At 39.4% G+C, this 72,089-nt stretch overlaps 1 protein-coding gene across 2 annotated transcripts; it reads left to right on the top strand.

The window, feature by feature from the left end:
* Positions 1-30,913: 30,913 nt before the first annotated feature.
* On the top strand, positions 30,914-67,148 carry HAAO (3-hydroxyanthranilate 3,4-dioxygenase). Of its 2 annotated transcripts, XM_081942714.1 has the most exons (11): positions 30,914-31,129; positions 33,076-33,154; positions 43,787-43,870; positions 51,124-51,230; positions 52,977-53,066; positions 53,837-53,880; positions 58,920-59,065; positions 61,944-62,012; positions 63,024-63,065; positions 64,748-64,830; positions 66,628-67,148. In XM_081942714.1, the coding sequence occupies exons 1-11, from the start codon at positions 31,047-31,049 to the stop codon at positions 66,704-66,706; spliced, it is 906 nt and encodes a 301-aa protein (XP_081798840.1). In that variant the 5' UTR covers positions 30,914-31,046; the 3' UTR covers positions 66,707-67,148. The 2 variants fall into 2 exon arrangements, with proteins under 2 accessions (XP_081798840.1, XP_081798841.1); XM_081942715.1 differs by lacking the exon at positions 63,024-63,065.
* The last annotated feature ends 4,941 nt before the right edge of the window (positions 67,149-72,089 follow it).

The raw sequence follows: 72,089 nt of genomic DNA, 5'->3' as shown, positions 1-72,089 counted from the left end.
ATTTTCAGACCCATGCATACTCGTGTACTCAGTTTATGTGCAGCTTTCTACATCACTGTTTGGGGAAACTAAGGTCACATCTGCCTCCACTTAAGCTTGTCTTTCTAGATAAGGTCATGCATATCTTTGGTTTTTTACAAAGCACAGCAGAGCTTTGTAAAACAGAGAATGAGTAACTTTAAGAATAAGCAAAATGGTTAAGTTGATGGAATCAATAAAAAAGTCATTTGGAAAAGCAACCAGAGATTATTTTAAAGTCAAGTCAAAACAAAGAAATGAAGTTCAGCTCCCTTCTAAATCCATATGATGAGGTCATATCTTATTGGGAATATTAGAGGCACTTTCTTTCCAAATGTTTACAATATAAAGTAAAAGCTTCCCTTTCTCTCCATTTCTTGTTTATGAAACAAAGGACAAATTACTATAATGTATAAGAAACAGGTTGGGTTCTCTGGCCAGAAACTAAATGAATGCAATCTGACACTGAAAACACAGATGCCTCCAAAAACAGCAGGAGGAACCTCAGGACATTCTGTTGCTGACCTAAAAATCCCATTAAACTAAAAAAAAAAAAGATGCAAAGAAGGAGAGTGCCAGAATAAAACTGCAACACTACCATTTCAATAGATTTGCTGATTCTATACAGTCTGGCCGTAATAGAAATGATGTGTATCCTTCCAAGTACAGATGCTAAATGACTGCAGCTAGAAGGCAGTTATTGTTTGCAATGGCTATGGTAACTGAGCTCTTGTCCTTGTCTTGCAAACATCTGGGGTTTGCATAGAAATGTCAGCCCTCTTATATTTCATGGCCTTTGGCCCCAGTGTTTACAAAGTGGCATTTAAAGAAAAGACTGTCATGATTGGATCAGTAGTGAGATGTGTGTCCCCTAAGAACACTTGGTTCCTGGCATTCCCCATCTCCCTATCCCCAGGAAGAAAGACACAAGCCAAACTAATGGGCAAAGAAACACAATTTGATTAGCAAAGCAGGATATGCAAAAAGACACTGAGCATCCCCATGATTTCGTGACAGTTTCTATCCCAGTTTAAAAACAGAAATCCCACCTGACTATAAATCTCACTCCAGTCACCAACTAATTTTGAACTTTCGCTGCCTGACCACTGTGAAGAGAAAGTTCATGAGGCCATGCAGCAGATCAGTTTCAGGAATTGTGAAATAGAATATTCTTCTTCTACTTCATTCCTTTGATGACACAGAGTATTTGCGAGCAAAACATAAGTGTAAAAAGAAAATCAAGATGGCAGCTGCAAACACATGGTAGAAGCCAAACCTTTTGGAATGTGAATTGGATGCCAGAATACCCCTAAAATTCCTATGATGCTTGAATTTCACAACATCTTGTAAACTATAATACTGGTAGTCCTTGACGCAACAGTTCATTTAGTGACTGTTTGAAGTGGCACTCAACAAAAGTGACCTATGAGCATTTTTCACACTTATGACTCCTGCAGCATCCCCATGGCCACATAATTTACATTCGGATGCTTGACAATTGCTTCATATTTATGATGGTTGCAGTGTCCCAGGTCATGCGATCAGCTTTTGTGACCTTCTGACAAGCAAAGTTAATGGAGAAGTGAGATTCACTTTACAACCGTGTGACTAATTTAATAAATGCAGTGATTCACTTAACAAATGTGGCAAGAAAAGTCGTAAAGTAGGGCAAAACTCACTTAAAAATTTAGCAACACAAATTCTAGACTCAAATGTGGTCATAAGTTGCGGACTACCTGTAATCAGTAAATTAACTTTAACTGGCATTTGATTAATAGTTCAAATTCTATTGTACAGCTCTGATTTCAATGGCTTAATGCATGGTTATCTAATACTGCAGAAAGTATTCAATATTAATGGCAATCACAGAAGAAGTATGGACCTGCAGCTTTTTTAAAAACATAGAGCTCCTTAACGAATGAGGATTAGACCCGTCCTCTTATTATCTGACACACTGAAGGACATCAGGAACATCTTCCCTGGTGCTCTTGTACCTCAGTGTTGCAACTGGATATGCCAAGAAATGTTGGAATGCATGGCAGATGCTCGGCAATAGAATAGTGGCCCCTCCTCTTCCTTTAATCCATTTTTCAAATCCATTCATGGTCTCTGTGTTTCATAAGACAAAGGAAAGGAGAAAACATGTCAACTTGAGAGGGATTACAGTCTTACTGAGAGCACATTGGCTTGGTCCTGTTGCCAGGGTGTTTATATAAAGTGCTTGCCCTCTATAAGCCTTTCATAGAGACCAGGAGTTTAACTTTGCCATAGTTAGTTAGGCTGGTAATAACAAACATACACTCTTTCACACATACAAACTTTAAAAGGTCAAGAGTCAAGGCAGTTTTGAAAGAAAACACATACACTGTAGAATCCATACCTCTTGAGTTCTTGCTGAAGAGAGAAGTTCAGCCTGAATATTAGGTGCTTTGATGTAAGATTGAAACCTTTTGAGGTTCACTGGCAGTAATATAAAAAGGGAATGTTCTATTGTCTGTACAACAGGCCATACCACATTCTTTCTTGGGTAAGGTGTCATTTTCAAATAAAATGCTATTTTTGTCTTCTGAACTTCCATTTCATTCTTGAGCACAATAACTTACCTCCTTTGTATTTATATAAAGTTATGTCAAGAGCAGCTGAATTTCCTTTCTTTGCTTTCTTCTAGAATTCATTTGCATGTGAGATGTATTTGAAAATTCATAATTATTTAAAAACTATTACCTAGTGAATAGCACTTTGGCTGTTTGTTTGAAAAAGGATTAGGCCAGCCTTCCCCCAAACTACCGTGTTTCCCTGAAAATATGACATGTCCTACCGCTAGGTTGGTGAGCAGCGCTGTGCCCAGCTGAAGAGGCGGGTTGCCGGGCGGCTGCTCTCTTGCAAGTGGGCTCCCAAAGAGCTGGGCACAGCCTCATAGGTGAATGTCTGTGTTGCGCTGTTGCAGCAGCGCAACACAACAGCCATGAAGTGACCACGCTCACGAGCAGCCACCCAGCAAACCCCCTTTGCAGCCAGGCACAGCGCCATTCACTGACCTGGGTTATCACCAAGCTGTGTGAGCGCCTGTTTGCCACCGCCCGGCTCCCGCGGCTTGGCACCTTCCAAATGCCAGTGAATGGTGCTCTGCATGGCTGGAGAGGGGGGTTGAGCAAGTGGCCAAAAGACTCGGGTTGGAAGCCGCAGAAAAAGCCAGGCTGGGATGGCGGCGGAGGTGCTCTGGATCCGTAATGACAGCTGGGCCATGCATCGTGAGGCTGGGAGGAAGGTGAGCGAGAGCGGAACAGCCGCTCGTGCAACCCCCTCTCTCCAGCCGTGCAGAGCACCATTCACTGGCATTTGGAAGGCGCCAAGCTGCAGGAGTTGGGCAGTGGTGAACAGGCTCTCACACGGCTTGGCGATACCCCTAGGTCAGTGAATGGCGCTGTGCCTGGCTGCAAAGGGGGTTTGCCCGGTGGCTGCTCATGAGCGTGGTCGCTTCATGGTTGTTGTGTTGCGCTGCTGCAACAGTACAACATAGCCATTCGCCCATGAGGCTGTGCCTGGCTCTTTGGGAGCCCGCTTGCAAGAGAGCAGCCACCTGGCAACCCCAAAACAATAAACCCTCCCCCCATAATAAAGCCCAAGCCATATTTTGTAGGTAAAAAGAAAATAAGACCCTGTCATATTTTCGGGAAAACATTGTAGTGCCTTCCAGATGTCTTAGAGAACAGCTTTCAACTTCCTGCAGCAGCTCAACCAGTGAATTTCCTGTGTAGCAATGGTAGCATTTGTAGTCTTACATATTTGGAGAATACCACATTATAATTAAGCCAATTCACAGAAGATTCATTACAGATATGTTCAGCAGAGCTCTAAACAGATAAAATAGAAGAGAATGTAGCAGAGGGTAGAATGATGAGGTCCTTGATGTTCTCTAAACTTGTTTGTTTGCTTGCAGATGTTTCATTATCTGACCACATAATTTCATCAATGCACAACCAAGCTCAGAGAACATAAAGGATTCCACAAATAGGTATAAATTTTGTCTTCTATTTTTATTAACATCATCCTAAATAACCAAATAAAATGTATCTTGTGCTAGCGAAAGGCTTGGAGATTATTAAAAATGATAGCAAAACAAAACTGCTGTGCTACAACAAGGTACTTTCTAATTATCTGAATGTTTTGATTCAATTAAAGTCTGTTTAGGTGATTGTCAAACCATTTCTGAGTAACAATTCCTTATTTGATAGAAATGACTCCTTAACATGTGTTGCTTTTAGGCAACACTTCATTCTCTTTAGCAAATAGGACTAGCTATGTTAACTTTTTCCAGAATCTCAGCCTTCCTACGCTGTCTGACTCCCATATGTGATGAGAATCTCCCTACCAAGAAATTTGGAAGAATCACTTTGGCAAATGTTTTTATTTTGCGGGATGTTGGCGGTCTTCCGTCACACTCAGAGAACAGAGGGAGAAACTCATTTCTAAAGAGAGAAAGATTGCAAGGCCAAAATTCACATAAGATTTTACTTTTAAAAAAATAGAAAAAAATAGTAGACAGACTTTCACATATTCATTTCCGCAGCTTCTAAGAGCCATAACAGGAGAGATGAGGTTGAATGAAAACATATAATATTGTATGAATGCTTAAGATTCTTCATTGTTCCAAAGTTCTGCAAAAGCCCCAGAGAGGAACCCCTCCACTCCCTCTAGCAATGACAAGTTCTTGCCTTAGCTTGCCTCTTCTTAAGCGCCAGACTGGCAGGCACTGGACTTCAGAAAGAACCATGAGAGCTAAGGAGGTCAGGAAATAGTAATTTCTTCAGCACTTCAGGCTAAAATCAGTTGAGAGGACTCCAAGGATTTATATGTTTTACAAAACAAGCTGTCCACCCATTGACTTTGTCTAGCTTTCAAAATATATTTACTTTTTCACTAATAGCTTGAGAAAGCCATCTCTAATCCAGGGAAAACACCCATGCTCAAATTACCTGCTCCCTCCCCACCCCCTGGTAGCATTTTTTACTTAAAAAGAGAGAGGTTTCTAAGTGGTCGTAAATACTATTTAACTTTGGATAGATACTTTATATACCTATATTTATTCCCTTAAGTTCTGGGACAACTGTGATGACCATCAGCTCTTTGATGATTACTACACAAAGGTCTGAATTACAAGCTTCCTAGGCAACAATCCAACACCTAGAGCCACAAGGACAGCCACATGGTTTCTTCTTGCATTTTTGTTATCTAATAGTAGGTTACAGGCATCCTTGCCTGACTCTCACTATGTATTGAATTTCATCTCACTTTGCCCACTGCCCATGCTGGTTACACATTTCCAACTTAAACCTTGCAAAGCTTGAAGCTAGCAAGTTATCTAATGCAATCTAGTTGCACATATTGTGAAATACGATTTGAAACAATAATTTAAGTTCCCTTCAGATAAAAATTGTCCCAAGTCATAACAGGGGGGGGGGGGGCAAGAGCATACTGCTATTTTTATTATTTTTTAATTAGCAAAGCTCTCAAAACAATGCAAATCTTTTAAAAAGTAAGGATGAGGCAGGCTTATTTCGGTGCTGGGGAACCGGGATTTTAAAATCTGTTTTTATAAAATAATAATAATAATAATCCATTGTTGGAATTCTGTATTCAAAAGAAATGCATAACCTTGCCAGTTTCAGAATGCTGCTTCATCAAAGTTAAACATAGGCCTTTGTGACCACTTAGTCTTTTGCCTTATGTTTATAGCCAGGGGTTTGGAATGCATTTTTGAGTACAGAAATGGAAAGTACGATTTTAAGAGATTTCCTGTTATTTTGCAAGTTTTAAACCACTGGAACATTCCCCCCCACTCCTAAATCACTACAGGGAAGTTCCAAGATGCCTTTTGCACTTCATACTTCTCAGAGCTACAACTGCTTGATATTATTATAACTTCAATATACTCTGGGCAAGCTCGGCAGAAAGTGATACTAGTGAATTAATAAACTTGAATGACTAGCTTGAGACAAGATATGATTGAAGGAATATCTGTACAATTCATCTAAGAATGTTTTTTAAATGTACTCCGGTGACTGAGGTTCAGAAGTCCTAAACTAAGAGTACTATTCAGGGGTGAAACTGTTCTGACAGTTTCTGGAGAACTGATAGCGGAAATTTTGAATAGTTTGGAGAACTGGCAAATGCCATCTCTGGCTGGCTCCAGAGTGGGGAGGGAATGGAGATTTTGCAGTATCCTTCCCCGTCCATGCCCACCAAGCCACGGCCACAGAATCGGTAGGTAAAAAAATATGAATTTCACCACTAGTGCTATTCTTATGTGTGACACAATAAGTGCTAGAGATACAGGGTTCAGTTTTCACCTGAGTTTCTGCAGCGGGAGAAAAGAAGGACCATGGTGGCTCAAAATTCAGACAGGCCCTCATTTAGAAGCAGGCACCCCAGGTTTCCAGGATGAGGGCTTGCTGAGTTCAGGAAACAGCCATTCATGGCCAATCTACTCAATTATCCATTCAACAGCAAAAACATTGTATAAATGATTCCTAGTTTTTGAATGAGAGTTACATTGTAATGAATGTCAGAATATTTAAAATGGGTACTGCTTTGATTTTTTTTAAAAAAAAAAAAGATAGCAATGATTACTATAAAAAGCATCTGGTTTGCCTTTAGCTTGATTTAACCATTATTTCTTCAACCTAGCAGTTCTGTGGAAACTATCAAATCATATGGCCTGCTTATAAAACTACCATCTTAAAATTGAGTGCACTTCCATAAAGATTTGTTTTATCACTCCAGAAGCAGCTCTGTACACATTTGGTTTCACCTATTGTTTGCATTTGGAAAGTAAGTCAATTTATTACCAGCTCTGGACTACTGTACTAGAAGCTATTTTGAATCATAATCCTGTAGTGCAGGGGTGTCCAAACTTGGGAACTTTAAAACTTGTGGACTTCAACTCCCAGAATTCCCCAGTCAGCCATGCTGGCTGGGGAATTCTGGGAGTTGAAGTCCACAAGTCTTAAAGTTCCCAAGTTTGGACACCCCTGCTGTAGTGTGTGGAATTTGTGGGCAGGCTGTTTCCCAATTAGTAGAAACTCTTACCTTCTGGGTCCTAATTTTCAGCTGTCTAGCAGTTCTTCCACAGGGAAGGATAGCCTAATGGTTTTTCACCTTCATGTCATGAGAACTGCTAAATTTAATATAACAAATCTAGTCAACTGTAGCTTAATGTCAGATGCAAAGGACCAGCAGTTGAACATACATTAAATTACAGCTCAAAAGATTATCAAGCCTGTAAACAAAATGTACTTGACTAAAATTGACTACTAAATTGATCAGATAAGGGTCAATGGAATTCAAGAGGGGTTAGATTTGGATCATTTGTGTGAACATAAAGACTGTAAACTGATGATCCACTTAACTCCACTCACCAGCTCTTCCCCTACAGATACTTTGTAAAAAATCATGAGGACCATGCTATTAAAATGATGAATATTTCAGAAGCCTTGGGATAGACAATCAAAGATTTTCATAGAATAATTGTGGCAGACAAAAACAGCAGTTTGAGATGATTTAACTAACAAAACAGCAAATGACAGTATAAATACCTGTTATTTGCAAAATGGGAATTTTGTTAAGAATATAATTAGGCTTTCTGATTCTACCTTGTCAATCAGGCACAATGGGAAATTCAGAATCAGAACATGATTTTTGATGTCTAACAAGGCTGACCAACCGAAACTCAGTAGGCATCACAGAATATGCAGAAAGCATAGAAAAGTAGGCCCTGAGCTGAATATTTATTTTATGATTCTATAAAGTCATTTGTACGAGGTACTTATGAAATATCTTAACAATAATGCACATGTAAAGAGGGATCATCAACTTTTGTATCAACAATATCAATTTTTTTCTTGTAAATCCTCTCAGATATGAGACAAGACTTGCTGATCTATGAATCTGGATCAGAGGAAACCATACTGCATGTAATCCTTTGGTTGCAACAAAAAGTTATGGTTTATGTTTATTCGAATGAATGAATGAATGAATGAATGAATGAATGAATGAATGAATGAATGAATGAATAAATAAATAAATAAATAAATAAATATGCCATTGATTTTTTTTTTTATAAGAGTGGCTTTCATAAAATAAGAATTGTTTTCTGGCAAGTTATATTGTTATGGAGTATGTGTATTCTTGAGAGAATTACTTGTCTTATTCTTGTAGTGAAATTCAGATCTAAATCCTAGTTTCCATGGTCAGCTGCTATCTCAAAAGCAGAGGTTGGTCAACATTGACTGAGATTATGTTGAATTGACATGAGCACGTGTCAATTCAACTCCAGCCTACCTGGACAAGGTGTAAATCAACTGAAACTAAAAAAGCTTTGCTTTTCCTCACATCCTTTTGAATCATCCAGCTTCTTATTTAAAATGTTAAGTTTCATGTGGCCCCATTGACCCTTTTATAAAGTGCTATTCCCATCCAGCCAATGAGATCTAACTTTAATCCTGTAGATATAGGAACCAAAATGGGCTTCAGGCTTAATTCAGAGAAGATAAAGCATATCTCAGTCTGATTAAAATCAATGTAATTTCTGCACACGTTGTTTGGATAGCAGCCATCATGTCATTACTATGGTGCAAATGTTTTTAAAAATGTTCTGGGATGGATTTCTTGATTTTGGTGATATGAAATTGAACTGGAATTCTTTTTCAGTGTTTTTTGTTTGCTTGCCTGCTAAAGTTTGAGCTCCTTGTCAAAACAACATTAGAATCCTTCTTGTTTTGCCTAGTGGACTGTGGCTAACTGAGCCACCATTTGCTCTGGCAATGCCAAAAGGCACTGTGATCCAATTGTCCAATCTTAAGCTTGACTGTAGAATAGCTTTAAAGGTAACTATGTTTCTACCATGTAAGGCCTTCCAAAACTCAATGGGCAGCTTGCGGATAAAAACTGATCAAACAAAAGCTTTGTTCCTGTTGAGTGTCAGCCATTATATATGACATGCACACAATGAATATTCTTACATTTGTAGCTCATGTATTAACCCTTCACAATTAGAACAGCATTTTATTAATTTTATTTTCACAATAGTATTATCAAGCAGGATAGGCTGACATATTTTAGAGAATAAAGAAGATGGTATTAATGGAAATATTCAAGAATCATTACCTAAGCAAAGGGGGATGAAACATTTTTAAATCCGGGGAAACAAAAGAATATCCAGAAGCAGCTTAGACAGATGTTTCCATATTTCTTAGTTCTATAGTGCAGAGGGAGAATCACTACAATCACATTTGCAAAATTCTGTTATTACAGCCAATATGAATAAAAGTAGTTTAGGCTTCCTGTGGAGTTGATTTCTTAGTCTGGACACTTAGTGGAGTTGGCAATGAAATTGTCTGGCAGTCAATCAGTAGAAATTCCACAGTACTTTCCTGATTATCACATAGGACTTTCTCTTTCCTCTTTCACGTGGTATTTGCCATTCCCTGTCAATTTTATTCGCTTGCATTCACAGTCCTTTTCATGGCACAGAATGATTTGGCTACTTGCTACTTCATATAGTCAAATACATTAACTCCATGATACCCAGTTGATTCAGCAGAGTGGTTTGGGCTATAGGATCACATCCTAAATACTGTTAAGTGACAAAAGATAAGGGGGAAAAGATGAGAGATGCTTGTTCAGGTTCCTATTGACTCAGTGTTTTAACTTAAGCCACCTCTTTTAACAAAACAAATCAGGGGTGGGACTGATACTTGAAAGAGCAAAGAATGCAAGAAAATATGTTCCACTAATATGCTTTCAACTCAGCCCATTTTCTTTCTCATATCATGAATAGCCTATTGACAATGAAGGGCTATTGGAACAGTCAAGGAACTGTATGAGAAACAAAATGATTTATTTTGCATTTTAATTTTAACTTGAACTTCCTGAACCCCATACATGAATACACACTTACCTTTTCATAATCACATTAAAAGTGTTTTCACAAAATGTGGACAGTTGGGAAAAAGCATGCCCTGATTTTGTGTGTGTGTGTGTGTGTGTGTGTGTGTGTGTGTATAGGGGAGGGAGGGAGAGAATAATATACTGCAAAACATTATGAAGAAAACTAGTCTGCTAAAAATATATATATATATATATATATATATATATATATATATATATATATATATATATATATATATATATATATATATATATATATATATATATATATATATATATATATATATATATATATATATATATATATATATATAATATATATATATCCCAGTAAGGGTATGGCTAGCTGATGAGAGCTAATTAGCTCGAAATAGATCTATACTAGTCTCCCTTTATTTATTTATCAGTACAAATACAACACACACATATATATAAGTCTATATATTAGAAAAGGTTCATACTGAAGTTACTATTTTAGACATATAGAAATGTATATTGATACAGTCTTTTTTTTCTTTTTTAGAAAGCACAAAAATAAAAAAGAATTTCATATTTAAAACAAGAGAAGCAGGGTGAAAGGAAACTTGGTACATTAATGCAGTGTTTCTCAACCTTGTAACTTGAAGAGGTGTGGATTTCAGTTCCCAGAATTCCCCAGCCGGCATGCTGGCTGAAGAATTGTAGGAGTTGAAGTCCACACATCTTGAAGTTGCCATGGTTAAGATATACTGTTATTAATCCATCAGTACATTCTGATGCACATTCTGCAAGGAGTGTATCTTTCCTCTTATCACCACCACCGTCAAGGACAATACTGCATGGACTGACTATCTAAGAGTAGACTTTGTCAGTGGTACCTTGCAACTTTGGGTTGTGCTCCCAGTGAGATATGCCTGGCAATGTCTTTTACCATCTTTCCAGTTTCAGAAAAGATATGGTTATTTTTCTAGGCCTCTAAAAAAGGAATTGCTATTTACAAAGCTGTGATACTTTACATTTCTTGATTGTGAACTTAATTCTCTGTTGTGTTGTTAAATTTTGCATGGGCGTTTTAGATAATATTTTAATTACATCTGTTTGTTTGAACTTAGAATTTTTTTCATTTTGATTTTTGGGTGAAAGAACTCAAGGGTCCTTGTGGGAATTGTCATGTAAATGTTCTAAGTAAATGAAAGGAATTGGTAGTTGGAAGTAGAGGGAGGAAGAAGATGATAGCAGCAGTTATCTTGATTTTTTTAGAAAAAACCCTCTCCTCCAAATCCCCAATGCCCCTGAGGGTGTAGAGTTCATTTGGGATAAGCTAATGGCAAGACACTAAGAGCAAAGTTAAAATAATATTTCTTCTTTGCAAGTTCTTATGCCATAATTTTATCCTTCTAGTAGATATTAATTTCCATCTGTTTGCTCTCTTTCCTGTGCTGCTTGCTGAGACTGAGAGGAACTTTTTAAAGAACCTCACCAGCTCTCCAAATTTAGCAGTAGGTCTCTCCATTAGATTTACCACAATAATGCCTTGGCTCTCTGCCAGCACAACGCTTAGAGCAGCTGTGCCCTGCCCTTAATCACCATGCTTTCTTTTCCTTCCTTATAACTTCAACATCTGCATCTGTAGCTTGCTTTGTTTAGCTGTTTATTTAGATACAAAACCTGCCTCATCCTAAAAGCATGGGTTGGGCAATCAAAAGGTCTGGGGGTGGGTATAAATACAAATAAATAAAAAACAAAGCAAGTTTTGTCCAATGCTATAAAGCCACCTGATAATTTTACAATTGATTGGCCACACCAAATGTATATGTAGGTAACATGCAGGGTTTTTTTTTAAGTGTATAGAGCAAACCAGGGCATTTTATAACTCCTGGGCCACATGTGGCCCTTTGGCTCTCCCTGTCTAATCCACATGAGGTCAATTGGAAGTTAGAAAATAAAATGTAAATAAGTGTGCTGCAGGGGACAGGAGAAGAAACCAAGTGTGTTCCTTTAGTTGGCTATTGAGACCTCCTGGAAAAATTAATTGCCCATTCCTGGTGTAGAAAATGAGATGTTAATAGTTATTATATCTGCAGCTATATAATATATAATATGGTCCTAAGGGAAATCTTCCTCCAGGAAGGATCTAGGGTCAGCCTTTTAGATGGGAGGGGACTACTTCAGGTGGCAGTGCTAGTCCCCAGGTTTTGCACCCACCCATTCTCTTCTGTTGAAGGGCAGATTAATCATAGAACCTGATCTGGATCCCTTCAAAAGCCTTAGTAGTAGTCGCATAGCTCAGCCAAATTCTATATGCAACACTATCTTGCACTTCGCCTCAGGCAAAACTCTTGGAATGGCCATGTCAGATCATGGGAAGAGATGCTGGTATGGAATTCTCCCTCAATGCTTACAATCATAGAATTGTGGCATGGTAAGGGGACATTTAGGTTCTCAAGTCAATTCCTGCCAAGCAGAACTCCACTTTGCCAGTTTCTTTTCTCCACTGCTCTCCCTCTCGCCCAGTTGAAAGTATTTACATTTCTTTGAATATTTATACTTCGCCTGCAGTTGTGCGGCCTGTCCTTCAGCAATAGCTACATTTATCTGATGGGAATGCAAAACTTCACTGTCAGGCAAAATATTGTATATTTTCTTCATTTTCTTCATTTTTCTGCATACCAAGAGTTACTTGGGGGGGGGGGGCAGCTGTTTGAAATATTTAGCTTTTGCCTCCTATACCTATACTCAATTTAATTATTGATTCTGCTGAAACTATAAACAAGTGCTTTTTGTGCAACATGTGATGATACTACTTCTAGACTAACAGTGGATCGCAATTCTTTTCCCTTCTTTCCCCAAACATTTTTCATAGTCTAAACCAGGGGTGTCCAAACTTGGGAACTTTAAGACTTGTGGACTTCAACTCCCAGAATTCCCCAGCCAGCATGAGTGTTGTTTTTCAGAATGGCTTAAATAGTGTGTGGGAGGGGGAAGAGAATTCTTGTCTCTGTGTTGGGGGCAGTGACGTGTGGTAAGGTTTATGGCTGGTGAGGCTGGTGACATCATCAGCGCGAGCCGCGGTCCCCTTCATGTTGACTCAGGAAGGCGGGGAATGGGACCACGTGTGCAGGAGGCTGAGACAGCTTCAGCCTCCTGCACATGTGGTCCCATTCCCCGCCTTCCTGAGTCAACATGAAGGGGACCGCAGCTTGCGCTCCCCGCGGCTCGTGCTCCCCGCGGCTCGCGCTACCCGCGGCTCGCCCTCCCCGCGGCTCGCACTCCGCAGTCCCCTTCATGTTGACTCAGGAAGGTGGGGAATGGGACCACATGTGCAGGAGGCTGAAGCTGCCTCAGCCTCCTGCACACGTGGTCCCATTCCCCTCTTTCCTGACTCCTGAGTCAATATGAAGGGGACCACGGAGCGCGCTCCGCGGGACCGCAGCTCACGCTCTGCGGTCCCCTTCATGTTGACTCAGGAAGGCGGGGAATGGGACCACGTGTGCAGGAGGGAGGCAGAGGCTAGAGGAGCCTCCTGCACACGTTGTCCCATTCCCGGACCATGTGTGCAGAAGGCTCCTCAGCGCCTTTTCCCTTTTTTTTATATTTTCATGATGAGAGCGGTGAGGCTCTGCCTCCCCTGCCTCCCCTGACCGCACGTCCCTGGTTGGGGGAGAGAAATAGATAGTGAGAGAGAGGGAGGGAGGAGGGAAGAAGGGAGAGAGAGAGAGAGAGACAGACAGACAGACAGACAGACAGACATTTTCAAATTTTTTGACACTCTGAGCCTAAAAGGTTTTCCATAAGGGGTCTAAACATTCTAGGACAGTGCTAACCAGGACACTCTGAGAGTTGAAGTCCACACACCTTAAAGTTGCTAAGGTTAAGAAACACTGTTGTAGACAAAAGTTAGTTAGTGATGAATCTGCTTACTTCCACAATATTCAGCAGAGGAAGTGACTTGCACTCTTTCACATACGATCTTAATTTTCAATATTCACATCTATGAGAAAGCTGGAAAAGGGGAGCGGTACCAGGAGGGACATTAACACTTTACAGATGAGAGTACTCTATCTAAATCTGCTATCTGCCATAGTTTCCTGTGCTCCAAGCAATTTTTCAGACTCTTCATAAGGAAACTTTGTTTTCAATTAAACTGTATGACCAGTTCCAGTTTTACTTTTTAAGACTCAAATGATGAATTTCCAACATGACAACTGGGGAGTTTTGCCCAAGCTCCAAAAGATACAATTAGCATAATCTGCAAAAATCTGCTTTGCAAAACATTTTTCAATAAAGTTTGGATTATTTTGGTTTGCTGCTATTTTAAACAGTAATGGAGGAGTTAAACAAAGGGGCCTGATTTAGTCACAGGAGGTAGTGCAGAGTGCAATATTGCCATCTACTGCCTCTTTTTAGATTTCTAACCCCCCTTTTTAAACAATTAACCTCCTGTTTCCCTAATTGGGTCCTTATGAGAATTGCGATTGTGGATTGCAACTCTGTTATTTCCCATGCATCTTGGTCATACAGCAGGAAGTTATGGGGTTCTAACCCAACACCTCCGAAGAGGTGGAAAAAACCAGTCTCACTAGTTAGACAAGTTATGTACAGTTATGGCAATTGGTAATCCTTGTCATTATTGTACATCTCCCATCTTGCAAAGGAAAAATGATATATTTGTCGTGTTTGGCATTTTCCCATTCCCAGCAAGGGCTACCAGTGAATACTGAACACAATGAATCAGAAGTATTTGCACATTACTCTCCAGAGTAGTGGTCACCAACTGGTGGTCCGTGGACCACCAGTTGGTGACCACGATAAAATTTTGGTGATCCACAGAAAAATTATTTGCATTTTTTAATCTTGCACTAAATACTATTTATCTTTTAAAAAAAAATATATTAGTGGTCCGCGGGATTTAACATTATGAATTTAGTGGTCCTTGTGGCCCAAAAGGTTGGTGACCCCTGCTCCAGAGTACAGTAGAGCTTGTGTTCCCATTTCGGATTGCTAACAGAAAGATGGATGGAGAATTGTGGCTAAGACAGATACCCTTCTCACTTTATTTTTAAATAAATGGGTGGCTGTGAAGAATGAAATAAAGTGAGATCATCTCTGTTCAGATATGCACTCAGCCAACAGGTTTCTTCTCTTCTGATGCACATGGTGGTCAAAGAATAGACAGGCCTCTCCTTTGGCCATGCTAACTCTCCTGTGTTTCGGAGGGGAAGAGAAAATGGAATTATATATCAACCCACAACTTCAACCTCTCTTTCAACACAGAAACTTTTTTTTTTCAAATGTAATGATTAGTCCCCACAGTATGCAGCCAGTTTCGAGAAAGTGCTGGAGATGGAATACAGAGTTAGCTCACCTATACTATAATTAAGCTTTAAATCAGTATAGTAGGTGTGAATTCCAGACCAGCTTTGGCTCTGAATTGATTTCTTGAAGAAATTGTTCCAAGCAAGAAAGAATCCAGATTAGGATTTGATGTTATAAAGTTGAGGGAAGCATTTTGTGACACTTTTTTTTTTAATTCAGTTTACCTAAAATGCTTAAGTATATTGAGATTGGAGATATACTGTGCTTTTTCCCTAAAAACCACGTGGCAGTTGTTGCAGATGTAATTTACTTTCTGCTAAACTCACTGTATAAGATTGAAACCCTATCTACATTTATTTTGTGAGTAACCCTTACGGAGTCAGGAGAGACATTTTTTTTTCATATCTTCATGGATATTATCTAGTTATTCATGTAATCATGCTTCATTGCACGTGAGACCAGACTGCACGTGAAATCAAATATATGGATCTATGTCACTGTGGTAGGATTTCCCTTTTTTTCACAGCTTCAGAAAGTAGTGATCCAGATTAAAGCAAGGTGTATAGGGAAAGTGTTCATTGATTTGGGTGTGGGTAGTTTCATTGATAGACAGCTTCCTCCCATAAAACATGGTGAAGGTATTTTCATGAGAACCAAAACACGTAAGGAAAAAGTTCTATTTCCCATTTCTAGACCCTAATGAAACAAATTACAAACAATTGTAATGTAGTACTGACAATATATGCAGGGCAGACCTTCCCTCTTTGAAAAGGGGCAGCGTTTTTTGAGTAGCTTTGGTGAACAGAGTGTCTCTTATTGGGTAGGCTTTTTTGAGGATTCCTCTGAACGCTAAATCAGTCACTTAGCATACATTCTCTTCATTGGGAAGTTTGGGGTCCTGAATCACAGGTTCAACAAACCCAAGGTTCTTCTAAAGTTGTTAGGATTTCTTCTGAGTAGATAGATAGACTGGAAACACTATTAATATATGCATTACTCTCAAGACAGAATAGGGTTTGTGGAATGTTTCCCATCCCACCAATTTAGCTTCAACAAGTTGCTGTATTACCTCCAAACTGTGACCTATAATCTGGGCCTTACTCAAAAGAATTTCTCCACCAAGCACTAGCTTACACTAAACCCCATGAGGGTTTGGCTCTGCATAGAAAACAAAGGGGGCAGCTTTCTTCAAAGGAAAAAAATTAATCCAAACCACTTCACCCAAAAGCTTATTGTTCTTCATCTTCTCATGTTAATCTTGTTGCTGATTTTCCTGCAGCTAACTTGCTTTTTATCTTCCACGGAAATCAGTTAAAGTAATACAATCTTAAGATGACCCTCTAAATCCTTCTTGTCTAACCCCAGCTCAACTTGATGACTTTGGGAAAAACACCTTTAGACATAAAGCTTCCATCGTATATTAATTTCTCTGCATACTTTCTTTAGTTTATCCTTTTATATTTTATTGCTTATAAGTTGGGTATGGTTTACTGCTGTTTGGGAAACTTGTTTTGTGCACTGCCCTAATGCTTTTGAAAGAATAATAGGAAGAAAATAATATTTGATATTATTCATGTTTGAAAATTAACTACAGTAGAATATTTTGAAAGATAACTGGCATTTTACCCAGTGCTGCTCTTATATTAAAATATAATTGAATATAGACCGCTTGAAGCCATGCATGAAAACAGGCATTTGGAAAATTATTATTTTACAGTTATAGTTCTATATTTTCTTTTTTTTTTTAAGGAAGGTGAGAAATGAATTGGTCTCCATGGCATTTGGAGTGACGGGATATGTTTGTGAAAGATACTAGGGGTTTTTGATTCCAGAAAGATTGTGAAAAAGAGCTTAAAAGATAGCCCATCCTACCTTTTTCTACAACCTTGGAAGGAAGTTCCATTGAATACTGTATACAGTGTAATTTGTTTTCCACAAACAAAGGACACTATTATGCTGAAGAGAACAAGGGTTTGTGGTGGAGATGAATAAGATATAATTTGTAGAACACATCCATATCCAGGGTGCAAAAGGGACAATAGAAAAGTAGGTACATTCAACAAGGTGAAGGCATATAGTTGCACATATGTTCAGCACATAATTGGAAGCAGCTTTTTCTGCCTCTCTATCAGCAATTTGCAATCCAATACATTTCATCCATGTGAAGATCTTTTCGTATTCATTCTAGCAAGATACAAAAGTGCAATGCAAGCAAATAATAAGAATCAACAATGATTATGAGCCAAACCTGACTTGAAATATTTTTAAAAGTTATGTTGTTCTTTGTCTCTTGATCATTACAAAAACATAGAATCATAGGGATGGAAAGGACCTCAGAGGTCTTCTAGTCTAACCCCCCCCCCGCCCGCTCAAGACAGGAGGACTGATAACCATCTTGGTCAAATGGTTGTCCAGTCTATTTTTGAAAAGCCCCAGTGATGGGACAATTCACAGCCCTGGGAGGCCAGCTATTCCATTGATTAATAGTTCTCACTGTCAGGAAATCTCTCCTTAGTTTTAGGTTGAACTTCTCTTTAACAAGCTTCCACCTATTACTTCTTGTCCTGCCCTCGGGTTCTTTGAAGAATAAGTCAAGCCTCTCTTCTCTGTGACAGCCCCTCAAATAGTAGAAGACAATTATCATATCCCTCATAGCCCTTCTCTTTAATAGGCTCGTTCAACTGTTTATCATACGATTTAGCCTCCAGTCATCTTTGTTGCTCTTCTCTGTACTTATGGTGTCAGCATCTTTTTTTATATCATGATGACCAGAACTGCATGCAGTGTTCCAAATATGGCCTCACTACCGTGTTAGTCTCCCACTGGGTGAAAAGTGTGCGGTGGAACCAGGCAGAGACAGAGGGACGGGGGAGACAGGGGGGACAGGTGATCCAGACGTACTCATAGGAGGCTCACGGAGGTTTGTGCCATGGCACCCACAGGCAGAGGCACAGGTGGGGCAGGCGATCCCAATGCGCTGGCCACTCCATTTCACCTCTCAGCTTGCCTGGGGACGCACCAGGACATGTGCCTGCGAGTGGCATCGGGATTGCCTGCCTCCCCCCAGTGGATTGCTGCCGGTGCCAATACGCAATCCTCCCATGAGCCTTCTGTGAGCCAGGCAGCCGTGCAGTATGTCCAGATCACCTCTCCCCCCCCTTCTGCCTCTGCCTCTGCGCTTGGACTTATCTGCACTGTGCCAAGGTACTGGTGGGCTGCAGCTGCTACCATCGGCCCCCGCACTCTCGCCACCTCTTTTGCTGGCCACACCCATCTCCCTGATCTTATTTTCTATGGGTTTCAGTTAGGCCCATATTTTTCTATTAGGCTTATTTTGGGGATAAGTCTTATTTTGGGGAAAACACGTTACAGTTTAAAGTGGCATTGTTCCTTCTTGATTTTCTCCCTGTGGATATCAGAATTTGCATGGGCTTTTTTGGCAGCTGCAGCATATTGCTGGCTCAGATTAAAGCGGTGATCCACTAGGACCCCTAGATCCCTCTCAGTTACTACTGTTGAATCAGTACCACCAATTCTGTACCTCTGCATTTGGTTTTTCCTGCCTAAGTACTTTTCTCACTACCGAACAGCATCTTGTTGCATAGGGGTCAATATTCAAATCTGTCAAGGTCCTGCTGAATCTTAGGTCTGTCTTAGCTATTCCCCCAGCTTAGTATCATCTGCAAATTTGATGAGTTCCCTTTCTATCCCCTCATCTAGTACATTTATGAAGATGTTGAAGAGCACGGGGCTCAAGATGGAACCTTGAGGTACCCCATTGTGTGCTTCCCTCTATGTAAAATAACATTGTTTCACTTAAATCTCCTTTACAAGGTAGTGGCAGAAAATATGGGCAATAAAAGCCCGTCTTTTACATTATAATGGTCAGAAAGGTTTTGTTATCTTACTTTTTAAACATTTAATAGCAGACAAAAGGATTGTCATCTCACTTCATTTTCAAGCTGGATTCATTTGCTAAATACATTCAGAAATAAAACAAATACCATTCAAAATTATAAAGCTCCCAATCTTTTTCAAATTTAACAGGTCGTTTTTAAAACATTGGTTCTGGAGGATTTCCACCCACCCACCCTCTCTCTTTCACACACAAGCATGCTGGCATATGCAATCCCTGTGGTCCATCCAATTATTGCTGTATGTTTTTTCTCTCTCTAACCACTGGAACGCGGGCCTATTGTTTTTTTGCTCTGAGGAACAAACATTGTAAATGCTTGGCAAGCAGCCTGTATTATTTTTAGAAACTTTGTAACAGTTTTCTCCTTGTTTTGGGGAGGGAGGGGGAGGGTGAATTTCCTATCCATCCATGTGATCACACCGCCATCTATTGTCCAGATTGTAGAAAGCAGACAATGTAAATTCGAATAATTTGCCATGTTGAAACACAGTCCCAACAATTATGGCAAAAGCAGGATTTTACTCTTCAGAAACCATACTTGTTTTGATGAATTATTAATATGCATATGCATAATAGTGTGACAAAAATGGATAAATCACTTTTTGTATCAGTGATTAATAAAGAAGGCAGTGAATTCGCCCTTGCGTATTTTTACTCTGTGCATTCCATAGAACAAAGGAGAACTTTCCTCTCACCTTATTTGGGAGGTAAATATTAAACATCACTCTGTTGATTCCCTACAGTTCATTTCTACGCAGGTATCAAAAGTGATACCCCTTTCCTCTGGGTAAAGATGAAAATTTATTATTTAGGAGGGAACAAAACATAGGATTCCACTCTTTTTCTGCAGTTGTTTTTACCATTTTATTTCATCTATTCTTTTTAAAGAAAATTGGAGATTGTGCTGTGGATGTCTTAAAATATTGAAAAATTAGCAAACTTATACAGGTAACTGTTGATTTACAACAGTTCATTTAGTGACTGTTCAAAGTTACAAAGAAGTGACTTATGACCATTTTTCACACTTACAACCTTTGCAGCATCCCCATGGTCATGTGATTTACATTCAGCTGCTTGACAATTGGTCCGTATTTATGACGGCTGCAGTGTCCCGGGGTCATGTGATCGCCTTTGGTGACCTTCTGACCAGCAAAGTCAATGGGGAAGCCATATTCACTTAACAACCTTGTTACTAATTGAACAATTGTAGTGATTCACTTAACAAATGTGGCAAGAAAAGTCGTAAAATGGGGCAAAACTCGCTCAACAAATTTCTCACTTAGCAACATAAATTCTGGACTCCAAAAATAAGTCGAGGACTACCTGTACTTCTGCTCCCATGTTGGAGTAACATCATGAGCGCTATTCAATAACAATGGAACAAAATAGCACAAGTAAAACATATAAATATTTCAAATATTAAAGTGTCATCATTAACCTATTCAAGAATTGTTGTTTCTCAGATTTCTATTTGGGAAACATGGGGGTTTGTGAACACGCACCAAAAATCAGGGAGTGTGTGCATAAATAACTTCAAGTATAACCCACAATTTCTTGGTATGGTTTTTCTAGGGAAGTTTCTCAACCTCGGCAACTTTAAGATGTGTGGACTTCAACTCCCAGAATTCTCCAGGCAGAGTAGAAGTCCACACTTCTTAAATACGTCGAGGTTGAAAAACATCGTTCTACCAAATACAAGTAGTTCTCGACTTACAACTGTGAGCCCAAAATGTATGTTGCTAAGTGAGACACTTTAAAGTGAATGAGGCCCCATTTTACAACTTTTCTTGCCACAGTTGTTAAGTGGATCACTGAAGTTGTTAAGTTACTAACATGGTTGTTAAGTGAACCTGGCTTCTCCATTGACTTCAGCTTATCAGAAGATTGCAAAAGCTGATCACATGACCACAGGACACTGCAACCGTCCTAAATATGAAGTAGTTGGCAAGCACCTGATTTTTGATCATGTGAACAAAGGAATGCTTTGTAGCATTCCTTTGTTCACGTGATCAAAAATCAGGTGCTTGCCAACTACTTCATAGTCATAAGTGTGAAAAATTGTCACGTCACTTTTCAGTGTTGTTGTAACTTGAAGCAGTCACTAAACGAGCTGTTGTAAATCAAGTCCCTTTGGGGAGAGGGGGCGGTCTATAAATTTAATAAAATTAATAATAATTTAATAAATTTTAATAAAGGACCACGAATGGTAGAAAATCTGGATTCAATCCATAGATGGTGTGAGCATTATTTCATCTCCCTCCCTCCTCCATGTAATGGGCAAGTGAAGGCAGAGAACAGCAGCATCTGCCCATCCTTGTTTTGTCTTATACATGTCGATACATATTTCTGAATCTAAGACATTCTGAAGAAGAGGGCAATCTGACCTGCCTAATATTGGTAGCGTAGGCGCAAATATAGCCAAGTCTGCAAACATTCAACTGGTTCGTCAACAAATAATTTCCTCAACACTGTCAAACTAAAGCTGCGTTACTATTACTAATACCTCTCTCGTCATTCCTATCACCCATCTCCTCCCACTTATGACTGCAAGACTGTTGCTTGTATCCTTATGATTTATATTGATAGTTTCCTGATTGCTTATTTGTACCCTGTGACTATCATTAAGTATTGTACGTTGATTCTTGACGACTGTATCTTGTCTTTTTATCTACACTGACAGCATATGCACCAAAGACAAATTCCTTGTGTGTCCAATCACATAAAGAATTCTATTCTATTATATTCTATTATATTTCCCAAACTGTACAATACGAGTGTACATGCAGAAAGGTGGGGGGGGGGGAGAGAAATAGAGAGACTGCCTTAAGCCATGAAACCTTCCGAGACCACCGAGCTCCCGGTTTCCAAGTAACCGGGTGGGGTGGGAGCAGGGGCAGTGAGCCTTCCCCACTGCGGGTGCCTAGCTCACGGCTACTTTCCTTCGCCGCGCCTTGGGAAGGCTGCAAGCCTGCAACGTGCAGAGGCCAGTCCAAGAAAAATGTCTGGAAACTCCCCTGCCTTCCTTCCACCCCCACCCCCACCCCCCAACGAAGCTGGGCGGAGACGAATCGGAAGCATTTCCCGCCGAGGCGCTGCGTTCACCCGGCTTGAGGATGCGAGCAGGGCGGAGGCTCAGGCCGAGCGATGGAAGGGAAGGGCGGGACGGGAGATCGGTGGCAGAAAACGCGTTAGGAAGGAGGCCTACGAAGAAGGGGTGAATTGGGAGGCAGGGCGAAAGAGTGAGCAGGACACAGGGGCGTTTCTCCTGTTCTTCCCACTCATTCCATCGCGCGCTTATGTGTTTGCGCACGTCACGTTCCCGGGGTTTGGAAGGAAGAGCGAGCGCCTTTGGCCAATTCTTCATTTTAAACCAGTGGGTTTTTGACAGGACTTGCAAATGGGAAGAAGGTGGTGACTTTTCTACCCGGGTGGAGAGCCGTCCTGATAATGAAAATGTTATTGTTTCCCTAGTATCTGCGATTGTTGCATTTGATTTTGCCCCTAACTTTCTGCCTTGAGAAAAGTCACAAATGTTTACAATGACCTCACGTCCTTTATTACTATAGGTAGCCCTTTATTTCAGAAAGCGGCCCTTTATATTTATTTGTTTTTCAAACGCTCCCTTTTGTCCTTGGGTTTGGTCATTTCCCTTTTTATCTTAAAAATAGTGGCACTTGATGCGCAGACTTTCACATTCGTGGGGGGGGGGGAATAGAAACTCAATTGCCTTTTAAAAATAAATGTACGTACTGAATTTGTGTACACTGTCCATTTTGCTATCTCGTTTATTACAGATAGTCCTCAGGTTACAACAATTCATTGCCGTTGCAACTTCAAAGTGACCATTTGAAGTTACAACGGCACTGAAAATAATGACTTATTACTGTTTTTCACAGTGACACTTGCAACATACCCATGGTCACAAGATCAAAATTCATATCCTTGGCAACTGACTCATATTTATGACAGCTGCATTGTCCGGGAGTCATGTGATTGTCTGTGAGTCATGTGATTCCCAGTTGCAAACTGACAAGCAAAGTCAACGGGGAAGTCAGATTCATTTAACTGTGTTACTAACTTAACAACTACAGTAATTCATTTAGCAACTGTGGCAAGAAAGGTTGTAAAATGGGACAAAACTCAACTCTCTCTCTTAGCAGCAGAAATTTTGGCCTTGATTGTGGTCATAAGTCGAGGAATACCTGGAGTCACTTAAAAGATTTTTAAAAATTACATTTCTTTAGCTTTGTGTAAAACAAAACGTTGCTATGGGTGATTTGTTTTTATTGGATGAGACTTTTTCTAGCTTTGGATCCTTTAAATAAGCATTGTGCACCTTATATTTCTTTATGGCTCCTATTAGCTTTAAAGAAGTTAAGACGTGAGGACATCTAGGCCAGCCTGCACACCTTGTAAAAGGGAAAGAGCCATGTTGATGCATTTAAAATAATCACAGGCCACAGAAGAGTGATGGTGCACTAATCTAGCTATATAAATAAAAATATAATGTTTGTTTGTTCCAAATCTCCAAAAGTTCTTCACCAATTGCTTTGAAATTTTGACACAACGTTGCATTCGAATACTCGCATATTTTTATATACGTATGTTATATAGATGTCACACCTGTGACAGGTAAAAACATGATTTTCTCCCCTCTCCTCCCTCCGGGCCTTTGCTGTCTGAGGCAGGGTGGCGCCTGCCCCTGCCCTTAAGCCAGCCTCCTCCCACCCATTCCAGCGGAGCTCCAGAGGAGGCGGAGGCGGAGCATCTCAGTCCGGGCGGCCGCGTGCACTCTCCACCACCCCTCACAGCGAGCCAGCTACGGCCTCGCCAAGGCGTCTCTGATGGGGGGCGGGGCGGCAGTGTCAGCCTGAGGCACAGTGGGGCTGGTGCGCCTGCTGGGTGCCCGGTGAGGTGGCGGCTCCAGCGGTGGCAGCATCTCTGAATGGGGCCACTGCTGGCGGGGGCTGCGTCACGTCCTTCCTCCTCCTCCTCCTGCTCCTCAGGGGATACCGGCTGCCTCCTCGCACCGCTGCTGCTGAGGGAAGCTGGCTCGGGGGCGGCAGCCACCTTCTCCTCTCCTCAGCCTGGCTGGGCTGGCGCTGGAGGGAGGTGTCGTCATCGTCGGAGGCGGTATCAGGCCTTCCGCGGGCCTTAATGCAGTAGCAGCCACAGCAGCCTGACTCAGCGGCGGAGGTGCAGGAGGGGAAGAAGATGGCGCAGCCCGCGATGCTGCCTCGGCGGGCGAGCAGCAGCAGCAGCACCAGCTTGGACGACTTATTTATTATTTATTTATTTATTATTTTGACTTCTTAGTCGCCCCCTCTCCCCAAGGGACTCGGGGCGACGTACACCAGCAGCGGTCACAACGATACAATACGGACTTCCCGCCCGACCTACTGGCCAAGCCGACGACGCCTCCCCCCCGGCCTCCAATGCCGCCTCCATCTCAGTCTCCTCCTGCCCTCCTGGGGCATCTCCGCTGCAGAGCCTGGCGCTGCTCTCGCAGGGAGGAGGCGGCACCCAGTTGAAGAAGAAGAGCGGCTTCCAGATCACCAGGATGACCCCAGCGCAGATCTCAGCCAGCCTCAGCTCCAACAACAGCATCGCTGAAGACACGGAGAGCTACGACGACTGGACAAGTCACACACCGAGGACTTCTCCTCCTCCGAGATCCTGGACGTCTCGCTCTCCCGAGCCACCGACTTGGGGAAGCCCAAGCGCAGCTCCTCCGAGGAGATGCTCAACAACTTCCACGAGGCCGATAGCCCCGAGGCCATCTCCCCCAACCAGCCTCGCCTGGCCCAGCAGCCCCGAGGCCTAACCAACAGCAGCACCCACCTGCCGCCCCACTATGCCCACGGGAGACACCCCCAGCCTCCCTCCCACGCTGGAGTCTGGAGGGGCTCCATCCAGCCCGTCGTTCTGGAGGCTGCCAGTCGTGGGAAGCTTCGAGGGTGCCAGGCCAGGGCCTAAGGGAGCGTCCTCCGTGGCGGCTCTTGCAGGAGCCACTGTGGCTCACTTCCATGCCTCTGCCGGGGGAGCCATGGCCGGTGCAGCGAGTGACAGGGCCCGCCAGGTGGGCAAGACCCTCACGAACCTTGCCACTGCTGGTAATGGCATGGCCCTGCCCGGAGGGAATCACCCTGAGAATGTTTCTTTATTCGCATGCTTTTGGTAAATGTGCCCGGTCCAACGTCTTTCCAGCAATTGAAAATTGTTTCTCACATGGACAATTATATGTTGCATGTTCTAGAATCGGCAAACCAGACAATCTCTATATCTCCACAGACAATGGAACAACAAAAAATATTGTATACCCACAAGCATTGTGAAATTAAACATATTAGAAACTTGCGCTTTCTCTTTTCTTTCTTTTCCATTTAACCAGACTGGGCCACAGCAACGCGTAGCCGGGTACAGCTAGTAAGCTATATGGTACAGGTAGTCTTCCATTTACAACTGGTTGTAAAATGTTGCATCCCATGATCGTAATCTGGGAGTTTGGCAATTTATTCACACTTACTTGCAAGACTGCCAATCCCTGTGATCATGTGATGACTATTTGCAATATCTATTTACTTCTTGAGAAAGTCATTAGGAAATGTAGTATGAAACTGTTATCACCTGTCAAAATATTTCTCCATGCACCGGGCAGGGGTGGGACAGAATCCATTATTGGATTGAAGAAACGGAGAGGAGAGAATCCTATGCACTGGGCTGGAGAAGCAAAACAAGGTTCTTCATAATCCCTGCTTTGTTTCTCCAGTGCAGGAGTTTCCCTTCTGCACACAAAGAGGACAGACTGAAAAAAACAACATGGAAATCCATTTTTCCAGCCCAGCCTATGAATTCCTACTGCACGTAGACGGGAGTTGTCTGTCCTCCTAAGGCAGACATATCTTTCGCCCCATCCGCTTAATGACCTGCATAGCTGCTTAATCACCCCACAACGTGGAGAACTGGGATTGCAATTGTTAAGTGAAACAGTCATGTGGTTGCTTAATGACCACTTTGCTCAAGCAATTGAGATTCTAGTCCCAATCGTCGTTGTGCATTGTTTGTTTTGTTTGTTTTTATTGGATTTATATGCCGCCCTTCTCCCAAAGGACTCAGGGCGGCGTAAACATTAAAAAACACACATCCCAAAAGTTAAAAAGAAATTAAATACATATCCAAAAAAACAAAAACAAATTGAATTTATGGAACAAGACATTTAAAAAATGAGTTAAAATTAACAGGCCAGGCCGGCTTGTTGGAAAAGCCAACTTTTTAGGGCGCGTCGGAAGGACCGGAGGTCAGGAATTATGCGAAGCTCCGGGGGCAGCTCATTCCAGAGGATTAAAGACTAACAGTATAGGAGTAATGTTGGCAAGGCCTGAAGGTGTTGGAGATGCTCAGTCATTTGTTTTTTGAAGAAGCAGCACTGTTTGGTGGTAATAGATTTATTGAATTTTCCAAAAGCACCAACAGTTTCACAAGATTCCTTGTTGGCCGCATGTTCATGTTATTCAGGCCTGTTCTAGGCAAACTTGATTTCTGATTGCATCCATGCAATTATTTTGCTACACATGATACCTATTTACATACCTTAATGAGAGGCATATACAGGTAGCCCTTGATTTACAACCATAATTGAGCCTGGAATTATGGTCTTCAGGGTGTGGTTGTCATTAAGTGGGTGACTATGTCTGAGTTTGCAACATTTTCTGTAATGGCTGTTGAGTTGTTAAGTGAATGCTGTGGTCATTAAAGCAAACGCAGTGGTTATTAGCAAATGGGGTGATTGGTAAGCAAACCCGCTTTCCCCAGTCATTTTTGGTCAAAAGCCAGTAAAAAAACACTAAAAATCACAGTCACAAGACTGTGGGACACTGCAAACAGCCCTAAAAGCGAGCTAGTTGCCATGCGCACAAAATGCAATTACATGACTAGTATTAGCTCTGGAGAGGTCCACTGTACCTTTGAATGGTTGCTAAGCAGCCAGTCATTAATCAAGGATTACTGGTACTTATATCAATATTTGGCGTGAATTGGTTGCTCTGAAAAAAATCCACCTACATTAATACTTGTTGCTGAAAATGCCCTTTTATAATGATAGGCTGAAAGAAATGGTGGCCATATTTTCAAAACCTAGATACACTATGGCAGGGGTGTCCAAACTTGGGAACTTTAAGATTTGTGGACTTCAACTCCCAGAATTCCCCAGCCAGCCATGCTGGCTGGGGAATTCTGGGAGTTAAAGTCCACAAGTCTTAAAGTTCCCAAGTTTGGACACCCCTGCACTATGGCTAATCATCCATTTTTTTCAATAATTAATTTTTTAAATAATTTTTCCTATTGTCTGAGGATACATTTATGAACATTTCTTCTTCATGGGTAAAGTAAAATTGAATGGATCCAAAATCTATCAAAAGAGTAAAAACAAAGTATTATTTCTCAGATGTTGACCATAAATATCTTGGGAAACACTGCTGTTCTGAAGTACAGAGCTTGATCATTACTACCCTATATTATTATTTTAACTATGCCTGTAACAATTGTAAAATGAGCACACAATGTCATTTTAATTCTAGGATTTCATTGGGGTAAAATCATTATTCAATATGGGTTTAATTTTCCCATTGGCATGTTCAACCTAAAATTGGAATCTAGCTGTGAGATTCTATGTAATATCTTTTTTTTTAAAAAAAAGCAGGTATACTATGAAATCAAATCACATGAATATTTCTGCTCCAGAATAATGAATATGAAATACTGAAAACAAACTGATTCTTAACTGCAATTATTGTATTTATACTAATGAAAAGATTCACTAACAACAACTTGCAGTTTGATAAGCAGTTTTAAAGTTGGCGCCTCTGCGAGTTACTGCAATTCTCATGATTTGCGTTCGCCCGGTAGCTGTCTACACAGAATGAATCGGTGGCAGCACGTAGCAAGCGAGCTGTTGATAAATGCGTGGAAATATCCCAAAAGCGAACGGTCCCAAAAGACTTGTGCTCCAGGTGAGGCTCGAACTCACAACCTCGGCATTGCTCTGCTGTGTACTGCTGTATAAGTACCGCGCGCTAACCGATTGCGCCACTGGAGCCCTGACATCAACTCTTCCCGAACGCTTTATCAAGGGCTCAACCGCGGCGGACGCCATTTTAGCGCGCGCTCTTACTTTTTCTTTTCTGCCCGTTTCTCTCTTTGCTCTGAATTTCCAGGCCAAAAGAAGTCACGCACTAAAAAGGCAGAAGCAGCGAGTTCTATTTGTTGCCGGCCGACCGGCCTTCTCTTTCCCCTTCCTCAGCCGTCGCGTTTTAGCGGCGACGGCCGTTATCTAGGCCCTGGCGCGGCCGTGACGCTGCGAGACTCCATTGCAGCGCGGGATGGGTCCTGTAATTGACCACCATCTCCCGGCAGGGGAGAAGAGCAGGACGCGAAGCAGACCCTAAGGAATAAAGGCGCGCCAGCCGGTGGGACAGGCGCTGAAGAAAAGCCTCAGTAGAGGCTCGAGGGGACTCGCGTCTTTTGGGGGGAAACGGGTGGATGTCGTGGCCGAGAAAGGCTAGGGAAAGAAACCTCGTTCCTCAGCGGAGTTGGGCTTCTCTCCATCTAGCCGGCACGGAATCCCTAGCGGCGCGCTGCCTTTTGCCCGTGACCGGAATCGACGGCCCTCGATCCAGCGCCTTTGGGGTGGGCGCGTTAGGATCGTCCCCGGGTTTGAGTATATTATCGCAGGCGTTCAAAGAAGTAGGAGCCAAGGAAATGAGTTTGAACTTTCTCTCATACTACAAATTTCTTTCATTTGGAAAATAACAATGAAAACTTTTGTCCCTTAAGATGGCAAAGAAATTAAAAAGCGCACCTATGGTCCACCCCAGGTGTGCCCCCTTATTTCTTTTAACAATATAAAACATAATACAGGCATCTTTGGCAGATAAGTGAGCATACATAATTCAAACTGTTAACAGGTAAATTCACTTTTTTCAGATCCATAATTAAACTTTCAAAAACACACAGCAAAACGGGAAGTCTTCATTTGCTTACAGACATTCAAGCCCAAACAGCTGCCAAAAAAGTTTACCAAGAACCTCAACCCTTGTTTTTGAGTGGGTTACTGAAGCTGATAATCTTATCACTTCTTCTGATAATCTTCAGTGCAGTCAGCCTCATCACTATGCAATGATGCCATTTACTATCAAATCAAATAGCAAACTGCTCTGTGAATAGAAGTTTTACACTCAAAATGTACTGCATAAACAAAAACACTACATTCTTAAAGTTTGATCTAGAAACAAAGTCCAGCTGACCAGACATTGCTGCTATAGGATTCATGGAGCAAATAATTAAAATCAGATATTGCCAATAATCAGTGGGGAAAGAAAGAAATCAAATCAGTTCTAAATCAATTTTATTTTAGAATCATTTTGGTTTTATTAGATGGATGTGGGACCACCTGGGAGTGTCAGATTGACTAAAAAGTTTTTAGAAATCCTAGAAGGAAAAAGAAATACACTTCCATAATACTGCCAAAAAATTGAAATTGATTTAGCCATTTGGAGTCAAAGCTGGTTTGAAAATATTGTTGTGTACATATTATTGCTACAGCATTAACACTTTGCTTTTTTATAGCTCTCCAAGTTTTCCCAGGAGATATAGGCCAAAGATAAAACTATGGAAGGAATAACGATTTCATATGCATAATGTGCCTGTCATCTTTTCACAGTGAAATGCCATCTTGGTCCCCTGCCTACCTCTTCATAGAAGAACAATGTATAATTTTTCTATGAGTGATACTTGATCTCTTCTATAAACTTGCTTTGCCTATGATATTTGAGTAAGCTTACAACAGAAATATGTAATTGTGGCATGTTCTGCAACTCAAACCCATCTATTTAACAATAGCATCAGTCAAAACAGTAACAAAATGGAACTCACTTTTGGATCTTTCTGCTGACTCGTTTATTTAATTGTAAGGAGAAGGGATAAGGGAGAAAGTAACCAGGAGTGACAGGAAAAGAATAGTAAATGCAATGTGGTAATTATGGGGATCCACTTGTCTATGCTCTACAAGTTATTTCTTCTGCATTTACAATCAAATGTTTGTAGTGTCAACGAAAGTAACCTTGAAACCTCAAAGCAAGAGGGTTACTCAGTTATAATGAAAGCTTTTGGGTACATTCCAGGATGACAGAGGATCCATCATGAGAAATGAAACTATTAATGATAATCATTATTAGTATCTCCCAATAATTTTATCCTCCATTACTTATTTAATTTCCTTTTAACTATCCAAGTTGGGGGCAATTACTGTAAATGTTTCCATAATCATATACTTTAAAGCCAGCTGTAAGATTTTGTAAAACAAGTTTTCTTTATCTGTATAAAATCTAAATATGAATTGGTATGCTTTTCCCCCCAGAAAGTATATGTTATGCACACAAGTTCTAGAAAGCTACATTTCATAGAGATAAAAACTGATTTTAAAAAAACATTCTATCTTGAAATGTTATGTTATACATAGACCAGATATTAAGAATTTATTATATGTGAGGGTGAATAGAGGACACAAAAATAATTCATTCTACCAATGCATTCTCTTTATTAAAATTGAACAAATTTCTGTGAGGAAGATACCTTAGACATACGGTACTTTTTAGTGTGTGAGTTGATCATTGGCTAAACTGGAAAATGCCCTTCGGCTAAATAATCAACTAAATAAACTTTTGTATCTCAAACTCATCAGCTGAGCAGAGTGCACTGCATACATCCATCATTCCAGTTATACAGAGACACTCATTTGCAATAGACTATAAAATAGTTTCCAGACTTAGTAAGTTTGTATACCAATTTCTTTGGAGCATATTGCTATCGAGTCATGGAGGACACACTTGTGAATGTAAAGAACTGGGTAGAAGAAAACAAAGGTGCTTTTCTGCCTCCAGTATGCAATAAGCTTATGTAAGTGATGAATACTATTGTTATTTTTATTACTACTACTTATTTTTCAAAGAGTGTACAAGGCAAGGATAAAGTTTCTGACAAAACAATAGACGTTTGGTTATGGTCTCTTACTAAGCCAACCTAAAAGTTGCATTATATTTGGAAATTTATCAATAAATAAATGACAACTCAGGATTCTAATTTAAACAAAAATCCATAGCAGTTACTCTCTAGAAGTACTGTTTTAATCCAGAAGCTGTTGGCATTTCTCATATCAAAATAGTCTGTAAATTGTATAAATTGTCTTAATTTATAACTAAAGTACACATGCATCTAGACTTGCATATTTAGCTATGATGTTGTAAAAACTGCCCTTACATACTTGTATCGTGACATTGCACATACTTAGGTTTCATGTATTGTACATGCAGTATATTTGTGTCTTCATTACTTCCCATTTGCCAACTCCCAAGTCTGTCTAAGTGCATGTTTATACTAATATTTTAGCTCCAAATTTAAGTTTTCTGTAACTGTTTTCCAACTATTTGTTACAAAAGTTTATAATCTAGAGTGGAGTAAGGAGAAGATGATAAGGTAGTATTTGAAAGATACAAAAACCAATAGGAAATATTGAAAGCAAAAGCCTTGAGTTACAAAGCCTGCCTAAAACTCATATGTTGTCTTCTTTTTTCCTACTCTTGCACAGCTTACAAATTTTATTTATTTTAAACAATAAAAAAGAGAACATCCTGTATAAAAATATAATCCATGTACTCATTGACCTGTGTTACATTTATTGTCATATGAAGTTAGTTAGATCAATTTATTTAATGGGAGAAAAAATAGGAAATTAAAAGTACAAATTAGTATATATTGTCTAAAGATCTAATCAATCAATGATTCTTCTAGAACAGTGTTTCTCAAACTTGGTGACTTTAAGTCTTGTGGACTTCAACTCCCAGAATCCTGGGAGTTGAAGTCCACAGGACTTAAAGTCGCCAAGTTTGAGAAACACTGTTGTAGAACAAATGAATATGCAAAACAACTGTTTGAAGGGAATCACTAAAGCAAACACACATGCACACACACACACACATTTTATGTTGCAATATTGTATTCTGATCATAAGCAGGTATTATTTCCTAAAAGATACACAGTATAGGTGCCAACAAACAAAACAATATTTTCTGTTGAATTAATGGGATGTTTAACTTACAAAACTTGCCATAATAGCATTTGTGTACTACAGTTCCTTACCCTTGAGCTGACAGTAACTGCTGTTTGGTTTGGACAACATAGTTAACTGTAGTTAATCAAAAACAGGCACATAAATTTGCCAAGTCTATACAATTATGCCAAAAAGTTAGTGGCATAAAAATGCATTAACTAGAAGAAGCATATTTATTTTTCATTCTATCTGAATAAGCCCCAATGGGAATTCAATCTAGGTTGAATTTTACTTATAGATTATATGATTACCTCATTATCTTCACTTACTTGCTTCCGTTTTCTAAATAAGGGTAATACCCCCATTAATGCTCAATAGACTAATACAAAAGAAACAAAACATGGTAGATCGATCTGAAGATGTCTTTCTCCTCAAGGAATTTAAAAGCAAAGAATTACATATTGCAAGTATTGTTTTCTTCAAGTTGTCCATGAAAATAAACTTCAGGGTGGAAGTTACTTCTGATTTGAATGAAGCAATGCACCATTAGTAAAACAACCTGCAACCATCCCATTCTTCACTTTTCTGCGCAGTTTTTAAATACTTTAATTCTTTTATTCTTAAATTAATTATTTTATTTTTTCAGTATTTTATGTGATTGCTGTTGTCTATGGTTATTAACATTAAAGCAAAATACTTTTACTGTTATGTGCCACTTTTTTCTTTGCCACGACAAAGGGGCAGCAATAAATTGAAGTATTTAAAAAGTTTATGCTTTAAAAATACTGTTCTGCAGGCATCACCGACAGCTCAATATAATGTTTGTTGGTGGACCAAACCAACGGAAAGATTACCATATTGAAGAAGGAGAAGAGGTAATAAATGGTTTGGATTTATCTCTTGGTTGTGCATAATTTTTAAAGCTTAATATTCTTCCCTATAAATTAGAAAAAGCTTTTCTTTTTCATTAGAAAAAAATATAAATTAAAAAGTTCTACAGTTTTAAGTATACAGCTTGAATGTGGCTAAAATAATTTCAAATATTTCACATTAAAGAAACAATAGCAAATTATTTACTCTCAACTTCACAATGGAGATTTTATCTGGATTGTTCTGAAAGATTTGAGATACAAAGAAAATCAAAGCAGTAGACAACTGGAAAATATAGTATTCTTTAATCTTCAATTTACTTGGGCACCATTTCAAAACGTTCAGTTCAGCAGAGCCATTCTTCAAATGGCTCACTTAAAAAAAAAAAATTTGCAGTTTTGCTCTTCTGCATGTTACTCTTTTCATTGCTCTTGTGTAATCCTATTTCCCCATAATCCCACATGCTGCCAACAGTTATACGTTATTTATGATCTCTAGCAGCAGTTTAGTCAAGCAGTTTATAGCTCAACAATTTTTGAAAATAAAATAATGCAATGGTACAAAGAAATTACTACCCTGTTTCCCTGAAAAAAAGACCTCCCCAGATAATAAGCCCAATCAGGCTTTTGAGCGCATGCGCTAAAATAAGCCCTCCCCAAAAAATTAGCCCTCTCCGAAAATATTGCAACATAACAGCAGCCGTGAGGTGACCATGCTTACCACTTGCACCTCAAAAATAATTACGCCTCCCCAAAAATAAAACTAAGTGCTTATTTTGGGGATCAAAAGAAAGAAAATAAGACCCTGTCTTATTTTTGGGGAAACACGGTATCATCTCATGTGTACATGTGCTTTCTAAATATATACTTAAAATATTTTATCAAGTCATAAAGTGCTTGGCCAGAAAGCATATGAAATATAGAAAAGAGTTAAAAATTATAATTTAAATACCCATAATATCCCATGATTAAGTATGTAAAATAACATAATGTCAGCCATAATTTGCATTGTATTCATCAGGATCTCTCAGATGCTAACGTGTCTTAAAAGGCTTAGATCTTCAGAACATGTTTGGCTTCAGGTACAGAACCCACAAAGGGAAAGAGACAAAGCTACAGAAGACAAACCTCCAAGACTGGTTTGCACCCCTTCCCCATCTTGAATCATGGTGTAGAGTAGTCAAGATTGATCCTTGGTCCCTCCAGGTTTCTTTGATATTGTGATAAAATTATATGTGCTATTCCCCACTTGTCAAATCATCATAATTGCTAGCTCAATTTGAACAAGGTAATCAGACCATCTTACTCTTCTGACTAATTCTAAAAATCTATACTGGAATTCTCTGTGTGCATAAAATTCAGTCATCATCCATTCAGCATGTTTGAAGTGTGAATATGAGATCCATGTTTACTGCTTCTAAATGAAGATGATGTACCTGTAGATGGCAAGTCTTTTTTTCTTTTTCTTTTTATACTGATATTGGTAGTACTGTAATGATTGATTCCAATTCCTGCCAGTTTTAAAAAGATATTCTGATTGAACATGAAGATTTGTCAAGGAACATCATTTAAAAAGTAACATTTTATTTACAAAATGCTGATATATGAGCTAGATGACATAAAATTAGCCACAATATTCTACAGATCTGCCCTAGCAATTTTATTTCTATCAAAAGCAAGAAAATCAACTGTCTGGCTTTAATTATTTAATTATTAACTATTCAATAATAATATCAATTTAATTATTCTACCAGTAATAATATAGATTTCAATGGCAACTTAAAATGTGAATGTGTTTCTGGAAGAAGCTTTGGGGTTCTAGATTCTATTATTTGATGACTCTGGAAGTGGTTGACACAGCTGGAATTCTTTAGCATCTTCAATATCTTGTTTCAGATTAAAGTCAAAAAGGACACTTGAACTATTCTCACAAATAAGCAAATAATGCTTTAGGAATTATTACTTTTCTGGTGCTGCTTCAACAATTTAAATAATAAAACATCAGGAAGTTAGATGTTTGGAGGTAATGCATACGTGGAAAGTCATGACGGTAGTTATTCGGGAATGTTTGGAGCCGAGAGAGTTCACTGTTCCTCAGATACCCGGGTGTGAGTCCCTTGGTGTGAAATGGGGCCCAGGGAGGCAGTTGGGCTTGCTGATTGTATACTTGGCTCCTCGCTATGCATCAGCAGCCCTGCCCGAGCTCCTCGAGCTGATCTCGGAAACGGCAGTTGAGACCCCCAAGCTTCTGGTTATGGGGGATTTCAACTTGCCGTCGACGGGAGAGGCTTCTGAGGTGGCTCGGGAGTTCATGGCTTCCATGGACCTGACCCAATTAGTTCAGGGCCCCACTCACGAAGGTGGTCACACACTGGACCTTGTTTTCGTATCTGAGCAGTGAACGAGTGATCTGGGAATGGGGGATTTAGTCATCACGCCCCTGTCATGGTCTGATCACTCATCTCTCTGGCTGAACTTCCCTGGCGCTACCTCCCACCGCGAGGAGGCGGAACCAGACTGTCTAAGCTGGTACCGCCCCAGGCACCTGATGGAACCGGATAGATTCCAGACGGAGCTTGGGCCAATACCTATAGCCCTGACCCGCCTGGAATAGGGCGGCGGCTGGGGCCTTGGACCGGGTTGCGCCTTTGCGACGTCTCCTGCGGCAGCGATCCACCCGGCTCCTTGGTTTACCGAGGAGCTGAGGGTGATGAAACGCCACAGGAGACGTCTAGAGAGCAGGTGGAGGTCCTCACGCTCCGAATCTGATCGAGCACAGGTAAGAGCCTACTTGCTGACTTACCTTCTGGCATTAAGGGCGGCCAAACGTAGACATTGTGCCACCCTTATTGCGTCCGCCGATAACCGCACTGCCGCCCTGTTTCAGGTGACCCGCTCCCTCCTATCACAGAGGACGCGGGGGGCACCCCTGCAGGGAAGAGCAGAGGAGTTTGGGGAATATCTGCAGGACAAAGTCGCTCAGATCCGGAGCGGATGGGCCCCCTTCAGTGGACCGGACGAGCCGTCAACAGCGAGTCTTGTGAGACCACTCTGGGAGGAGTTTGACTCTGTTGCCCCCGAGGATTTGGACAGGTTACGTGGGCGACTGCGAGCCACCTCATGTTTACTGGACCCGTGTCCCTCCTGGCTTGTACTGGCATCCTGGGAGGTTACACGAGGCTGGCTCCTGGGTCTGGTGAACGCTTCACTGGAGGAGGGGTCCTTGCCGACCGCCTTGAAAGAGGCGGTGGTGAGGCCCCTGCTCAAGAAGCCTTCACTGGACCCAACGGAACTAGCTAATTACCGTCCAGTCTCCAACCTTCCCTTTTTGGCGAAGGTTGTTGAGAATGTGGTGGCGCAGCAATTTCCGCGACACCTCGACGAATACGAATATCTAGACTCACGCCAGTCCGGTTTCCGACCCGGGCACAGCACAGAGACAGCCTTGGTCGCGTTGGTTGATGATCTCTGGAGGGCCAGAGATAGAGGTTGTTCCTCTATCCTGGTCCTATTAGACCTCTCAGCGGCTTTTGATACCATCGACCATGGTATCCTATTGCGCCGGCTGGGGGGAATGGGAGTCGGAGGCACCGTTCTACAGTGGTTCGGCTCCTACCTCTCTGACCGGACGCAATGTGTGTTGACAGGGGGGCAGAGGTCGACCCTGAGGCCACTCTCTTGTGGGGTGCCGCAGGGGTCGGTCCTCTCGCCCCTCCTGTTCAACGCATATGTGAAGCCGCTGGGAGAGATCATCCGTGGTTTGGGGTTGAATACCATCTGTACGCTGATGATACGCAGCTGTACATCTCAACCCCAAACCACCCCAACGAGGCTGTCGAAGTGATGTCCCGGTGTTTGGAAGCCGTCGGGGTCTGGATGGGGGACAACAGACTCAAACTCAACCCCTCCAAGACTGAGTGGCTGTGGCTACCGGCATCCCGGTTCAGCCAGCTAACTCCATCGCTGGCCATAGGGGGTGAACAACTCCCCCCTGTGGAGCGGGCGCGCAATTTGGGCGTTCTCCTAGATGCCCGGCTGTCTATGGATGACCATGTGGCAGCCGTGGCAAGGGGGGCGTTCCATCAGGTTCACCTGGTGCGTCAATTGCGCCCCCTACTGGACCGGGATGCTCTACGCACGATCACTCATGCGCTGGTGACGTCTCGCCTGGACTACTGCAATGCCCTCTACATGGGGCTTCCCTTGGGACGCATCCGAAGACTACAGCTAGTCCAGAACGCAGCCGCGCAGGTGATTATGGGGAGCTCAAGATACTCCCACGTGACACGTCTCCTGCGCGAGTTGCACTGGCTACCTGTGGTTTTTCGGGTGCGTTTCAAGGTATTGATTACCATCTTTAAAGCGCTCCATGGCACAGGACCCAGTTACCTGCCGGATCGTATCCTCCCACACACATCCCTACGACCAATCCGCTCTCACAGGGAGGGACTACTACTGGTGCCGTCCACTAGGCAGTGCCAGCGGGCGACGCCTAGGGGTAGGACCTTCTCTGTGATGGGCCCAACCCTCTGGAATGACCTCCCCCCCGACATTAGAACTACCACTGACTTCCGTTCCTTCCGTCAAAAATTAAAGACTCACCTGTTTCGATTAGCTGGCCTGGCACATTCTTAGTTTTTACCTCCCGGTGGATATATTTTAATGGGTAATTTTGGGTAATATTTTAACTCCTGGGTTATTAGAGCTTTTAATGTACTATATTTATTATTCTATATACAGTCTTGCAACCTCCTCCACCTACCTACGTATTTAATTATTTAACTGTTTTATGTATGTATTTTATAACGCATTTTAGTGGCTGTACACCGCCCCGAGTCCCTTTCGGGAGAGGTGGCGGTCTATAAATACGAATAATAAATAAATAAATAAATAAATAAAATAAAATGACATAAGAGGCAACTCATTGCAGAAGCAAATTGCTGATTTTGACCAGAACTGTCCTGTTTGCATTTGTTCCTACACTACTATTGTTATTCCTCTTCAGTTGCTGAAGCAACAGATAACAGTATTCACTTGCAAACTGCCTCACCTGATTTACAGGCGAAAGTAATTCCTTAAATCAAATTGTCCTTAGGAACAGAATCAAAGGAAACTTACCTTTATGCAAAGACTTTTCTGGCTGCTGTTTCTTAGCCCATTGGCATCAATGAGTATCTTCTTCATATTTAAAAACAAAACAAAACAATGGATAATAGGTAAGGCCACCAGTAATATTCATATTTGCTTGTTTTAGAATATAGAATTCAGAGACAAGCAGAAATGAAAACTATTGCTTGTATATCCTGCTCATATGCTTATCATGAAAATCTGAATGGCTATTATAGAATAAGTAGAGTTAGATTAGATCACCTTTCCCCAATTTGACTTAGTTACGTTATAAACCATTTCACCAATTAGTGAAATGGGAATTATGAAATACTGTATATAAACCAAAATATGTGCAGGAGTTCAAATTGGGAAATGCTGATAGTCCTTGACTTATAACTGTTCATTTAACTTTGGTTTAAAGTTATGATGGCCTCAGAAAAGTGACTTATAACCCGCCCTTGAAGTTATGATTATTGCACCAGTGTACACTCCCATAGTCACATGTTTGCAATTTGGGCATTTGGCAACCAGCTCACATTTACTACAGTTGCAGAATTTTAACATGGTTCACTATCTTCCCAGTTGACTTCCATCAAGCAAAGTCAATTGGAGAAGGAGGATTCACTTAATCACCATAGTAAAAATAGTCTTAAAGTTGGGTCCAGACACATAAATACTCACTTAGCAACTTCATGTCTTAGCAACCAAAATTCCAGTCCCAGTTGTGCTCATCAGTCAAGAACTACCTGTACACTGATCATCGTGTGCTTGTACATTAAGCACATATTTATCCAGAAACCTCCCATCATTAAAGATTAAACTAAAATAATGTTATTTTTATTTGTGTCAGACAGATTATTACAGTGATTGAGCTGCCAAACGTCTGTGGTAGCATTTGTTATTCATTATTGCACATTCTTAATAATTGAAGTTACTTATTTGAATAGCTGAAGCTCAGCAAAACGCTTGCCAAAACAGATTTAGTAACTCAATATGTTATCCTGACTAGCCAGATGGTTAGTTATTTTTAAGCCATAAACAAATAAACAGGAACCAGCACTTATTATTTCTAAAACATGATTTGCCTGCAATTTTCTGTATATCCCATAGAGGTCAGTATATTTCTTTATATTCCTTGAATTCTTAAAACATAAATCAGTGCAATAATGAAATCTAAGACTAAAATTGAATGTTAAATTAAACATTTACAACAAGGACAGAACATTATACAGGGATTTAAGAAGTATGAAGGACATAAACATGTAGGCTAATTAAATTTAATCACAAATAGGTCAATCCTCATGAAATCTTCATAAGCAGGAAAAGAATAGAATGGTTAAATTCAAAGTATGTTTACTTTATTCTAAAGCAGATATGAGAAGCCAACTCTTACAGCACTTCTGTATAACAAAATGACCAGGATTCTTATCTTGTGCACAGCCATTTTATTTATTTATTCATTCATTATTATTTTTATTTCTTAGATTTTTATCTCACCTTTATTATTCTTTATAAATAACTCATGATAGCAAATTTACCTAATATTCCTTCCTCCTCCTATTTTCACCACAACAACTCTGTAGACCAGGGGTGTCCAAACTTGGGAACTTTAAGACTTGTGGACTTCAACTCCCAGAATTCTCCAGCCAGCTGGGGAATTCTGGGAGTTGAAGTCCACAAGTCTTAAAGTTCCCAAGTTTGGACACTCCTGCTGTAGACTGAGAGAGAGTGACTGCACCAAAGACATCCAGCTGGTTTCACTCACAGTCTCCTAGTTTCTAGGCCAACACCCTAGTATCCTTCCCCCCCAAAAAAACAGATCACAACTACCTTTTTAAAAGCCTGTCTACATTTTCAAACGCTTCCATCCAATCCCCCATTTTTAATGACCCACTAATCTATGCAATTCATCTTCATGTCTAATCTTTCACCATTCATTTATAACTTGCTAGTTCACTCAATTTTCTCTATCAAACTTATCAAGCTATTTTCAGATGATACAATCTATGTAACATTTGAAACAGTTTAGGTTTTTTTTTGGTCAACAACACAGCATCACCTGCATCCAAAACGATGGTGGGTTCCAGATCCCGTTTCAATTGGTACAGTGCAACGGGGCTGGGTGTCTACCACATGAACACACGCAGCGTGCACACACACACGTAAGTACGTGCATGTGTAGTTACCACCCGTGATGCTCCACAACTCTGCAACGTTCCAGCTGGCATCGCGCAGGTGGTGTACGCTCCATGCGCATGCACGGAAGCCCCAAAAAACTCAAATACCAGTAAGGAGCACTGGCGGGCAGGTGGGCCCTCCGGAGCACGTACCGGAACAATACCTGGTGCTCCCGGCATGCACCGGTACGCCCATACCAGGGTGTACTGGTCATAACCCACCACTGATCCAAAAGTATAGGTGTATTCATTTCGCCAACTGATACACCCCTAATGTCATAAGCATTCCTGATATATTTATCCCTAAATGCACTCAACATCCAAGAGCCATCATCCAATCAAAACAAGAAGAGATAACCATCCCCACATGGTTCCTCCTATTTTGATTTAGGACCAATAGTCCAGATTTCAGTTTTCTTCAGTGATTTTGGGTTAAAATGATAGCCTGGAATACTACATTGACACAACTATAGTTTGACCAAACTCACCTTTTTCAAATTTGTCCAGGTAATCTGGAACAACAATGAGCAGCAGCTGGCATTCAATAATAGCTGTATTCATATTTCCATTAATGTTGCATCTATTCATTTTTCCATTCATCCTAGGAAAAATCATAAATATATTATTCATAAAGAAGTGTTTTATTAAGTCCTCTGTGTTTTGATAAAAGGCCAATATTCAATGATCACTAAAATTAAAGTACAATGCAATATAGCATAAAACAATAGAAAACCATTATACAGTAATAAAAAGCACCAAATAGCAAATAGCACACATCAACAAATTTAAGAGGAATCATTTTAAAATATTTATGCAAACAGGTTTATACTAGACAATAAAATTTTAAAACACTGCCACCAGACATACCCATTTTAGGTTGTTGTACAATTGGGTCACCATAAGAAAAAAAGTTCCTTTCTCCTTGTAATTATATAATTTATTCTTCCTTTATATATAATTTGTCCTCCAGTTAGCACTGTTAATGTTACATTTTCCTCTAAATTTGTTGCCTAATTTGCCATTTTGATTAAATGAAGTTTTTTACTTTAATTAATTTTACCCATTTTAGTTTTGAACAAACATTCAGAAAATGATGGATGTATTGATAATGATTTAAAGGTTTGCATTCTCCTGAATTTTTGTACAGTATAATTGGATTTGAAGTGCAATTATTAATTACTGTAGTCTTATTGCAACAGAAATATAAACAACATGACTAAAATACAGTAATAAATTACACTGTGGTGTTCTATGCCTTGAAAGGTAATAATCTTGAAAGCAAAATATATGGACTTACAATGTGTACAGTATTATTATCTGTAATAAAAATAAGATAAAACATTCACTAGCAAACATTGTCCAAGGCTTGCTTCCTTAAATGAAATGAATTTACACCACAAATTTACCCAAAGTTTGACACTTTGACATAAAATGAAAGCTATGCCAGGTCAGTTTTCAGACTGGAAACATTTTAAATCTTCCATTTTGGGGAGCAGGGAGGGAAGGACAAATGTATTTACATTGCAAATTTAAAACTCAGTCCAAAAGCCTCATCCTGAAGAGTAAACAGAAATTTCAGTCTGACCATCTTCTGTTACCAAATTAAACTGATTACTTTTGAAACAGTGATTCAACTATGCATAAAACAGATTAAAACTTAAAAAGCATAAGCAAAGATATATTCTAATTTATTATATTATAATCAGCTTTTCATTCATTGTGGCATCTCCACCTGAAGATATAGAAGAACTACGAAACATATTCTTAAAAGGAGTTATTTGAGTGGAACAATTTGGTTACCGGCCCTGCCTTCCTTTCTATGCATCAGTGAAGTTGTGTTCCTGGCTACACTACAGCTGGTTATAAATAAATACAATTTCAATAATTTATTTAGTGGAGAAAGCAAACATGCATGCAAATGTTATATTGGACTATTAAAAATGACTTCATATACGTATATATATATATATATATAGTACAAATCTTATGTGTTGCATTTTGCATGAGGACATAAGCTAAAAGAAGAAGAAAATTCTGATTCCATATATTTATAGAATAACATGTACATTATGTGCTACTTTACTTATCTGATCCCATAGCTCCCAATTCTAAGGTGACCAACTTTTTTACAATGAAAAGGAGGACAAATAAATTGGAAAAAATATATCGTAAATAAAAGAAATATTTTATTCATTGCAACAATAATACACTAAAATATGATATATGCATAATAAAAACATTTGCAACATTTTATATTGTAATTATGCTTACATGCCTGTTAATTATTATTTAAATGAGTACTTTTCCATTGAATTAATATTTTTGTCAATGTATCATCTTTTAACAATATATTGGAAATATCCGAACAAGAAATATCCTTCATATTGAATTTTACGGCAAGTGCTGCAGCTAGAGTATCAACATTCAATCTCGATTTCTCACTTGTCGAAAAACCATTGGCAATTGAAAAAAACTCTTTCAACTGCTGCATTAGTTCCAGGGCAGCACAACGTAAATTGAACAAGTATAAATAAATGTTCACATGGAATATGTTCATTTTTGAAATGGCTGAAAATATCCACCCATCTTTTATCAATTTCAACATGTTGATTTTTCCATTGTATTAATTTTTCAGAATTTAAATATACATTCAGTCTTCTAATTTCTTCAAAGAGACAATTGTCGTCTATTTTAATGTCTAGCATTTCTTTAGATAAAAATTCAACACAAGATTCAATATCTGTTCAATATACTTGCGATGAAGTAAACAAAATACCATTAAAAACTGTTTAATAAAATACGTCACATAACGCGCAACAGATTAGCCTTCAAATATCAAAAAGGAGGACATGTAGGAGGACACTTTTCGAGGGAGGACAGAACTTAAAAAAGAAGGACTGTCCTCCCTAAAGGAGGACGGTTGGTCACCTTACCAATTCCCCGTTGGATCATCCTCTTGTTGGAAAAAAATAGAATTGAACTCTACATGGGTCTTCTGAGAGAAGATCCATCTCGCAATTGCTTCCAGAAAGAACACAACCTCACTTGCACTATATAAACTGCAAGGCTGCACATTTTGCTAAAGAAGCTTGATAAAGCATCCACTGTTAAAAATGATTCCTATGCCACTATGTCACAACAAACAACTTGAGAAAAACTCAATGTGGGTTTGCCGTGATATTATACAGAATGCAATATGCAACAAGAAGGTGAGCCAGGTTAATAGTTTAAATAATATTTCCAGGAGCTATAAAAATTGCTGTAGCCATAAGAACTCCAGAAATGACTGTTCATGAACTTAGGCTACAACACTGACATGTTTTAATCTAAGTTTTTCTGCCTTCCTATATAGTTGTTTTACCAGCTGCAGGGAGACATGTGCCTGAAGATAATAGAAAATGGAAAACACAAGGATATCCACATTAAAGAAGGAGAGGTAAAGATAGGTTTGTGTATAAACTAGCAAGCAGATATCAGGCTGTAATTCTAGTATATTTCTCTGTTTTGGTATATATTATTTTCATATAATAATTTATGCAATAATTTCATGAGACAGTTCAGTGGATTTTCCATTTCCCACTGGTAGCACATCATGTTTTATATATGTGTGTGTGTGTGTGTGTCTGTGTGTGTCTGTGTGTATGTATATATTTGTAGATTTTCACGGGTGTAGGTATGCCATCCTCAGGCTGGTGTTTTCGGCTTAAAGCGTGGTCGGAGCTGCCGTCTTTCTATAAATCTTCAGAGGGGGATGGAGTGCTGGCATTGTTTCAGTAAGTAGATTGATTGGCTGTGTGGTTGTATCATGATTGGTTGATTGGTGCTGGCTGTGTGTCCGTTGTTGTTTTGTGTTGTAACTGCCTGGGTGGTGGGTGGGGCTCGTTTGTTGATCAGGGCTGGTTTCGACCTCTGGCAGGCGGGAGGCATCATCACGTTTATTCATGTTGTGGAGGTGTTTCTCTATTTTGATAGCTTGCTTAATTATTGTCTTGTTGAAGTGTTCAGTTTTGGAGATTAATTTGGTTCCTTCAAAATTAATTTCATGTCCTGTAGCTTTAAGGTGCTGGAAAAGGGAGTAAGTTTTTTTCTTACTGCGTTCTTGTGTTCTGTGATCTGTGCATTTATTCTCCTGTTCGTTTGTCCTATGTATTGCAGGGCAGATTTTGCATGGTATTTTGTAGACTCCTTGGTTTGCTAGCTGGATTTTGTCTTTGTGGTTTCTTAAGATGTTGGCTATTTTTTGGTCAGTGTTGAAGGCTGTCTGGATATTGTGTTTGTGGATAATTTTGCTGATTTTATCTGTGGTGCCTTTGATGTAAGGGAGGAGGGCGATGCCGTTGTCCTGTTCTGTGTCTCGGTTTTTGGGGGGAGTCTCCCTTTGGATTAGGTTGGTAATTGTTTTTCTTTGGAAACCATTGGAGATTAATACGTTTGTGAGAGTGCATAATTCAGTTTTCAGGTGGTCTTTGTCGGCTAGGCATTTGGTTCTGGAGATGAGGGTCTTGGCTACAGAGTTGATCTGTACAGGGTGGTGATGGGATTGTGCGTTTAAGTAGTGGTTGTTGTGTGTTTTTTTCTGGTCGATCTAATCTACAAAAAAACCAATGGCTATATATATATGGAAACCAACCCACCACCCAGGCCGTTACAACACGAAACAACAATGGACACACAGCCAGCAACAATCAGCACCAATCTTCCAATCATGATACAATCACACAACCAATAATTCCCCTTGCTGAAACAAAGCCATCACTCCACACACACACACCAAGATTTCTAGAAAGACGGCAGCTCCGATCACACTTTAAGTCCAAAATCCAGCCTGAAGATGGCGAGTGAGACCTCGCTGAAATGTTGCCAAGGCAATCTCAATCTTACACGGGGAAAAACCCGAATACAACAAGACCAATATATACATACATACATACATACATACATACATACATACATACATACACACACACACACACACACACACACACACACACACATCTGAAAAATGTTGGTCTTTATTATTATTGTTATTATTGTTATTATTGTTATTATTATTGTGATACTACATCCTGATATAATTTTAATTAGCTATTCTAAGAACTTTTTCACATGTGTTGTTACAAAGATTACAGAAGAGCTGTACTAGAGCTAGAATCAATACTTAGACCATTCAGAATCATTATATATTATATGATGAAATATTTTCAACAAAAAAAATGTTTTCAAGAAAAGATTGGACAAGTATTTGTTCAGAATGTTATAAGGTCTGCTGCCTTGGATAGGAGTTCTACTAAAAGACCTCCATCTTCTCCTGTAGCTCTATGATTCTATAATTCTGACTCTGAAGGCTGGGCAAAGTCTTTCACCTCAACAATGAGCGAAGAAAAGAATTAAAATGTAAATCCTTGGTGAAACAATTATTTCTAATGCATGTTCTTCAATAGTCAAATTATTTCTGTTTATATGTGTGAAATTTATCTAGCCATGTTAAGTCTGTGAAACATCTCCTATAAGAAAGTTCAGAACTCAGACTTCCGGTTCCGGCGGCTACGGCGACAGGCAAGCCTTTGCCTGCTCCCGCTCTCCCGGTGGGCTTCCCCCGCTTCTGGGGGGGCACAGGACGCCCCGGAGAGGTGTCCTGCCGAGGGAACGGCTCGCGGAGGGTCCTGGCGTCGGCGGCGGCTGGCGGGGGCTTCTCCGCTTCGTTCTAGGCACCGGGGAGCAGTCTCGGAGGGCGCCCGTGTGCGCGCGCCTCGCCCCATGCCGATCGGAGAACGCGCTATTGAACGAAGCAGCGGCAATGTGGTGAGAGGCTTCCCTTCTCCACTCCCTCTATCTTGAATTTATGGACTTTTCAGCATCTTTTTAAAAAAAAAAGTTAAACTTTCGGACTTTTGCTAGAGGTGCGGCTAGAGGGAGGGGGATTTCCCCCCCTCCCTTGGACAAGCGGCTTGAGAAGATTTTGCTTTCGCCCGCAGGGGAAGGAGGAGGGGGGAGAGCCAACTAATGATGCCTCACCCTCATAAAAGTGACTTTCATTGGACTTAGCTCCAGAATCTATGGGTGAACTGAGAACTTTCTGAACTTTTAAAACTTTATTATGCCTCTGAGCCCAAAGCTGGCAGGGCAAGATGGCACACTTCCGTTGTCTTCATGAACTGTGAAACCTGACTCCACCTTTAAAATTCAGGCTTCCGGTCTTTGTCTCCGAGTCACCCAGAGGAATCTCTTGTGGATTGTTCTTTTCTGAACTCTTTGGGGAAAAAATTTTCATCTATTGCTAGACTGACTAAAGAAATCCCCATCTGTTTGGATCCTCTGCCTTCTGGATTCGCCTGCCTGCTCTACTTCTCCAGCTGCCCAGTCTCTATTTTGACTGATTTCCTTGCTTTAAAAACCATGTCTCCAAAAAGACCACCTCCTGGAAAGCCTGGATTTGCTACTTCTGCCCCAACGTCTGCAACGTCTAGCCCAGCTACACAGTCAAAGATAACAGAACTGATGCAACCCAAGACTACAGAGATAGACTTTCAACAAATGCTTCAACAAATTCTACAGGGCCAGGAGGAAATTAAGAAACAGTTAAGGGAAATGAAAGATGAAATTAAACAGAACCAAGCCCAAATCTTTAAGAATTCACAGAGACTGGACCTTGTGGAGGGTGGGGTGGCGGAGGCGAGGGGGGGGTAGAGGCTTTACAGAAGGGGAACAAAGAACTTGACATCCAACAAATGAAAATAGAGTTTGAGAGAATGTCCTTTTATCTTAGATTTCAAAATGTAATAGAAGCAGATGGGGAAAACATAAGGGACATTATGACTAATATTCTAGCTGAATACATACACAAAGATAAACAGCAGATGGAATGGGAGATAGACCTAGCTTATAGAGTGAATTCAGCATATGCCAGAACACATAATGTACCCAGGGAGGTTCACATTAAATTCCTTAGGAAAACCACAAGAGATGAAATTCTGGGTGTGCAAAGGGGGCAAACATTGACATACTGTGACAGGGAGATAACCATTCTAAAGCAGATTCCCAAAAAAATTAGGGAAAAAAGGAAAAATTATTCGCAATTGGCGAATAAATTATACCAGAAGGGGGTGTGGTTTAGATGGTTGATGCCTGAAGGTATGCTGATATTCTGGGAGGAGACAAGAATCAGAATTAATACACCCATAGAGGCACAGGCCTTTATGGAAAAAAATAAAGCCAACCTAGAAAAAACAGAAGACACCACAACGGTCACGCAGGACACGGGAGGGGCCGGAGCTCTGCCAGCGGGGGGTGAAGGGGCAACACCAAGAAAGCTCAGATCACAAAAATAAATAAGAAAATCACAATGTTATAAACAGACCGAAAGTAAAAATGAATTTATAACTAGACTATATATTATAATTATATAAATTGATTGAAAATTATTCTTTCTAGAATTAAGATGCTGACTTTTTATGATTATGTATTAAGATTTGATATTCTGATGTAATCTAGGAGTTTGGAGGGAGGGGGCGTCTGCCGCATTTGCAACTGCCAAAATTTGTAATTCCACCTACCCTTTTCCACATAAATGTTTTTAAAAAAACCAATAAAACTTTTTGAAAAAAAAAAAAAAAGAAAGTTCAGAACTCAGGTTGAATGTCTAGAGATTTGACAGATTTAGGAGAGGCTGGGAGAAGAATGAAATGGAGAACAAACCTAAATAATCAAGAAATAGTAGGCAAGCCCATTGGCAACATAGCCCGTAAAAAGCAATTTAGCATTTCAAATTATTCAAATCTGTCCCAATGAGCTCTCTGTAAAAGAGAGTGGGGAATCCCTTGTACAGTTACCAAGTTTCTCTATTTTACTGTTTCCAGGTTTCTGTTTCTGTATGTACTCCAGGCTATCTTTAAAGAAATACTGTATGTATAGCTTTTCTTCTTTGATCTCATCCAACTGCTTGTGGCTTGATGGGAGAGTTGAGATTTATTGCCATACGTGGCATGTGAACTCTTTCATCAAGTATCCCTCATTCTGTACCTGTGGATTTAATTTCTTTTTCCTATGTAAATAATTTTGACATGCTGTCTTCCGTCCATTATCACCCAGTTTTCCAGGTGCTTATAGATTGATCTCATTATGATTTGCTCTACAGCTTCCTAATTATTGATGTCAGTCTAATATGACTCTAGGTACCCAGATTTCCATCCCACCCTTCTTTGATTATATTTTCTGTCATCCAACTATCTAGACTTCACTTCATCAATTGCAAAGATAATATACAAGGTTCATCCATCAGTTAATTCCCATAATACCCTCAAATGCATATCTTCTGAATGTATCCATGGAATCTTTCCCCTCCTATTCTTAGTTTATTCTGACGTTTTGTTTTCCATATGCCCTCTCTACAAAGCTGGCTACCTTTTATGTGTACTTTCATGGTGAACTAACTCTTTCGATCTCCTACATTTTCCTTTTTTATTTACATATCTTCACTCAACATTTTGAGTTTATTTATTAGCTTAATTTTTTCCCCATTTTATTTTCTTATTGGAATTTTTACAATAGTTTAACAAGCATTTTCATTTGAATTAATGCTAGATGTTGGCTAGTTTATTAGACTACTTTACAGGACCATTTCCACTTTTCTAAAGGTACAAGTCTTATCTGAGGTTGTTACTTCAGAGATGCAGTCCACTGAAGGACTAAAATACTGAGTCACCTCAGTGTTAATTTGAAGGCCTTCCCAAGGAGTGGCATTTTATTACTACCTATGAATTACAACTAATTTCATGCCAATAGCCTGTCAACTACATAATTCAATATGGGCCCAGAAACCCACAATTATCATTTCCAAGGCCTGTTGTTCCCCTGCAGTATTATCTTCTTTCCCTTCTTCTTCCATGTCCAACAGGATGAATGAAAATAACTGTTGGGCAGTTATGGTATTAATTTTTAATTCTTTGGCAATATCATTTGTCTATGTCTATCCGTGTTGTGAAATTAAGGAACTTTCATCATGCCTTCTGATTGTTCTAGTTGGTGTTCATGGATGTCCTCTGCTAAACCTCTACCTGTTTGTCCTACATAGTGACTGTTACATTCCTTACATTGTATGTTGTATCTGTCTCCTGTTTTTTTCCCCTTCTGGGACTGCTGGGCCTTTTAGTTTACTTGGGATGTTTTGGAGGGATAAGGTTGGTATATGCCACATGATTCTAATAGTCTGTTGCTTGTTTCTGAGATGTTTTGGATGTATGGCAGTGTTATTCTTTTCATAGCTCGTGTCAGTTGAGTTATGGTAGGTTGAATGGTCAGGCATTTTTTTGATAAAGTTGTGTGGATATCCATTTTGTTGGAACACATTGTATAGATGCTTTGTTTCTATTTGTTCAGGGTGCTGCAGTGTTTATGGTCGTCTAAACAGTGTTCTTACACAGCTTCTCTTGTGGGAGGTTGGGTTGTTACTTTGATAATGGAGCACTTGGTGGTGTGGGTGTTTTTGATAGACTTGTGTTTCTAATTTGCCATCACTGTCTCCACTGATGAGGATATCTAGGAAACAGAGTGTGTTATTGTTTTCTTCTTCCCTTAGGAGAAAATAGTTTCTCTACTTCCCCAGAAGCTCAGAGCCAATATTCTCTGCAATATAATTTCCTGAGTTCCCGCTTGGCAGAATATATTTTATGTCTTTTGTTCTTAATTGTTACTCTTTGACAACTCTTTGTTACTTTGATTATTTTTCTTACATAGAATTACTTCTACTGTTAGCTTTTGCTGCAGTGTCTCTTTGCTTGTCCTAATAAATCTTTTACTTTCTCATGAACTGCACCATGACCATTCTCTCTTCCAATTCTCAGTTTTTTCTTCAAGCATTGCTACAAGTTTGTAGCTTTTGTAATATATGTCAGGTTATTTTCATGAACGAACACAAACATGTCGAAAGCACTGAAAGTCACAATTAGAGAGACATGTTCTGTTTATCTTCACTTCTATTCTTTAAGACACTGTAATTAGAAAAGCATTACGCTAATGTCCATTTTCCTCTTAGAAGGAAAATTTGATAGACATTCAAGTCTTGCTAAAAATCTAAAAACTTAGCTTACTGGCTCAGTTTTCTCCTTCATAACTACCTTATATTCTTCCTGCATTCTCTGCACAAGGCCTGCTTGCTCAGCAGGAAGCAGCCATTCAGCCCTACACCGTGGGCAATCAACAGCATCAGAACACTCTCCTTTGAGCCAGCAATTATTCAAGAGGTGAACTTTTCATTCTGCACAGCTGAACATATGAGTCTCTCAGAAAGCTTGATTCCTCTGTCTCATCCTCTTGAGCCTTTCAAGCTAGACCATACTAGGAAACAAAAATCATGAATGCTAATCCTGTTTTTATTATAATGCTACAACTGGTTTGAATGTATTTCCCTTCCTCCTCCTTTTATCTTCACAAGAATTAGGGAGGAGGGTCTTGCCTGCTCTAGACTGGGATTTCTTTTATCTGACTATTATCTTGGTAGGGGCTCTTCCTGCTGCTCCTCAAGGTTGTTCTTTCTTCCCATTACATTTCTTCCTATTGCTAAACTCCTTTTCAATCACTCAAGGCATTCAAGGAAAAATAGAACGGGAGAACAAAGACTAACTGACATGACAGAGAAGATGTAACCAAACCTCCTGCTGTTGCTATATGTTTCAACTTTAATTTTGTTCTTAGATGTTTCTTTTACCAGCCAGGATCCCACATTCTCCACAAAGGTATGCAAACTCTGTGGGACTGGTCATTGAAAGGAGAAGATTAGACACAGAAACTGATGGACTGAGGTGAGATATCATTTTGTTATAAATCTGATTTTATCGTTATAAGCCACTCTGACAGGTTGAAAAATAATCTAAAATCTTTACCTCTATTAATAAATTATATGAGCATATGGACAGTGTTATGCTGTGGGAGATTCTCTTACTTCTATATAGAGTCTAGGGTCACTAGAACCAAACTTTATGTATTGTATATTTAATTCAACAGAAGAATTAAGCATACAAACTCTGCTTGGCCACTTATGCCCTACTCATCTTTTGTTTGGACCTCGAATATAGCAATATGTGCTATATGGGGCTACCATTGAAAAATATCTGGAAGCTTGCAGTTACATAAGCAATCTTGGCCACCCAAAGAATGGCTTATGTAACACCTTAGTTGTGTGTGCTGCATTGGGTGCCTGTTTGCTTCTGGATCCAATTCAAGTTTATGGTTATGATTTTTAAAAACCTACATGGCATAGGACCAGGCTATGGGGTTGGTTGGCATACTGAAAGTCCCTCCCTTTTAATTAACATAATTTTCTTTCCCTGCTTTAAATTTTCAGCTTAAATTTATATTCAGTTGTTATGTTTTTAACATTTTTACATGTTTTTAAACATTTTATTTATTCATCCCAGAGTCCAGGGAGATAGATGGTTTCTAAATATGAAAAATAAATTTAAAGAAAGAAAGAAGGTGTGTATGTAGTCAGAGCAAAAACTACAATGCATTAGTGGATCTGGATCCAGTGTTCTATGCAATTGAATGGAGTATATTTGGATGTTTGGAGTTTATTTTCTTTCTCAAACTACAAGCATTGACATTGAAGGGTGTTATAGGGCTTAAAATATTCAGAAATCCAGTACTGGAGAAAATGGCATATTTCTCTCTGTATGTAGTTTTTATCAATGCTGAGTTAAAGGAAGATATATGTGGTGGCACAAAACATCATTCAATCAAATCCTTTTGATGTTAATGCTGGAGGGTGAAGAATTCATAATCCTCTCCCATCTGCCATTTCCTTGGGGGAAATTATCATACTTCCTATCATGAGGAAAAACATTCATTCTTGAGATCATGGATTTGCTGCCATGTAATTATAGTTATCTAATTAGTTAAATGTAATCTAATTTAGGGGGCCAAAGGCTAAAACATATGAGGAACAGTTGCAGGAATTGGGTATGGCTAGGATTAGGGTTGAAAAGAAGGACTAGGGGTGATATGATAGCACTGTTCCAGTGTTCCAATATTTGAGGAGCTGCCACAAAGAAGTGGAAGGGGGAATCATTCTACAAAAGACCCGAAGGCAAGACAAGAAGCAATGGATAACTAAGGAGAGAAGCAACCTAGAACTAAGGATAAATTTCCTGACAGTAAGAAGAATAAACCTGTGGAATGTCTTGCCTTCAGAAGTTACAGATGCTCCAACACTGGCAATTTTCAAGAAGAGACTGGGTAGCCATTTTGTGTAAACTGATATAGGGTCTCCTGTTTGAGTAGTGGGTTGGACTAGAAAACTTTCAAGTCCATTCCAACTCTGTTGTTCTGTTAATCTGTTACAAATTTCTTTTCTGTTAATCTTGCTTGATATCACATAGCCATTTTTTTCCAAACTTGCAGGCTTATCTGAATTAAATTCAAAGCATTATGCACTCATTTTTTTTCATGTTCATGACAAAATACATTATTTTTAACAACAAATCGTCCTCTCTTTTCTATATTAAAGATATAAATCTACATATTTATATTCTTTTCCCCCCTTTTCCCAGATATTATGTTGGAGAATCAACAGATGTCCTTTTTGAGAGATGGTTTTACTGTGAGGATCTTGGTATACAACTTATTCCAATAATTCAAGAGTAAGTCTTCTTTAGGTTGAGCTTGATTCCTGGGACTTTTCAGGAAAATCTCTCTGGGTTTCTTGGTCACAACAGAAAGGGCTGGCCATTATTTTCTCCCTTCCAGAATGCTTTTCCTAAAAGGTCTCTGAAATTTTGGGTGTCTACGTTCAAATCAGGCTCCTTCTTGTATAAACCTTTTGAGATCGCCTGTCATATAGCTGAAAGTTTCATTTTTCAGATTAATAGTTGGGCTTAATTTATAGCATTACTTTGTATTGGCAAAATAGTTTGGTGTTTCAGAATTATTAGGAGGTGGAAGCAGTTTTATTTCTCAGTAATCTTGTTTAATTGTGGTGTGTGACCACAGTTAATGTGTGTGAATTATTTATTTTATCCCTAATTGTTTGTTCAAAGCTACTCACTTTTTCTGTACGCCTCATTTTAATTCCAAAGCCACACTAATAAAGTACCTGAACTATATCATCATAGTAATATCAGTATCAATGCTTTGAGATATGTGCCTTAGATGGTCTACATGGCACCATAAATATTCTAGAAGGTGGTATCCATAATCTTGGAAGAATCCTAAATTTTGTCAAAATACAGTAAACTTAACATGGAACATTTTGAAATGAATATGACAAACATCCGTAAAGCTTGAATATAAACTACATCCTGTAATAATTCTATCAATAAAAGGGATTCCACTATTAATTCAGTAGTTTCACTCTGTACAATCTGAAGTGAGAGATGATGGATTTTAGAATTGTTAACCTTTTTTATTTCAGATTTTTCAGTTCAATGCAGTATCAAACTGGAAAACCGAATCCAGGTGATGTAAACTTTGAAACTAAAATATTTTTTTTATCCAGCAAACAATAATAATTTTTAAAGGTTAACTAATTTTATTTTGCTTGCATTCTTATCATTTGCTTGCTTTTAATATTCCTCCAAATGGAATTAACATTGCATGGGAAAAGTTGCCTTTTTTTATTTATTCAATAATAAAATATGTGTCACAGAAAGGGAGAATAATTAATTATTTTCCAAGATAAACTCAGCAGGAAGATTGAGATCTCCAGTCATCCCAAGCCACAGTCATCATTATGCCTGAGTCCCAAACAGCAGGGGAATCCTCCACGTTCCGCACATTTGCAAAAACAGTGACTATACCATTCCTGGAAAATTCTACTTTGATTTCTCTATCCATCACCAGAGAAAATGGGCTTTATTTTTACTCTCTTTCTATACTCCCTTTTCAACCAATCTATTTAAAGTCAGCTTAAAAGAAGGGTGGGTTCTCTCTCCTTTAGGTTTTTAAAGATCTGTAAGGTCCTTTTTGGATAGCCATTTTTGGGGACTGCTATAAGGTTGGTTTCGTACATTGGGCATGGAGTAGCTTGGTTCATGGGTGGACAGAGGTTAAGTTGGGAACTTCTGGTTGACTTCCGAGTTATTTGAAATAGGCTGGCAAAGATTTAATTCTAAAATCATTAATGAAGAGCCATCCTCCAATTAAAGTAGTAAGGCTACTACTATAGATTAGCCCTAACCTGCACACCCTTCCACTGTTTCTCCATGGCCACTTGTGCCTGGTTTCTTCCAGATTCATTTGTACATATTTGGTGACAGCAGTCTTCTCTCACACCTCACATTCTGAGGAGGTTTTCAGCATTGCACTTTGTCCAAGGACCTCCTTAGAGAGAGAGATTTAGCCTGAAGGAAACCAGTGCAAGGTCTCCCCAGCTTACCAATGTATCAATTGAAATAAAGCCTTAGAGTCACAACATTGTTCTATTCTCCTAACATATCTCCTTCATATCCATATGAATACTTGGACAGGTGATTATATTATGAACTGGATAGGTATCAGTGGAGTGCTAATGTATTCCCAGACACTTCTCTTTGTGCTTGAAAAGTCCCCAGACACCTTCTGCCCTACCTGACTATAAAAATGATAAACAATTTCTATCTACTGCTTTGCTTGAAAGTGTTACTACTTCTGATTCCTCATAACCTCAACAAAAGGACAAAGGTGCGCATGTGTACTGTGTTTTAGCAGTCATTGTGTGTGTGAACATGCTTCTCTTTTACCCAGCTGCTATTGTGAGAACACTGACAGCATGTTCTCGGTGTTTCCTATGATCCTAGCAGCCTTGGCAGTTTAAGAAAATCTGGGTTCATTTCGGGAACCGGAAAATATATCCTTAATTTTGGGAAACAGTTGTATTTCAGTGGCGAACAGCATGCTTGGCTTCTAAAGATATGCAATTTTCCATAGCATCTTGAGTAAATGTACTGCTGCCTTTTTGACAATTTATATAGTGAAAATATGAATGCAGTTTGGCATTAAAAATAGAAATCACAGAAGACATAGAATAACAGAGTTGGAAGGGATCTTTGAAGTCTAGTCAACCCCCTGCTTGATCAGGAGACCCTGTACTATTCTGGACAGATGGTTGTCCAATCTCTTCCTGAAAGCCTCCAGTGAAGCATCGACAACTTCTGGAGGCAAGCTGTTCCACGGATTAATTATTCTCACTGTCAAGAAGTTTCTCCTTAATTCTAGGATGGATCTCTCTTTAGTAATATTCTATCCACTACTTTTTGTCCTGCTTTAGATGCTTTGGATAATAGATTGAGCCTGCTTCTCTCTGACAGCCCCTCAAGTATTGGAAGGCTGCTATCATGTCACCCTTAGTTCTTCTCTTTGCTAGACTAGATATACCTAGTTCTCATAACCATTCATCATACAGTTTCCCCTCCAGATCCCCAATCTCTTGTATGAAAATATTTAGCATCCCAGATTAAGACTTCTCCTTCTGTATTTTCACTGTAAATTATTTTAGATTGTGAATGTGTTGTAAGTGATTTTTTTCCTCCAAATTAATCATTTTATTACAAAATACAAATAATACATTGTAGAATGCAAATATAGCCCACCACTGGAATAAAAAAAACCTCAAAATAGTAAAATAATAAAAATTAGAGGGTGTACCTGCAACAGATTGATCTTTATGAGATATGCATTGCGATGTGAATCAAAGTTCTTTGTCCTAACGTACATATATAAACTGGCTTTTGCTTTACTTCCATCAGTTTTCAGTCACCAGTCTCTTTCATTTAAAATATTGTATAAGAAGTTATCATAGGAAAAACAAGTTGCAGCAATTAGGCAGTGTTGTTATTACACCATAATAGCAGAAACTTCGCAATATGCTGAAAACAAATGCAATATCATCATTCCCCCCCCACCCCCCATTCCACCCAGCCAATTATACTGCTGAAATTAGAAGCGGATGTTGTTAATGAACATTTGGGATACCACTGAGATACTCAATATTTTTCTGTACCATGTTTGGGCCATTATTGAAAAAGCACCCCAAGGACATATTATGAAAGCACTCCCGTGGCTTTTGAGGAGTAAAAAGTGGGTAGGAACTTGGATTTTATCATTGTTCTTAACACAATGTTGCAGTTAATTTCACAAGACGTAGATCTGAAAATTTCAGAAGAGAACTTAAAACACCTACTGATCTTTCAGAGAGTTTGAATACAAACAGAAGATATAGTACATTGCATTTACAAGGGTTATAGCCAATTCTGTTCCACAGAGAGAAATGAGCCTCCAAAATATTGCTGAGTAGTAGGGGAATGGACTGTGTTATGCAGTACGATAATTTAAAAGGTTTGAAAGGGGAGTTCCCCAACAAAGGGAATAATAGATGAATGGATGGGACATCTGTTACAAAAATACAAGGCCCAAGAGAGTGAACAGGTTTTTCTACTCTCATAATGTCAGGGAAACCAGTTAAAAGCTAACACTCATTTACATTGGTTGAGGGTCAGCTCTGTTCTAAATTGGTTCACAAATTTCTTTAAAATGTAAGATTGGTTCTCACAAGGTGGTATGAATCGGCTCCAACACACAATTGATAACAGTCCTCCCCAAGTAGCTTATAAACAATAGAAATAAGATTCACTTTGCTTAACATTGAGCATACATAACAAATCACACTGAATCAACTATTGTTTTTTAAATGCACTTCAGCCATAAAAGAAAACCAGTTTGTGTACCCTCCCCCCCCCCAACAAATACAGTACTGTATCAGTTATTTTGTGAATGAAAATAGCGTGCAGTTTATCCAACATACCCTGGGAGACAGTATCATGATTAGTGTTCATTTTTATTAAAAAGACTCTATTGGCCACCATCTGTAAGAGAAGCCACTCAGTTGGATCAACTATCTGCTCTTAAAGAATAACTTAAAAGTAATTTATTAAATACGCTCTGCTACAGCTCATAGCTTTACAGACTAAAGTTAACATCTTTAACTTTAAAATTAATATTTAGAGCAACAACTTTTGGAAAATAATATTTAACTTTTCAACCCATTCTGTTTCCCAGAGCTGTGCTACAGTACATTATAAAAGTCACACATTTAGATAAAACATGGAATGTTTATCAGGCTCAGCTGATAAAGGAGGAGAGCCTGTGGCTTAGTGGCTAAGACTCCTGCCTAATATGTAATACAGCCCAGGTTCAAATCCCAGTAAGGGTATGGCTAGCTGATGAGAGCTAAATAGCTTGAAATGGATCTATACTAGTCTCCCTTTATTTATTTATCAGAAAAAATACAACACAAATATAAAAAGGCAACATTAAAAATAAAAATATGGGTTTCTGTCTGGATGGTTTTCTGTGATGAGCCGAATGACAGAAAGAGGGAGTAGTGAGCTCCCTCCCATATTTGGGCATACCAGGGGTTGTAACACACATACACACATACATACATACATACATACATACATACATACATACATGCTGGTTTTGTTGTATTCGGGTCTTTTCCCGTGTAAGGTTGAGATTGTCTTTGAAATGTTTCGGCAGGATCTCACCTGCCATCTTCAAGCTTGGGCTTAAAATGGGAACGGAGCTGCCGTCTTTCTGTAAGTCTTGGTGGGAGGGGATGGGATGCTGGCTTTGTTTCAGTAAGTGGAATGATTGGTTGTGTGGTTGTATCATGATTGGTAGATTGGTGCTGATTGGTGCAGGCTGTGTGTGCATTGTTGTTTTGTATTGTAACGGCTTGGGTGGTGGGTGGTGTTCAATACAAAACAACAATGCACACACAGCCTGCACCAATATATATATATATATGTGTGTGTGTGTGTGTGTGTGTGTGTGTTATATTTGTACTGATAAATAAATAAAGGGAGACTAGTATAGATCTATTTCGAGCTAATTAGCTCTCATCAGCTAGCCATACCCTTACTGAGATTTGAACCCGGGCTGTATATATCTTAGGCAGGAGTTTTAGCCACTAAGCCATGGGCTCTGTTCCTTATCAGTTGAGTTGTAACACAAATACATACATACATACATACATACATACATACATACATACATACATACATATATATATACACATACATACATACACACACACACACATACATATATATATAGCATACATATATATATAGCATACATATAAATATATACATACATATTCAGATGAACATGTATGTATGTATGAATACACACAGAGAGAGAGATACACAGACATATAGATGCAGATGCAGATGCAGATACAGATACAGATACGCACACATATACAATGAAGGGAAACCCACCACTGCTCATACTAGATACTACCAAAGTACTTTCAAAGAGTGGTCCTTGGTGCTCTCTGAGCTGGGTTATTTTCTTGCAGACGTTTCATTACCCAATAAAGTCTAGCACTGATTATGCTGCCTAGTTTGGTTAATGAAACAACGGCAAGATGTATAAAATAAAAAAGTGCAATATTGAACACTGTCTTTTCAATATCTTTGTTCCTTCTCTCGTTGTTTTTTATTTGTTTGTAGATGAAATCGTAAGAGCAATTCCTTTCCCACTAAATGATGTCACAGTCGTGGATCCTTTTTCTTTGCAAGCTTGGCTGAATGATCACCAAGAAAATATAGCTCTGAAACATTCCTTGAATCTTTTTGGAGACAACTTTGAAACAGAGGTTAAAAAATCAATTCTTAATTCTGAACTAGAAGGATCAAAAAAGACTTTATTATAACTGAATAAATAATATCCTGTTGGGAGATTTATTTTGACCAAGACATTTTGCTTCTCCTTCCCTCTTTCTCAGACTTGAAATTATGTCTCCTTATGCCTAATTAAATTATAAATACTAACCCTTATGTGCAATCTAACCTCCAGGCTCACCTTCTGACCCTCTTCCATTGGCCCATTACCAGGTAGATCAGACAAGACACATGGCTCTGTAAGATAATTTGACTTTATTTTAAAGCTATATTTAACAGACTCTTGCAAATCACCATCACCTTTACAGCCTGGTAATTTAGAGAATGTCCCTCCTGAACCCTTTGCTCCATCCACTATGCAGTTGTGGGCTACGCTTCCTCTTATTTGTTGTTCCCCAGGCAGCATCTCTTTGCCTGTTTTTCAAAGTCGTTGTCTCATACAATTACATCTACATAAAGGCAGAAACAGGAAAATCTATCTACTATTGGTTTGCTAATTTCCTAATCCTAATAACAAAAACACTCTCAAGGAAAATAGACTATTCTACTGCACTGAAAACAGTCAGAAATCACTGTTTTTTTTCCTTTTTACCTTGTATTTCTCTCCCCTTCTTGACTTTCCCCCTTTCCTTTCTGATCTTTGTTTCTATTGTATTTTATATCACAATAAACTCTAACAAAGAACAAGAAAAATAAAGGGAAAAAAATCAACTACACAGGTTGGAATTTGAAATCTGGAGCAACTCAATCTTTAGCTTCTTCCTGTGTGCAAAGAGGGATGTTGCCAGCCTGAACACTACAGAGAGACCCCAGGTACTACAACCTCCTGGCTTCTTTCCTACCTACAAGTGAAGAACCAGGAGTAGTTTTTTCTCTAGATGACATAATAGGTTGGTCTAGTCTAAATAGGTTGGAGCAGGTAGTCCTCTAGGTATCCAGGTGTCAAGACATAAGCCATAAAATATTTTATAGATCATAACCAGCACTTTAAATTTCCCTTGGAAACTAATCAGTAACTCGCACATTAGCAACCCTATATATTGCAATTTTCCCAGGATTAGTGCCAATAGCACACTGGCCACTGCATTTGTGCTGCTTTTAGTGTTCTTTAAAGGTAAACACAAGGAAAAGCACAATGTGGTAGTCTAAATAGGTTGTAATGAAGGCATGTGTTGAGATCATCTTGTATCTAGTAAAAAAACCTATGTATTGTACTAACCCAAGCTGGGCAAAGATCTCTCTAATCACAACTTATACCTGTGCCAGCAGGAACTATGTATTAAGAAGGATGCCCAGACTGTAAACTTGCTCCTTCAGAGTAGTATTTGCCAGAAACAACACCATTTCAATAGAAAGACTGATAGGGATTAGCCTTCATCTATTCTGCCTCATTCAGATTCAAGACACTGGATAAACATCAGTTGCATCTCCAAGGTGGAAATGTATATAGATGATATTTTGTTCTTTCTATTAAATCATGTATAATTTTCAGGGACTGGCTGGACAAGTCCCTTTAGTTTTCTTGGCACTACTTTCATAAATGGTTTGCCATTGCCTATTTCTTAGGGCTGAGAGAAAGTGACTGGCCCAAGTTCATCCAACCAGCTTTGTGGCAACGTGGGATTAGAACTCATGTCCTTAATCCTTACGCAAATCTTGCTTTCAAGTGTGGATGATACTACACCACAAATATTTTTGTATTATTGTACTTGCTTATAAAACTTAGCTAGGTGTTGAAAGATCACTAAAATAAAACTTCATTTCAAGATTTTTAAAAAACTAGGAGAAATGACTTTTACAGCCATTGGGGTAAAGTCAAAATACAATCCATAGATCTGTTATCTGGCCACCGTTTTGGTTTGAAAAAATCTATATGTAAAATAATTTTAGTTTGAAAGAATTGAAACATAATCTCTCTTAAGGAAAGATATAATTACAATGGAATTGTTGCATTATTTAGATCTCCAACCCCTAACACACCTTTTAGTGCTGTATTTGGTACAATTTCATCTTATTTTCTATTTGTACTAAAAACAGTAGTATATGTCACTTCAGATCCACCAGAGGCAAGTTATAGTATGTTCTTTGTTAGTTTTCCAATGATGTTCTTGGAAACTTTCCATCGTGCCAGGGCCACCTGTGCTGAAAATCTCCTTGTTGCAGCAAGAGGAATTAAGGAAATGAAGCAATGGAAAATATCCAATGATTACATCAACCTCTTGAAGGGGGAGTGGTGTCAATTCACCTTTAAACAAATCTTAAGCCATATTTGGGAGTTCCCAAACTTAGAACTTTCTAAATCAGGACTTTCTATTCTGAACAAACTCTCTTACCTAATAAAGCTGTGAAGATCAATTGGGAATATTTTTGCACGGAACCAGGTTTCGTGCCATGAATTAGGTGCTATTTACAACCTCCATGCACAACGGGAGTGATAATACTCCTCACAGTAAGCGTAGTTACTGGGAAAGTGAAATAGTGTGAAAATCATTATTGCAAAAACAAATGCTGCAAAAGCTAATCCTTTGAATCTATGAAAGGTGGAAATTTTTATATAATAGGTTGAGTTCATAACTCAAGAACAGTCGAGAATAAACTGTGTATTAATTGAACTAAGAGAAGTGTGTCACAAGAGTCTATGGCATATTTCTTTTTGACTTTCTACTATATGATGAAAGAGTTTCTTATTTCTAAGAAATATGATATATTTCATCTATATAATAAACTGGTGTGAGGTGCTTCCTCACAATATATATATTCCATTAAAATTTATTGTATTTCATTAAAATAAAGTAGATATACTTAACCCTCATCTTAAAATAAAAACAACACACTTTCTTGGTTGTCTCTTAGGTTATAATATTTGGACCAGGAATAACTGAAGAGGGAGGAAAGAATGCAGATATATGGATATGGCAGTTGGTATATATGCTTTATTTCTTACTTGCTATGTACAGGATTGTATTTTTAAAAAACCAAACAAACCTCCAGAACCAACACATGCATTGTTCTTATTGATCTTTCCCTTAGACTACAAAGTAATTGAAGATCACTAAAAAAAAAATCAGTCTTCATAAGTGACCCTTCTACCACAGTGGTTCATATCTTAGATAAAACCCTATATTTATTTTCCCTTTATTACGGCTATTGTTTTACCATTAGGATCTGAGATCTTGGCAGTAATCTGTTCACTGCTGCAAAGTTAACTTTCTTCTTTAAAAAAATAATAATTTGAAAAACATTCCTGAAAAGTAACTAGAAACTAAGAATATTTCCTCAATTTTTTTAAAAGGGGGGTGAGGTTCTGCATCCACCCATTGCTGAGTCATCAAAAAATAGGACTGACATGAAATTTGTTGCAAATTTTACTCATTGCTATCCTGCTTCTGTGGCTCGTCTTTCATAGTTTCTGTCCATTCTTGGTCTGAGAAGGGAGAGGGGGCAACATTAGGCAGGAGCAGTCATTCCCAACTTCTTCCCTATTGCATCTCTGATAATGAAGTTTTAGGGAATGATTTTTTAGGATTGTTTTGAACTCAGCTTTCCCCACCCCACCAAATTTCATCTAATTCAGTTCCAGTTTAAAGAACTTTCTAGTCCTATCTTATATATCATGTCTTTCCAATCTTCCATTGGAATAACATGGTAAAGAGTAACATAACAATGCATACCAAGCATGGCTTGTAGAATTTGTTCCCTTAATAGTAGTACTACTTTGGGTCATGTGATCTGAAGGAAGCAGAAGCTTAAGAATAGAACAATGGGAAGCATTCTGTTCATAGTGGAAGTATTGGGGAGATTTTTTTTCCAGGATTCCCCCCCACCCCACCCCACACCATTCCCTGGCCAGATATGGCCCATTTTTAATGTGAAAATCCCATAGTTGGATTCTCACACTGCAGTAAATTTGATCCTATTCTGTTCTGCTTCCAGAGAGTTAACCTGCTAACAAATGGAGAAGCAGATAGAAGAATTGTGAGCATATTTACATAATTTATTTCCAAAATTCTGTTGCGTTGTAAAGAATTAAAATAGCTTTTATTCACAAAAAGGCAGAAGTCCCTGAGTTGCATTTGCAGCCATTGGCTATTATTTAAGTTTTCCCGCTCACAGAGCAAAATCTGTTCCTCTCCTTTCCTTCTCCCAGTAGCCTTGTGATCCTGATGTGGAATAAAGTATGGGGGTACTTGTTTGGTTTGTCTGTCTGTGGGTAAGTGCATAGGCATACCTCAATGCCCTAATTTTGAATGAGGCCCTTAAATCCAGAAAAGTCACTCTTGTTTGCCTAAGGCAGTGGTTCTCATCCTTCCCAATGCCGTGACCCTTTAATACAGTTCCTCATGTTGTGGTGAACCCCAACCATAAAATTGGTGTCTCGGTTCCTAAGACTATGGAAAATATGTGTTTTCCGATGGTCTTAGGCAACCCCTGTGAAAGGGACATTCGACCCCCCCCCAAGGGGTCCCGACCCACAGGTTGAGAACCACTGGCCTAAGGCAAAAAATTGTCTATAATAGAAAAAGTAATAATAATGATAAATGAATAAACAGAGGCAGTAGCTAAAAAAACTTGGCAAAATAATGCAAATGGAGGAGTTTTCTAGAAAAGTTACTGCAAAAACTAAATCGATCCATGAATAGTTGTGTTTGACACAAGAGAGTAGCAGTCTTCTAATCTAAAGTACTTGAGTTCCCCCTAAGTTGCTGGAATCTGAACCAGCAACTTACAAATGACTGAAAGACACTGAGAAACCAACATGGGGGGAAAATAGGAAGCCTGAAAGCTGACTGCATTGAGTGTGCAATCAGTTCTCTCCTTTTGAAGGAATGCAATTACCCTGCAAAAAAAGTAGGAAAAAGAGAAGGTAGCCAGACACAAACTGTGTCTCTCCGAATGCTTGGCAGGGATCTGAGCATCTACTGATGATGATGATGATGAGCCTCCTTCCCTTCAGGTACATCTGTGTTCTGGTCAGACTTCTTTTAGTTCTTGCAGAAGTGAATTAGCTTGACACGACATCTCTCTGATGAGATAAAGATGGCCTTTTCCCACACTAATGGTTCCCTCTTAGTAATGTCTACACCATCCCTGTGGGTTTAGAGAACTATTTTTTTAGTCTGAAAAGCTTTTCAAATATCAGATGAGAAATGTAGAAAAGGAAATGGGGAAAAGGGAGGGGATAATCCCTTCCATTTTCAGGCAGACCAATCAATCTGTGTACTGCAAACTTAGTTTATTAGTGAGTCTCCTGGTTTGATTGTTTCTGCTCATTCTTCCTTGGTGTCGGTGATTTTTTTTCCAAATTTATAAATTATGAGAACATCCTAAAGGGGAAAGGGAAAGTATTTAACGTTGTAGGTGAGTGACAAAAATATACTAACAAATTTACTAGCATTTCCCTCCAACTTTTTATCCACATTGTTGTAAGCAATAGACATTGGGAAAGAAGTGAGAATGTGTCTATGTTGCCAAAGCAACCAGCTTAATTGTGTATCTACAGTTAGCCTACTGTCATTGACGAAGTAGAGCAAAGATGAATACGAGACAGGCAAGATTTGTTTATACTGCTGAATTTTTAAATTTACATTTTAAATCTCTGTTTCAATTTTAAAACCAGAAAGAATTAAAAGTCTGCCTCTTTTCCCCCACCATTTTAGGAAGGTGCATCTTTTGTTACTATTGATAGAAAAATCCAGACTTTAAGGGCCGGAGACAGCCTTCTTGTCCCGGTGCAAACTAAGTAAGTAAAATATTGTTATCTATCTTCTATTGTTGCCCACATTTGACTAAAGCATTTTTATGCTCCCAGGTATGCCTGCATCATTGTCCTTTCCATTTTCTATTAACGCAAGGTTAAAATGAACAGAGTCTTCAGGTGCAGACTTACAGGATCCTAATATAAAAGGTTCTGTAGATTATCACTCTGTCCAATGTAGCAGCAGTTTTGGCAGGAATTTCAAGGAAGCAAAAAGGTCTTAGAGGTCTTTGATTCCCCCCCCCCCTCCCAGTAAATGCCAAATCTCTAATGCTTGTCTTGATCTGGTTTACATAATTTCTTTGCAGGTTTGCAGAATTTGTGGCTTTAAATTTGTGGCTTTCTGGACATAGACGATCTACAATTCACAGCCTAACCACTTAGCATGACCAGAGTCAAAAGTTGCCAGAAATTAGTTTAGCAAAATCTATTGGAATAAATTGGTTATATTTTCCCCCTGAAGCTGAATAAGTATTTGTCTTTCAGAAACAGCTATAATGTTAAAATGATCTCTGAATGTTTTGTTTCCTCTAGATCAATGAAGCACTGATTTTAACAAGCTACTTTTTGCAAATGTGCCATGAATCAAATTCAATATGCATTATTCTTTTGGTGAATAATTTCCAGAAAAATAATTTGTGCTGGCTTTTTAATCTCCTGCAATACCTGTTCTGTGCTATTAATCTAAACTTGATTCATCCAAGAGATTTTTTGCACTTAACTGGGAAGCATGCAACAGTACCATTGAAAAGATGTAGGCAGACTATGAACATTATGTATATCCAGGACATACAAGTCCCAAATGATGCCTCTTGTGACTTATGTCTCCCTGAATTGCTTACATACTGTACTGTTCTCATGAGCCACATTCTTTATCTGAGATTACTCTTGAGCAGTCCTGCAAGATCTAGCTATGTCTTGGTATAAGTCAGCAAATCTGAGACCCTTTAACTAATGAAGGTCTATCGTCTGATATTGGCATCCCCAAGACCTCAACGGAGGAGGCCCCTGGTACATGGCAGAGATGGTAAGACTGATAGCTGGCTCAGCATTAAGATAGGGCTTGATAGGACAGAACCTGATTCTTGACCTGCCTCCTCCTGGTTCTATTCCATGTTTTAGACTCTTGAAACCAGTCCAAAATGCATACATATAGTCCACTGAATATGCTTTGATGTTGGTAGAGGCAATTGCAGGGATTGAAAATTAACACTGAAATCACAGTTAAGTTAAACCGAGTTAAATCTAACTAAATATTTAATTCAGCCAAGCTTCCTGGTGGGATCCATTCATCTTTGGTATGGCAATTTGCTCTAATTATTTCAATACGATATTTCCATATCTTTTGGCAACTTTCTATGTAATTAAAGTAATGATACTTTCCCAGAGCACCCAAATTATTTGGTTTTATTGCTTGAATTACTTGTAATTAAATTTGGAGAAGGAGGAGCAGTTTGAAACTACACTATAAAATTTGTAGCATCCTCAAAATAATACTAAGCTTCTTTTTAACTGATAGTAATTCTTGGAATTGTATTGAAAAAAATGACACATGATTTTTAATGGGTTAGGTGCATCAGTATTTTAGGAGTTTCAGATTTTACACTTGTTAGACAACCTTCCCAACTTTGTATATCCAGATGTGCCTAGATTGTGAGTCTCAGAATTCCCAGCTAAGAGCTAGGAGGGAGCTAGTTGGGAAAGGTACTTTGCTATGGCTCATAATAAAAATTCTGACAACTATGCATCATTCTTTACTTTTGTTTGGTGTTTTTTTTAAAGGTTTCACTGGAAGAGAGATGAAGGCTCCATTGCTCTTTCTGTTGTTCAGAATCCAGAGAGGAAAAGACCCTATGTCTGAGTTTGGTATCTGTATCCTGTTCTCAAGAATTATTAATACAATTATCTTTAAATACAAAAAGTGTATATGTTCTGCTTGTTTTAGAACTCTGAAAATATAATGTAAATGTATTTCCTGGAACTGAGTGCAACTTGAGTTATGTATGTGTGTGTAGAAATGCTGCCTAACCTAAAAGGTATAGTTATAAATATGTCAGGATATCACTATGAATAATTTGTAGTTATGAAGGATATTTATTATGCACAGGACCAGATGTTCATTACCAATATCAGCATCTTAGTATAAACAGGAAGGAGTGCTCGTATGTTATATCTCACTTCTGGTCACTTCGCTGAACTCTGGTTGGTTACTAGATGTAGAGTATGTTCTGCTCCAGCAAAGTCTTTCTTAGAATCCTGTCAAAGTTGACTCAGCTTTCCATCTTTCAGAGGTCAGTAAAATGAGGTAATAATAATAATAATAATAATAAATTTGAATTTATTAGCCGCTCCCTTTCCAGGCAGGACTCGGGGCAGCGTACACTAGGACATATATAAACATACATATATACAAAGACATACATGCACGGAGGAGGTAATAGATTACAACATTTAGACAATTAAAACCATTAACATACCCCAATAATAAAAACCCAATATACAATAAAAATTTAAAATTTAAAAAAGACAGTCAGGAGGAATATGAAAAATTACGGTTGAGCCAGGCCAGATAATTGAAAGAGGTGGGTCTTCAACTGTACACGGAAGGAGCGAAGATCGGAAATAATCCTGATGTCACGGGGGAGGTCATTCCACAGGGCTGGGCCCATCACAGAGAAGGCTCTGCTCCTGGGTGTCGCCCCCCGACACTGTTTGGCGGACGGCACCCGGAGAAGTCCCTCTCTGTGTGAGCGAATTGGTCGTAGGGATGTGTGGGGCAGGATGCGATCCTGCATGTAACTAGGTCCTGTGCCATGAAGCGCTTTAAAGATCATAATCAAAACCTTGAAACGCACTCGGTAGACCACAGGAAGCCAGTGCAGCTCGCGCAGGAGAGGTGTTACAGGGGAGTATCTAGTCCTCCCCATAATCACCCGTGCGGCCGCGTTCTGGACCAACTGTAGTCTCCGAGTGCATCTCAAGGGAAGCCCCATGTAGAGAGCATTGCAGTAGTCCAGGCGAGACGTCACTAGCGCATGGGTGACTGTGCATAGGGCATCCCGGTCCAATAAGGGGCGCAATTGGCGCATCAGGCGGACCTGATGGAACGCCCCCCTTGCCACGGCTGTTACATGGTCATCCATGGACAGCCGGGCATCTAGGAGGACGCCCAAATTGCGCACCTGTTCCATGGGGGCTAGTTGCACGCCCCCGATGGCCAGAGATGGAAACACCTGGTTGAACCGGGGGGCCGGAAGCCACAGCCACTCCGTCTTGGAAGGGTTGAGTTTTAGTCGGTTGCCATCCATCCAGACCCGTACGGCCTCCAAACACCGGGACTGATGCTGATTCTGTAAACCACTTAGAGAGGGTTGTAAAGCACTATGAAGCAGTGTATAAGTGTAAGTTCCATTACAATCCTGGCTTTTGAAACTGCTTGTATCCAGAAAATTTGCTTTGCAGTTCAGAGTTTCAGAATTTTAAAAATGTGCCGAATCCACAGTGAAATTCTTTGCCATTACAGGGGCATAAAGAAAATATTAACACTATTGGTAGTGTTTTCTTTATTTAAACCTTAAGAAACCTTAGAAATGGGAAATTCAGACCATTTTGTGAATAATGAAAGGTGCTGTTCTAAGACACATTCATGGCCACTTATTTGGGAAGCTATAAATGGGTATTGGATGGATTCATAAAAGATTAGTTTATCTTGATGGTTGCATGTTATCTCCAACATTAGACAGAGAAAGTTTGTTCTTTCATAAGATTCTGATACACAGTAAATAAGCTTTTATCAGTGGACTGAATGCTGAGATCAGTGACGTGCGGTGAGGTTTATGGCTGGTGAGGCACTGACACAGTGGTGGGTTTCAAATATTTTTAGACTTGTGGACTTCAACTCCCAGAATTCCACAGCCAGGCATGCTCAGTTCCAATTTAAAGCGACAGCATTTGTTTTTCTCCTTTGTGAAATAATTTTTTTCATTTTCTTTTTCTTCTCCCTTCCCCTCCTTCCTCCCTCTCTCCCTTCCTCCCCCTCTCTCAAACACACACACACATACACAGAAGTTGGATTGGACTATCTCTCCTACCCCCTTCCCTCTTTCACTCACTCACTCTCAAACAAACACACACACACACACACAAAAGTTGGATTGGATATCTTTTCCAGTGGCTTGAAAGCAGCTCCTCTGCCCCCCCTTCTCCTGCTGCCTTCCCCAAACACCTCCACCATTGCAAATGCAGCCTGCTGTCTGGGTGGGAAATGCCTGGAACACAATAAAGCCCACCCACTCACCTCCTGCTGGCAGGCTGGGGTGAGAGGAGAGGCAGAGAAGCCGGAGGAGAGCCGATCCGATCCTTCCAAAAGAAAGAGGCTGGGGAAAGTGTGTGTGCTACAGCATGGCTCTTTGCCTGGCTTCCATGACTCTGCTTAACTGTTAAAAAAAGCCTCTAAAAAAGCACCCTCTACTATGAGGCAGGAGAACTGCGTGCCTCACCTACGTCAGGAATTTTTAGGCTTTTAACCCTTGCTTAACTCTTCTCGAGTGATCATAAAACGCCTAAAGTCAGACTACAGGAGGCATGAAGTTCTCCTGCCTCATAGTAGAGGGCGCTTTTTTAGAAGCTTTTTTTAACAGTTAAGCAGAGTCATTCACGGTGAGGCAGCAACTAACTCAGCTTTTTCCTTTTACATTTTTTTTCTTTTCATGATGAGAGCAGTGAGGCTGTGCCTCACTTGCCTCACCTGACTGAACGTCACTGGCTGAGATCTTTCTTGACAGTGCAAGAAATTTTGCATCCATAAAAAAAGTTTGGTTGAATGAAAAAAGACCGAAATGGAGTACAGTTAGTTCAATGAGTCTCCAAATAAGTCTGTGCTTGCTACAGTTGCCTCTGCAAAATGGACATACATAAGGAAGGAAGGAAGGAAGGAAGGAAGGAAGGAAGGAAGGACGGACAAAATAGAGTTAAAACTCCATAACAAACAGCATCTTCTTCCTCTGGGCCAAGGTCAAAGAGAGATATACTTGGGCATATACTTGGAAGAGCCATCCATGGCCTATCATCAGTTTTGTTGGAACCACAGCCAGTTTTATGAAAAGCATGTAAGAAATAACACAATTCAGGAGCTAAAATAGCATCTTTCCCTTGCTGTGGACTATATTTCATACCAATTGTTTAAACTGAGCCCAGAGGAAAATGAAGCCAAGTGATCAATCCAAGATGTCTCTTTCCCCATCTATCCCTGCATTCTCAGTATTATATTGTAACTGAGAAAGCTGCAGTAGAATTGGGAAATAAATGGATTTGGTAGAAAGTGGTAAAGCTAGACAAAGAGGCTGAATGTTAAAAATTAATTGCTCAGGGACATGTAATTGGAAAGAATCAGAAGTGGAGGGAACAGAATAGATATAAGTAAATGTAAAGAATTCATGGGAAAAGCTACAAGGCTTTTTAGTAAATAGCATTAAGCCTGCAAGGAATTCAGACTTGAGTATCTCTGAAAAGGAGGAGAATTCTTTTCCTGAAAAATTGAGAAAAAACCTGGGTGTTAGAAAGGGAACAAAAAGCCATGGAGTATGTATCTATGATTTTAAAAAAGTCAAGATGGCAATTGCAATCTTGGTTTGGGTGTCCCATATTTGTGATGCATATTAAAAAGCATTGGGGTTTTAATTATAACTAATATAATTCTAATTGCCATTTTGATTTTTTTTAGCCTTACCCCAAGAACACCCCTGTTGTGGAGTTAAGGGTGTAAGTCACATTGACACATCCAGCACACGAGCCACCAGTTTGAAACCCTTGATGTAAGGCATTTTTTGAGACATAAATGACTGACTGGGGAGAAAAGCAGAAAAACAGAAGATAGTTAACTTGGAAGTCACGGCTACAAAAGGGAAAGGAAAAGGGGTGGCATGGTTTGCCTATAGTAAAGAACAGCTTAATGAGATAAAGGGATTGGAACCCAAGAAAAAGGCAGAAAAATTACTTGAGAGAAAGGGAAAAAGAGACTATAGTTGCAAGTTAAAGGAGTTAGAGAGACTAATGCTGCTCACAAGTTTGAGCTAAAAGGGGACACAGGAGTAACAGCTCAGTGTTACAAAGTGAGAAGATCTACCGATGGTAGCATGGGCTTTGATTCAATTGTCAGTCTCAGCCAGTGGCAAGTTTCAACACCCCACTTGCTATGCATTGGTTGAGGGTTAACTGTATTTACAGAGCTGAGGAGAAAAAGGAAGAAGAGACTGGATTTGGATGAGCCAACAAAGAGGATGAGCCAACAAAGAAGTTCACAGACCTTCATGAGTTCTACAAAAAAATAACAAAGATTGCATTCTATTTTTTTAAAAAAGTCTAAATTAATACCTTGGGAATAAGTTGTGAATAAAAACAATGGAGTTGGTGAAAATGCTAAAAGCTGAGAGAGTGAGGGCAGATTACATACAGTTGATCAATGCGACATGAGGGCTGTCACTATTTGTCTGTCTTGGCAGAAAATATACATGAGCAGATGTAACGTATTTGCTAGAAATGACAGAATCATCAGCCTATCATGACTAGGCTTTATGACAGTAAACTCCTTTTACAACTAAAAAAAATCTAGCAAGTACAAAGGAATACTCCTTTCAACATAACCAGGAGAACTAGGAGTACCATCAATTTTTTTTGACAGTGTACAGCTTGGTTCAATAATACAGTGTCTCTGTGGGATTCTATACTGCCAATTTATAACATCAGCCAATCATCATGTTGGGTAACATTATAATTAAAAAAAAAATCCTGTTTGCTTTAGTTATATATTGCCATAACTATGACCAATGATACTATAAGATACTACTGTGGAAATGCTCTGCTTTGGTCTTGCCCTTTGGCAAGGGACAGATAAATAAGACATTTAATACATAGAATTAATATATTTTTGAGGGTCAGGAAAATTAGATGGAAGCAATGTCTTAGATGGAACAAAAACCTGAAGAAGATGGGGATAAAACTATTGCTTTATATAACACTTTGTTAATGTAGATTTTTTTTAAAAATGAAGGTGACCAGATCTGAATAATCTTAACCATAGCAGAAGATTCATTCAAAGAACCTTCAAGAAAGAGATTCCAAAGCACAACGTTGGGTTAAAGATTTAGGGGAAGCATCAGAATGAAGGGGAGAAGCAACTGCTATCAAGATTCAAGACAGTTTGGACCTTAAAATCTCTTTTTCCTGTTTGGGCACCCTAATTGGTG

This window comes from Natrix helvetica, assembly GCF_964273705.1.
Source record: "Natrix helvetica genome assembly, chromosome: 2".
NCBI classification, from domain to species: Eukaryota; Metazoa; Chordata; class Lepidosauria; order Squamata; family Natricidae; genus Natrix; species Natrix helvetica.
The sequence above is the reverse complement of the archived record's forward strand: the minus strand, read 5'-3'. Positions and strand labels throughout refer to the sequence as shown.

Excerpts from the sequence above, each read along its gene's own strand:
- HAAO (XM_081942714.1), top strand. The coding sequence starts at position 31,047 with ATGGAGGACACACTTGTGAATGTAAAGAACTGGGTAGAAGAAAACAAA. Across the intron at positions 33,155-43,786 it reads ATATTGAAGAAGGAGAAGAG|TTGTTTTACCAGCTGCAGGG; the intron begins GTAATAAATGGT and ends CTTCCTATATAG. Across the intron at positions 51,231-52,976 it reads ACAGAAACTGATGGACTGAG|ATATTATGTTGGAGAATCAA; the intron begins GTGAGATATCAT and ends CCCTTTTCCCAG.